The sequence below is a fragment of the Lotus japonicus genome, chromosome 2 (assembly GCF_012489685.1).
Source record: "Lotus japonicus ecotype B-129 chromosome 2, LjGifu_v1.2".
NCBI classification, from domain to species: Eukaryota; Viridiplantae; Streptophyta; class Magnoliopsida; order Fabales; family Fabaceae; genus Lotus; species Lotus japonicus.
The window spans coordinates 67,067,789-67,139,877 of record NC_080042.1 but is presented as its reverse complement, the minus strand read 5'-3'; the positions used below and the strand labels follow the sequence as shown (position 1 = coordinate 67,139,877).

The 72,089-nt window shown below is 37.5% G+C and overlaps 3 protein-coding genes and 1 long non-coding RNA gene across 4 annotated transcripts in view; 1 reads left to right on the top strand and 3 right to left on the bottom strand.

Moving 5' to 3' along the window:
* The window catches only part of LOC130738964 (probable polyol transporter 6), a 2,892-nt gene extending 892 nt beyond the window's left edge, over window positions 1–2,000 (top strand). The window contains exons 2-3 of the mRNA XM_057591148.1: window positions 135–766; window positions 1,113–2,000. Coding sequence (XP_057447131.1) covers window positions 135–766; window positions 1,113–1,847 — 1,367 coding nt within the window. The 3' untranslated portion in view covers window positions 1,848–2,000. The remainder of the gene's footprint in view (window positions 1–134; window positions 767–1,112) is intronic.
* A 25,318-nt stretch (window positions 2,001–27,318) lies between these two features.
* Window positions 27,319–27,729, bottom strand: LOC130736896 (uncharacterized mitochondrial protein AtMg00810-like). Its single transcript, XM_057588669.1, has one exon. It carries the CDS (start codon window positions 27,727–27,729, stop codon window positions 27,319–27,321), a length of 411 nt encoding a protein of 136 aa, XP_057444652.1.
* Window positions 27,730–41,363: 13,634 nt separating this feature from the next.
* LOC130735575 (uncharacterized) lies at window positions 41,364–54,665 on the bottom strand. The gene is made up of 7 exons (XM_057587514.1): window positions 54,546–54,665; window positions 54,375–54,461; window positions 53,988–54,197; window positions 53,507–53,668; window positions 53,275–53,328; window positions 51,832–51,981; window positions 41,364–41,747 (listed from the first exon to the last, which is right to left on the bottom strand). Exons 1-7 carry the CDS (start codon window positions 54,663–54,665, stop codon window positions 41,364–41,366), a joined length of 1,167 nt encoding a protein of 388 aa, XP_057443497.1.
* Window positions 49,489–51,258, bottom strand: LOC130735576 (uncharacterized). The gene is made up of 3 exons (XR_009018507.1): window positions 51,097–51,258; window positions 49,898–50,122; window positions 49,489–49,780 (listed from the first exon to the last, which is right to left on the bottom strand). It is a non-coding gene; the product is annotated as an uncharacterized LOC130735576 (long non-coding RNA).
* Window positions 54,666–72,089: the final 17,424 nt, after the last annotated feature.

The window sequence follows — 72,089 nt, the reverse complement described above, 5'->3', positions numbered from 1 at the left end:
AAAATTGAATGCCTGAAAAATTTGCATCTATCAATCTATCATCACTAGGACCTGGTCAAATCACAAACCAAATTGAAATTGAATTGTGGATGACTTGATGTAAAATTGTTTTTGTGTATGTGTGTGTGGTGCAGATATTGGGGTGATGAGTGGTGCTGTGATATTCATAAAGAAAGATCTCAACATCACATCGGTCCAAGTAGAAATCTTAGTTGGGTGCCTAAATGTGTGCTCCTTATTTGGATCGCTTGCCTCGGGCAAAACCTCTGATTGGATTGGAAGAAGGTACACAATCATGGTTGCTGCAGCAACATTCCTAATAGGTGCTATTCTCATGGGGTTAGCACCTTCATTCCCATTCCTCATGGCGGGACGTGTGGTTGCCGGAATCGGTGTTGGTTACTCCCTCATGATTTCCCCGGTATATGTTGCAGAGCTTTCCCCTGCTCTCACCAGAGGATTCCTCACTTCTCTCCCTGAAGTCTTCATCAGTGTTGGCATTCTCATTGGTTACATATCCAATTATGCTCTCTCAGGCCTTCCAAGTGACACAAGCTGGAGGCTCATGCTTGGTCTAGCAGCATTTCCAGCAATTGTAGTTGCATTGGGTGTGCTTGCAATGCCAGAGTCACCGCGCTGGCTTGTCATGAAGGGAAAAATTGAGGAAGCGAAGAAGGTTCTGATCAGAACATCAGAGGACAAAGGAGAAGCTGAATTGAGGCTTGCAGAGATAATAGAAGCTGCTTCTGTCCAGGGAATGACCCAGGTAGAGATAAAATGGGGCGGTCACTGTAACATCCGGGTGTCACTAACCTATGAGCTATGTGCATGTAGGACATTTCCTCGCTTCCTCCAGCGACTTGAGGGCTAAGTACCTTCGGACACACAAGTCTAAAACCAGTTCAGCCACTATTAGCTGGAGGGGGCGAGGAAATGTCCTCCCAATACAAATTTCTTCTTAATAGAATAGTATTTAAGTATTGTTTTTGCTTCCCTAAAATTTTTAAACGGTCACTTTCAACTAATGACTGTTAATTTTGATTAACATGTTTAAACTTTGCTCCCTTACTAATTTTTTTCTGGTTTCATTGCATGTTTATATCACAAACCAGGACAAAGATAAAGCTTCATCTTCTGGTTCTGATTCTTCTGTATGGAATGGACAAGGGGTATGGAGGGAGTTACTTATTTCACCCACTCGCCCTGTGTTCAGGATTCTAGTGGCAGCAATTGGTCTTAACTTCTTCATGCAGGCTTCTGGGAATGATGCTGTGATATATTACAGCCCAGAAGTGTTCAGAGAAGCTGGGATCCAGAGTGACCAGCAGCTTTTTGGTGTTACAATCATCATGGGGATAGCCAAGACTTGCTTTGTTTTCATGTCTGCATTGGTCTTGGACAGGTTTGGGAGGAGGCCCATGTTGTTGTTAGGCTCATTTGGCATGGCATTGTCATTGTTTTTCTTGGGCTTTGGCTGCACTTTTCTTCAGTACTCAAGTGACAAGCCTGGGTGGGCTATTGCTCTATGTGTGGTTGCTGTGTGTGCTGCAGTTTCCTTCTTCTCTATTGGTCTTGGGCCTACAACATGGGTTTACTCATCAGAGATTTTCCCTATGAGATTAAGGGCCCAAGGCTCCAGCTTGGCCATTTCTGTGAACCGTTTGGTGAGTGGGGTGGTGTCCATGTCATTTTTGAGCATCTCAGAGGCAATTACATTTGGGGGCATGTTCTTTGTGCTGGGTGGGGTCATGGTGGTTGCTACACTTTTCTTTTACTACTTTTTACCAGAGACCAAAGGCAAGAGCTTAGAGGAGATTGAAGCTTTGTTTGAAGACGAGGCACATTGAATTGATTACAAATCCAGCTCCTTGTTCTAAAACAGTTGTTGGGGTGAATCAGTGATGTGCTGATTGCAAACAATGGTCACAATCGGTTTTGTTGTTGTTGTTGTCAAAGAGATTAGCACATAAATGCAATTTTTTTGTTTGTTCTATGTTTAATTTGATTGATTTGTTTTGCCTGATAAGACACGCAATTGGATTTGGATGAATGTTAGAAAAAAGGCTAGAGTGGTTGATACATTATACTGCATTGTCAAGTAGGTGTGATTCAAAGGCAGAAATAGAATTGCTTACAATTCAGAGCTTCCCTGATGAAGGTAGTGTTTACTTTAGTCACTTCACGGTATGGGATACTCTCCATGGATTTTTTGCACTATTTTTCTATTATTTTGGGTATCTACGCTTATCCCCTCGAAATTTATTACAAATATACTTAATATCATTTTTATTTAAAATATACACTTCATCCTACTTATCTAACATTTACTCACCTTTAAATTGAGACTAGCCTTTTCAAATTTTTTTTTTGAGACTAGCCGTACTTAACTTTAAAATTAAAATAAAAAACACACCACATGTTATCCTATGTATGTATGAGAGTTGTAATTTTATATAAGAATAAATTATGATTGTTATATTTAATCATGAATTATCAAGGTTAAAATAATTCATGACCACTTAAAGATGTCATATGACTTTTTTAAATGTCACGTTCATAATTAGATCTATTTGGCTTAACAAAAAAAACGTTCATAATTAGATCTAACCAGGGGTGGATCCAGACATTATATATTGGTGTGGCTAAATATAAAAGAAATTTTAGGCTAAAATACAAAGTAGAAATTATATTAGGTAGCAAGCAAGAAGTAGCTATAATCTCACACGAAAAACACAAAAGTTTATTCAACCATGAAAAGTTAAGACTAATTTGTGCAGTAAAAATGACAAATTTTGCTTTTTTGGGAGAGAACATTACAATGCTGCTGATTTAACATTCCAAAATTTGCGGGCACGAATCAACAATCAAAACAGGAAAACTCATCAGCAAAAACAAACGGAGGTAGCTCCAAACCCAACATGGTTCCATCAAGAACTCAGATCTGCTGAGTTCACAAGCAAAAATTCTCACCGAAAAAGTAGATCCAACTCAACGCGTGCAACAAGTTCATAAACCAAAAAAATTCTTTGAAAATTGAAAATTAAAAAAAATAGAAATGGGAAAAGATCATCCAACATGAATTTTGTGTAGCGTAGTAAGGTGAATTACGAAGTTTATTTACCTGAGAGACAATGAATCAATTGAATTTCCTCTTGAATTGTAGTTGATTGGTGCGGTGATTAGGGTTATCTATGCGATTAGAAATTTAGGAAGGTGAAGATTGGTGGGTTTTCAATTTTTGGGGAAAAAGGTTTTAAAAGTTGATGAATGCCGAAAGCAGCAATGGAAGAAAGAAAGAAAGAAAAACCGCGTTATAATTTAATGTTAAGCGTGAATTTTGGTTTCTTACTGATTAAGCTATGGCGGCGCTTCGACCGTTGCCATACATTAACACAAAGCTTTTAACAGCGGATGCCAAACCGCCGCTAAATACGATATTTAAAAAAAAAACTCAAAATCTGGTGTGGCTAAAGCCACACATAGCCTACACATGGGTCCACCCATGGATCTAACGATCATAATTTATTCATATGTTCTCATATATAAACAACATTTTAATAATATACATTCCATATATATTAATTGAGGCGGAGCCAAGAATTTATAGTTATCGAGACCAAGATTAAATAGCAGCGTTATTAAAATAGGATTGATGATCTACTCGATCGGGGATACCGAGTCTACAAAATATGGGTCGAAAAAAAAATTAATGGTTGAACTGATTAAACCGGTGAATTACATATGTTAAAATAAAATTAAATAAAAGAGAAATCAATCAATATCAATATATATTAGAAAAGAAGAACTTCCATAGTGACGTGTCAGCACCAGATTAATTCTTAGTGACGTGTCAGCACCAGATTAATTCTCATAAAAATTATTCCACGTGTCAATTTGTTAGAGGATATAATTTTCAATTGATATATGTTTTAATTTTATATATTCTAACCTAATTAATTGATATTATTTTAGAAGATATAATTTTCAATTGATATATGTTTTAATTTTATATATTCTAAAATAATTGATTGATATTATTTTAAAAGATAAGATTTGGTCTTTTAATTTATTTTAAATTTATTTTTAGAATATATTGATTAATTTTTATTGAATTTTCGAATTTTTATTAATTCGGGATTTTATGAGTTTTTATTTTGATTTGCTAGATTTTGTTAGTTTTTATCTATCTTTATTTAATACCATTTTTAATATTAGATTTGATTGGGATTCAGGTTGTTTATTTCTTGATTTTATTTTAATTTATCTTATTATTTATTTTATTTTATTTTAAATCCAGGAAATACTTTATTTTATTTTAGATTTACTTTTAGAGTATATTAATTAATTTTTCTTAAATTTTCAGTTTTTTAATTAATTCAGGATTTTATGAGTTTTTATTGTGATTTGCTAGACTTGGTAGTTTTTATCTATCTTTATTTAGTACCTTTTTAAATTTTAGATTTGATTAGGATTTATGTTGTTTATTTCTTAATTTTATCTTATTATTTATTTAATTTTACTTCCTGGAAATATTTTATTTTATTTTACATTTATTTATAGAGTATAATAATTAATTTTTATTGAATTTTCGGATTTTTAATTAATGTAGGATTTTATGAGTTTTTATTGTGATTTGCTAGATTTTGATAGTTTTTATCTATCCTTATTTATTATTTATTTAATTTTAATTTAATGAAATATTTTATTTTAGAGTAAAGTACACTCACCCCCCTCAAGTTTTGTTAGAATAACACTCCACCCCATTCTTATCTAAAATCTACACCCCACCCCATTTTATATAGAGGCAAATTTAGTGACGAAAAATATTCTTCATTAATAATTAGTTATTATTTAAATTGTTAATCAATAATTTCAAAAAATATTTTCAATATAATCCAATAAATATAAAAATGAAAACATCACAGTCCTCCTCATTCTCTCAATCGCGTTCTTCCTCCGTAAATTCACAATGCAAATTCTGCAATAGCACACATGACCGGTTGACAAACCAAATCTCGAACATAGTGAAACATGCTTGTGTTTTCATATTTGGTAATAATTCAATTTTAATCAAAATAATCTATTTATACCTCCAATTTTTAAAATTGGATTGTATCCGGATAACGCTTGCATCCTCTATCTTACTGCGGCTCCTGGCACAGAGTTAGTCGATGCTTATTCCCCGGATACCGTCATTGCTTCTTCTCCTAGAAAAGAAGTTCACGACCCGTAGGCCCTCTACCTCCACGCGACATTGTTCCGTCAGGCTTTCGCCCATTGCGGAAAATTTTCCACTGCTGCCTCCCGTTCCAAAAAGCAACACAAATGGGTGGTGAAGAAAATAAAGAAACAAAATTAAGAAATATGAAGTGGAATTGAGGTTATTAGAACCCAACGATGCGGTGGAGCACCGTTTTTAACAAAATCCAACAACATCTTAAACCAACAAAGTGTTCGCTCACAACTTAAAGGGGTGAAGTTCACAACAAGTAGTTGAACAAGTGGCTTTGGGGATGTGCGATTCATGTTATGGGGTTCAGGTCGCAACAAAACTTTGAGGCATGGTGGTGCCATGGGGTTTCGCATTCTGGGATGGTTGTCGTCGTGTTAAAGGGAGCAAAGGTTTGGTGGTGACCGTTTGTGGTGAGAAATATGATTTGGAGATAGATGAGACGTGGACTTAACAGGCAGAGTGGATGGTTTTTTTAAATTTAATTCAGTAAAATTATTTTCATAAATTAATGTATGATAGTGTATATGCATTTAATTTATTTAAATTTTAACTAATTAGTAATTATTTTTTATTAGTGACAAATTTGTTTTCGTCACTAAATTTTGCCTTTATAAAAAATGGGGTGGAGTGTAGATTTTAGAAAACAATGGGGTGGAGTGTCATTCTTGCAAACCTTAAGAGGGGTGAGTGTATTTTACTCTTTATTTTATTTTTGAGTTACTTTTAAAGGGAGTTGATTTGGTGCTGAGGGTCCACATAAAAAAGCTACCATGGACACGCAGAGATTTGAAAACTTCTATTTCTACCTCTGCCACATGTCGCGATCAGGACAGAGGTATGCCGTAAGATGATGTTACGTGAAGAAGAGTTTATCATGTTGTGATTGATGGTTTGTGCCATTTCAGTTTATCCTTTGTTCGTAATTCAATCCTGAATTCTTAAATTTCACATATTTTGTGTGTTTTGATCCAAAAGTTTACAAATTTTTGCATAGACCCTTTAACGAATCATTGATGAAGACGTAATATTTTAATTCTGATGTAATGTTTTTTCTATTGTTCTTCTTCCGCTTTTGTATTTTTTTAAACCAGATTTTAGTATAGTTTGTAGAAATCCATGTGTGTGAAGCCATTCTAAACCAGATTTTGGTATAATTTATAGAAATTTACGAAACATAGGATAGCCTGAATTTATATTCATTTCTCAAATTTTGCACGTTTTTATTCATCATGTTTGAGCTATGTGTATAAGCATACTATTTGCACTGTATGTGAATGATGCACAACTTACTAATTTTTTTTTTAATGATGCACATGTCAGTCAAATTGATGAATGCATATGAAGAGCTCACATTTAATCTTCATGAGTATGTTTAGCCCATTCTTAAGGTTGGTTCATGTTTTCCTCAAACTCATTAGTTTTGCATATACTCATGTTTTAGTATGCCAATTGGGTGACTTATCTTACTTTGCTCTATATATTTCCTTAAGTTCAATTTAAATTGATTGTTGGTATAAGTTTATTGGTGAAGTAACCACAGTTATTTTGGGTGGGAGAATTATTTTGTTTTTTCCTCACATATATAGATAATTTGTTGGGGTGCGCACATATGGGGCAATACACAATTTTTTGTTTCTCTTGACTGAAATGTGCCTTTGATTTTTTGTTTCACAAGGGTTCCACCCCAAGATCACAAATACACTAAATACAATTCTTTCACCACAGTCCTTTCAAATTGGTGAAGGAGGGTATTTTGTTCTTCAAGACTTCATTTAGGTTTCTGTTTCAATCTTCTTCATGAATTGATTTTGTTCTTCAACTAATTGTAATATGTCATATGCTTCAAGGATTCCTGCTTTTCTCTTCTTAATCAAAAGCAAAAGGATTGAGGAAAAGAAAATCTTTTAGGGTGCAGAATATTCACTAATTGGAAAAAAAAATAACACGTGTCATTCTCAGATTAATTCTCAAAAAAAAAAAATACATTTTAAAATTTTAGATTTGATTAGGATTTATGTTTTTTATTTCTTGATTTTATCTTAATTTATTTTTGATTTATTTTTAGAGTAAAAAAATATACATTTTTAAATTTTAGATTTGATTAGGATTTAGGTGGTTTATTTCTTGATTTTATCTTAATTTATTTATTATTTATTTTTAGAGTATTAATTAATATATCCCAAACTTTTTTTTAAAAAGAGTGAGTTTGAAAGCTATAGCTTAAGTTAATTTGTTAATATATTCCCAAATAATAATAATAATAATACTAATAATAACATATGTGTGCGGATATGAGCCGGTTGGGTACTATAGTCCCCATACCCGCACCCATACCCACTATTTTTAATTTGCGGATAATTATCTATACTCAACCTCATACCCATTTAGCGGTTTTTTACCCTACCCATAGTGGGTATTTTTTGCGGGTACCCTATGATTTTGAGACCCATTGTCATCCATAGATTTAAATTTTGGCAAAGATGGATAGCTTCCTGTAATGACATTGAATTGTTTAAAGGTGGAGAGCTTTGAGTTGCTACCCATGTGAGTATGGAGACGGGTACATGTAATTTTTAAAAACGCGGGTATGGAGATGGTACTATAGTACCTACCCATTGTCATCCCTACTTAGTTGGAATAAACACAATAAACACAATAATGTTATACTTTATGATATATCTTACACAATCCTGATTTGTGCTACTATCACATTAATTTTTTTAAGATTAATATGTTGATAATTCCTTATATCTATGATTTGTGTTATCGTCTTCATATTTATGAAGAATGTGAAACAAGTTCGTCTTGGTCTCAATCGGGCTTAGAAGAGAAGTCTTTATGTCCACTTTACTCATCAATTCTGACTTTTCTATTTCATTCGTTGTTTAATATATTTTTAATAATCAAAGTATTAATTAATGTATCAAATACAATAGACATATTTCCCGTGCAACGCGCGGGTAAAAAACACTAGTGTAATATAAAATAAAATCTGAATTACACAAATAAAGTATACTAGACTAGTTAATTTTTTTATGATAAGTATTATTAGAGCCTTGGATAATGTAATATTGTATGTAATTCACCAATTTCTAAATGCACGTTATCGATCATTGCATTGTTTTAAGGTCAAGTAAGAAATTGAGATTTATTTATAAACTAGAAAAGAAAGAAAACATTGAAATTTTAGTATGCTAGGCAACAGTTTTCATTAAGCCCATTTTCAAAAAAAAAAATACTCATTAAAATCAATAGTTCTACTTTTGGGCCCTGTATAGGAAAGCCCAAATCACTCAAATCCTAATATTTACAACATTTCACTTCGTTGACCAAATAAAAAAAACATTTCACTTTTAAAATACCAAGATGACAGTCGCACTACTGAATCAAGTGGAATCTACGACCATCACCGTGAACTGTTCCGATCTTCTTTTTATTGTCTCACTTTATTTCCTTATTGTTCGGGGTGAACCGACCAAAACTACCCGAGAAGGGGTAGGTGCTGAGGAGAACGACGAGAACAGAGGTGAGCAGAACTGACAAGGGTAGATCACCTTAGTTAGCCCGAGAGGGGGAGCCTGGAAGGTCTCCGATGCCAAAGTCAGTTCAGAGCACTTACCAAAATAACTTTAGTCTCTTGGATTATGAAAACGTACCTACCCTCTATGAGAGAGAGCCTTTTTATACCTGTCTTGGAATTGAGGGTAGCCTCTAGGGAGGCTACGTTCACTAGGAAGTTTCCCACCGCTGGATCTCTCTTGGGCTTCTCTTGTGTCCAACGATCCAAAGGCTGAGGGTTTCTAGTAACTGATGATAAGGCCTGGGCCTATCCTCGTAGCTCTAGGTGGCAGAGGTTTAGGGTCAGCGAGGTGATGGGGAAATGATAGATGATCCTCCCATGGTCAGCGAGTTTGGTGTCCGTAGTAGTTGGCCGAGTCACGGTCGGTAGCAGGGTGATCAGAATCGGCTGCCTGACCGTCTGTTATTGGTTCTGTCGTCTGACCTTTCTGTGATCGTCCCTAATCCTTAGTCGTACGTAATTACTCACAGAACAGTAGTCTCACAGTTTTGGTCTACAAGGGTTGTAGAGCTTGAACTGAATTAATCGCTCCGGCTGTCGAATGTCTTATAGAAGCTCGTCCGCGCGGCTTCCCAGAACAGTAGTCCTCCAGTTCTGGTCTACAAGGATTGTAGGGCTTGAACTCGATTGGCCGGTCCCCTGCCGAACGCCTTATAGGAGCTCGTCCGCGCGACTTCCTTGAACAGTACTTATGTTCTTTTTTCTGAACAACTCTGATAACATAATGGTATTCTGAGAAGAAAAAAACCTTGGGGCTGTCGAGGCCATGGCCACTATGGCTATGAGTGGAACCCAGTAGTAGCTGACACAGTGAATACTCATAGTGAAAAACACGTACGATTGAGGAGACATGAGAGTGATTCGTTTCTTGACTTTCTTCACTAATTCAATGTAGATTTATTATGAGATAAACGTGATTTATATAATGCAACGCATAAAACCCATTTGTGCATAATTGCTCTATTGCTCTATCAAAATATGTTATATGACTTTTTGTTTTAGTTTTTAGTTTTCATATTACACCTTTTTTTAATGTTAGAGAACATATAATTTAAATAGTTAGGTATTCGTTTACTTCATTTCTCATGAGAGAAACCCCTGTTTCACCGTCTGCTAGGGTTCCACGAAATCCTCTTGTAGCGCCGTCTTCGAGCAAACCTGGTGCGAAGAGTGGCCGTCTCGCAAGGCAAAGGGAGACTGTGACTGGTGAAGACGAAGCAGAAGGGGAGGATGAGGCAGTGCCACGCCGGGGAGGGTCTCTTGGTCTGGAGAGACCTACCCTGTTCGTCGACGAGATTACAGATATGGTGGATTATTCCCAAATCAGAGACCTATTCGTTCAAATTGGATGTGTAGGAAAGGTTTTTGTGCAGCGGTTCCGGAAGGTGGGGAGGAAATTCAAGTTCGGGTTTGTCCATTTTCTGTATAGGCCTCATGCCGAGGCGGCGATTGCTCTTATCAACGGGACCAGGGTCGGTGGAGCCGTTTTATCGGTGAAGGAGGCGCAATACCCTCTGAGGAGTGGGTCACCTTCCCATTCCGTGCCTTCTCTTCAGGGCGGGTTGGGTTCTGTTTCGCAGAAAAGGGTTGAAAAGGGAGTGGGTTCTTTGCTACCCTCTATCTCGTGGCGTGATGTTGCTGTGGGTAAGCTTCAAGCCCGGCGTGACCGTCCTCTGTTTCAGGCTGGAGAATCCATGATTTCAAGGCTTTGGAGATGCTTCGAGGATGCTCGGACACTTTCGGATGGTGATTTGTTCCCTGAACTCGCGACGGCGGACGTGCGCCTCAACGCGGGGTGTGCTGATGTGGAGGTAATTCGACTGTCGTTTGATGCTTTGTTTCCTGAGAGCGTGCTTGGGGAGACTAGGTTGGAGGTCTTGGGGCCATCGGTTGGTGATGACTTGGTTGTAGGTGGAGCGGGTCGCCTTGGTTCTTCCTTGGTTCAGGTGGCTCCTACTTCTTTGGGACCTCTTGGCCTTCCTCTTCCCTCTTTGCAGTGGCTGGTTCAGGCGAGTCCTAGTGATTTGGGCAGCAACGTATTGCAAGGTTTTTTGCCCATCCTTTTGGTGGAGCTGAGACTTGGGTGATCTCGTTTCTTTGGGACAGAGTTCAGGAGCTAAAATTACAAAATTTACATTCTACCATTGTGAGTAGATTACAAAATTACCCTTTGCTTAAGTATAATTTAGATCCTAATCAATAATTAAGAAGCTAAGTAATAATATGAGTAAAATGAAAAAGGAAAATCAGAATCTGAATTCCTGAAACCTTCATCCCCAAATTAAACTATGTTCATCTCCTTCATCTCATCCCAAAGTTTTCATTTTTCCAGAAATTCATCTTAATCTCTCAACGCCTCTTCACCATCACTGATCTCTTCTCCTCTCCTGCGCTCATCCTCTCTCGTGGCGCCGCTTCTTCTATACTGCATTGTCAAGTAGGTGTGATTCAAAGGCAGAAATAGAATTGCTTGCAATTCATAGCTTCCCTGTTTCAATGCATATACATTTTGTGACTTTGAAGTCTGAAGGTAGTGTTCATTGTTCAGTCATTCCACGTACGGTATGACATACTCTTCATGGATTTTCTGCGCTACCGGAAAGGGATGAAATAGACTAAAGTAAAACTGAATGAAATAAAATTGTATGTTTCACTATTTGCATTGATTTTTTCTTTTGGCAAAATACACTTATCCGGTAAACCCCTCGAGATTTAACAGTTAGTACAAAAACACTACGTCTACGCACTCCACCACACTCTTTCTAAATAATGATAATTTTGAAGAGCCAAAACTTCATTGATAAGTTTATAGTTTTTTTTGAGATGATCAAGTTTATGTAGTTGATTTGATAATTATTTAAACTAAATAAGAACATTTTAGTAAAATTGTACTATATTAATAATTATCATGGTACATTTTGAGCTACAATCTGAACAAATAATTTTTGTTGTTGCTAATTTTCGAGGCAAAAGCCCAAAGAAACTACAGAATTATAGGATGTGAGCAGGCACGGATGCAGTAAGAAGGCTATGCAGTCAAGTGCCCCCACGAAAATTTGAAGTTAATGAAAATTATATGTATAAAATGTGCTAATCTCACACCAGTGTTTTATATAACTAAGCATTATATATATAAAATGTAGTCACCACTAAATTTTTAACATTACATGATTTTGTATAAATGTGTGTATATATTGCTCCTACAACTCTAATTGTTGATCTGTCACTAAATGTAAGGGTAGTGTCATTTTCCAAATGGAAAAAATTTATTCATAAAAGAAGAGATAATTGATGAAACAATCTTCCCAAATAATGCATGCATACCAACAAATCACAGCCAAAAACCACATAATTTAACTTTTAAGATCAAAATTCTATCCCAATGCTACCCAATAAAATGAGCCCGAAAACTTCCATCTCTCTCCCATGCTTAATTCATTAATATATGATCTCAAAACCCACAAGCCTATCGTATGATGTTTTCCAATATATATATATATATATATATATATATATATATATATATATATATATATATATATATATATATATATCACAAGCCTATCGTATGATGTTTTCCAATATATATATATATATAATCGAAGTCTTGGAGTGTCAAGGCAAAGAAGCTCCAATGTATGCCTGGTATGAAGTAGGGGGAACTCACAATCTGAGGTGGAAAAAAGAATGAAACCTCTATAACATTCTTGTGAGAAAAGAAATATTTTTGATAAAAATTAGTACAAAAGATATTAAAACCAACAATTTTTTTATATTATTATATATTTGTGAAACAAAAAATAATTAAGCATATACAAAAAAATGATATTACATATAAAAAAATCAATCTTTATTTTAATTAATAAGTTGAATTTTTATAATTATTTACTTGCATAATTTAAAATAAAACTTATTAAAAACATTTATTTTTTTGACTCAACTCAACTTAGCTTCATTTATATGTGTTAGGTAAAAAAGTATTTTTTTTGAATAAGCTAAAATAATTTAATTTTTATCTTTATTTGAATGAATTAAAATTGAAATTTTATTATGTGAACAAGTTAAGAAAAAACATGTTCAATATATATATATATATATATATATATATATATATATATATATAATGAGAAAGTTTAATGTAGAACTTTTCAGTACATTATTTAAAATGTAAAGAATTAAATTGCAAGTTATAAAAATTGTAGTATGAAAGAAAATATAAAATGTGTATGAAACCCCACAACTTTTAAATATGTAATTGAGAAATTATCTATATATACATATGAAATGGTGAGAATAAGTTGTAAACGTAAAAATCTATTAACGATATATGTTTTTTTAACGTGTTCTAATTTTTTGTGTGTTTATAAGTATCTTGTACTAGGTGTTTTTTTCATTCACGAGATTTGGATCCGAAACTTTACTCTAACGAAATTAAGCATGCAACACTTGAATCAACACCCCTTGATATTTTAATCATTGTCTGGATCCTTGTGCATGTATTATCCAAATTTGATTATGTTGGTTCTTTTTGGTTTTGTTGCACGCCGTGTGTTTTTGTTGCAGATTCTGTGTTGTGCTTATGTCTAAGTGAAGGATTTGTTTCAATATCTATGGGCACTAGTTTGGTTCATGATCAGAATTCATTGCTGGCGAGTAGGAGTTTACTTGTCGGTCTGATACACATAGTCTACATACTGGAAGTCTTGGCAAGTGTTTTTGAGGTTGGGGTTTTTTTTTTTAGTTTTCTTGTAAACTTCCTTGAGAATTCCCCTTGACTTTATATATGTGGTACTCTTTTTCCTTCTAGGTTTTCCTAAGGGGGTTTTATCCTAGTAAGGTTTTAATGAGGTCATCTCTATAAAGTCTTTTTTCAAGGAGGTAGGGGGTGGGTAGATATGTCTTTGGTATAGGATTTATGTTTCTTGTATTTGTTCTAGTCTCTCCTCTTTTCCTCTCTTCTTTGTATTGGGTTGAAGTACTCCTTATACTTCTATTCAATATAATTCATTGCCTATAAAAAAAAATTGTTTCTTTTAAAAAATGTGTCATTTATTTTAACCAACCACCATCTCTATTCTTTTATATTGTACATGCTGTTTCATTTTTTCTGTTGCATGCCTAATAATTAATAGCTTCCATAAGATCAATCCAACGGTGACATGTTCTACTGCAGAGGCGCTGGAGAGAGGGAGATGGTCCGAATCCCAAGTGTTTATAATAGCGTGAGGTTTTTCGCTGCTCCCATTCAGGTAAATTTTCAAATTAAACTCTTTGTTGTTGATCAGACTTGAGGATATCAAAGTTGCCTTTGTTGTGTGGTTGGACATGGGTTGCTTAGTGATTTGTGAATTGAGACTGGTTTTGGATTACTATCTTACTTGTAATATTATCTATGTGGTGGGCATTTTTGTTGTTTATAATCTGTTTTCTTTTGTGTATTTAGATAAACAACTTAATCAGACACTTATGTACGTTAATAAGCACTTATCACTTAAGTTGTTTATTTTGGATGCCAAGATCTAAAAACCACCAACTTCAATTGGAGATCTATCCAAACCTTGATAGTAAATATTATCAAAATTTTCAATATCGAACTCTGTAGGAAGACCACCATCGCAGGTACGAAAAACTATCTCTATGATAACCAGCTCTTACGATCCAGCTCTTCTTGATCTCGGCCTATTTACTGTGGTTTGCTAGTTCTAAATTGCTTCCTCATCTTAACCCCCAAAAAACATGCCAAGCGATTTTCCCAGTGTCCACACGCCCTTGAAGCCCTTGTGTAGATGTTCTCCGGTGCCACTCCAATATTCCTGATTACCTTGTTTCTTGGCCGAAATTAACACATCCTCTTCTGGAAAATCTTCTTCGTTAGACTTATGGTGCATTATATTGACCGTAACTATTTTCACTTTCTGTTTTTTTCGAATTTGTTTCCTTTTCCCAGTTTCATATCTATTTGGAAAACAAATTCTTTAGAGCTAAAAGAGAGTTTTTTGGGTTCAGATCAGCTGCACCTTCTTTTTCTTTTTTTTCCAATAATCCAGCTTGAAATGATATGCCATCATCGTTTTACAAGTATTTACTATCCTGGAAGAATCCAAATAAAATAGGTTAGCTTTAGCAGCAACATTAGCCAGAAAGAATGAATCATTGATTTTATAGGATATAACTTATAACATGCATGCATGCACTAGAAATCGAATTGACCATAATGACCCTATTACCCTAGCTAACTATTCCCCTTTCTTTGTAATCATGTGCTTTGTTTTGTTTCTTGGACGTGTGTGAGTGAGTGAGAGAGAGAGAGCGTGTGAGTTGTGTGAGACTGTGAGTGAGTGTAATTTCTCAATAAAGAAAAGTGATCCCAAACGTAATGCATTATATTTAATACGTTTGAAAGAAACAAACAATAAGTTCCCTAGCTATATAAATAGGTTTGTGAAGATAGACGTGTTTATGAACTGAGTTACTTCTACATCGCTGAGAACGAAGGAGAGGAAGAAGGTTAATTGTTTAACCAGCTTATTTACTTTAAGAACTTTAATTTGTTTACCATTTTTCCTAGTGCTACTTTCCCTTTTGGCAAGTATTGCTTGAGCTAGATACAATGTTTTGTTTAGATCTGTTGCAATTTCACAGTTTTGATTGCCATTGATGTTGAATTGGGAATAGAGTTTGCATATATATAAATGTGTTATCTGAACGCACTAGCTCTCTCTCAATTTAGTTTGGATGGGCAACAGCCAACAGTGCTCTTAACTTTCCCGGCTGGCCTGGCCCTCCCTGCTCCGGCCTGCGTGTTTTTGAAGTTGGTGGCTACCCCCTTTCATGTGCTTTCTACGCTGTGATCAAGTTTGGGATCTGCATCTTCTAGATTAGTTTTCCCCGTCTGTATTGTTCTGTTTTTCTAGTCTTTCCTTATCTGTAGCTTGTTGCTTTTCTTTGCTTAGCTTTTGTTTGTTGTTATTTTCTGTTTTGTTTCAGAGGTTTCAACACTGCTCTGTATCTTGTATTAGCTTTCTACTTCATATTTTTTTTTAAAAAAAAGCTTTCTACTTCATATATATTATCTTTTATTTCTCAAAAAAAAAAGGGTTTGATATAAATAAGACAAGTCTGATAATTTCAATTGGGTTCCCTTTTTTTTTTTCCAGGCAACAGGTTTGATCATGAAGATGGCAATGTCGTCGGCCAAAAAGGTGAGTATCCCGCGAGCCTCCTTCCTGCATGATTGTAATGATAATTCTCACTAAGTGAAAAATTCAACTTCCAACCGTTACTTAAGTGAAAAATTGCTTAACCACTATGTTGCTGGTTATCACAAAAATTATTTAAAGATTAAAATTTAATTTATAATTTGTATAACTATAATAAGAACTTATAAATACATGACACATGGAAAAGTATTTTTTAAATGTAAATTTTTAAGAAAAATGAAAAAGTATTTTATGAAATATATACAAAATTTCATTTTAATTTTCTGAATTTTCAAATTATTTTCTATCTTTTCGTGTGCAATAAGAAACCGAATCTATCAAGATTGCGTTTTGAATTGCTGTTGCTGAAATCTGTTTCTTCAGCCCATGCTAACCCTAGAGCCCATGCTACCGCTGCTGAAGTCTATAAAAGGATGAAGACCTAAAACATGAAGGGTACCGAAGCTGATAGAGAGAGATCGAGTGTTTTAGGATTTGTTATTGTGCTTCGTCCTTTGTTAATTGTGAATCTTCTTTGCTCACTGATTCTATAAAGCAAAGAAGGGTTTTGTGTTGTTTGATTGCGTTCAAACTTTACTTGTTCATTGTATTCACCCATCACTGTGGCAGTGATTGAGAGGAAGTGAGAGGGGCTCTCATACTTAGGTTGAGATTCTAAGTAGAAATACACTGGGTAGATTAGGAAGTGAACTATGAACTGAGTTGTTCATGAGTGTCTGTAATTCCTGAATCTTGAGATAGTGGATTTCCTTTCTTTGGGTGCAAACCCTCCAGACGTAGGTGAAAGTTTTTCACTGAACTGGGTTAACAACTTATGTGTGTTATTGTTTTGTTGTTAAGTTCTGTTTTACTGTTAAGCGGTTGTCGAACCTCTTGTCCCAGCATCGTGCAGGACAATCGTATCAGAGGGAACCTGAATTACAATTGGCATCAGAGCAGGCACCCTGTTCTGGTTGGGTGAGCTCCAGGGAGTTTTATTCAAGTTCTCATGGATAACAAGGAGGGAGGATCAGTCAATAGGCCACCCATTCTGGATGGTACTAACTATGACTACTGGAAGGTTCGCATGACAGACTTTCTCAAATCGATTGACAACAAGACCTGGAAAGCCATTGTCAAGGGTTGGAAGCACCCCACTAAGGCTGAGGTTGAAGGCACCTCTACTATTGTTGTGGAAAAACCTGAAGAAGAATGGACCAGTGATGAAGATGAAGCTGCACTTGGAAATTCAAAGGCTCTAAATGCTGTTTTTAATGGAGTTGACAAGAATATGTTTAGGCTGATCAATACATGTACTGTGGCAAAGGATGCTTGGGAAATTCTGAAAACTGCACATGAAGGAACTACTCGAGTAAGGATGTCAAGGCTTCAGATGCTTACTACTCAATTTGAAAATTTGATGATGACTAAAGAAGAGACTATTTCAGAATTCCACATGCGTGTCCGTGACTTGTCTAATGCTTCATTTGCTTTGGGAGAACCTATGTCAGATGAGAAGCTTGTAAGGAAGATCCTGAGATCTCTTCCTCAGAAGTTTGCTATGAAAGTCACTGCAATTGAGGAGGCTCAAGACATTGAGAACATGAAGGTTGATGAACTTATTGGCTCTTTGCAGACATTTGAGTTGAAACTGAGTGGAAAATCTAAGAAGAAGAATAAGAGTATTGCTTTTGTGTCTAACACTGATGAAGGTGATGATGAAGACTGTGAGGGTGAAAACTTTTATGAGGCTCTGGCTATGCTAGCAAAAAAATTCAACAGGGCTTTGAGGAAGATTGACAAAAGAACCAGACCTAATGCCCAGGACATGAAGTTCGATAACAAACCCAAGTTTTCAAATTCTCAGAGGAAGACCAAGGAAGAAGAAAGACCTGTTCAGAACAAAGGAGTTCAATGTCATGAATGTGAAGGATATGGTCACATCAGGTCTGAATGTGCCACTTATCTAAAGAAGCAAAAGAAAGGTATGATGGTAACTTGGTCAGATGAAGACACTGAAGATGAGGAGGAGATATCTGCAAACAAAGTCAATGCTTTATCTAGAACTATCTGTGAGTCTGAGACAAGTGATGAAGACATCTCTGATGAGGAATTGGCTGAAACTTACAAGCTGCTACACAACAAGTGGGAAGAAGCATGCAAACTTGTAAGAGAAAAGCAAAGTGAGATAGACCAACTTGTTTCTCAGAATGAACGGTTGAAAGAGCTCAGCACTAAGCTGAAGGAAGATCTGGAGGAATGGCAAAGTAAGTTTAATAATGCTGATGTTATGGAAAAGGCTAACCTAATGTTGATTAATGCAGGACTTCAAGAGGACGTGACAACTCTGACAAGAAAACTTGAAGCCACTCATAAATCTGTTAGAATGTTGAACAGTGGTTCTGATATGCTTGATGAAATTCTGAAAGAAACTAGCAAGCAAGGAGGGAGTTTGAAGGGAATTGGTTTTAACTATAGAACAGCAAACAAAGAAAATCAGAAAGGTTCAAAGAAATTTGTGTCTGCTGCAAAACAAACTGAATTCAAGAAGCCCAGAGATTATCAGTTGCCAGATTCAGTGCCTCGACATGTACCTTTGCATGTGAAACCTCAGCTTAAGCTTGACAAAACTGTACCTTGGAAGTGTCACTACTGTGGTAAGAATGGTCATATAAAACCCTACTGTTACAGGTTATATGGTTATCCTCAGATGCACGATAAAAAGCCTGTTCAAATGAGGAAGTAATGGAAGCCCAAGGGTGAAGTCAGATGTCAGGTAGCCTACACGTCTTTCAGAGCATCATCAAAGGAAGATTGATATTTTGATAGTGGCTGCTCAAAGCACATGACAGGAAACAAGAGCTTCTTGCAAGACATCAGAAGTCACTCCACCAACTATGTTACTTTTGGATATGGAGCTAAAGGAAAGATCAAGGGAGTAGGAAAGCTTGTTAGCACAGAATCTCCTAACTTGAACAATGTGTTACTTGTAAATGGCTTAACTGCCAACCTAATCAGCATAAGTCAACTGTGCGATCAAGGGTATGATGTTAAGTTCAATAAGATAGAATGTGTTGTGACAACTGATGATGAGAGAGTTCTGATGAGAGGAGTCAGATCAAAAGACAACTGTTACATGTGGACATCAGAAGAAAAAGCTCATGTTTCCAGATGTTTGTTAACTAAAGAAGATGAGGTGAATGTATGGCATCAAAGACTAGGACATCTCAACTACAGGAGCATGCAAAAGATTATTGCTGATGAAACAATAAGGGGATTGCCCAATTTGAGCTTGGGAGAAGGAAAGCTATGTGGAGAATGTCAGATTGGTAAGCAAACCAAGATGCCACACAAGATGCTCCAGCATCAGACCACGACGAAGGTTCTGGAATTGCTTCACATGGATCTCATGGGTCCCATGCAGGTTGAAAGCTTGGGAGGAAAAAGGTATGTGTTTGTATGTGTAGATGATTTTTCAAGGTATACATGGGTTGAATTTATGAGAGAAAAATCAGAGACTTTTGAAATATTCAAGAATCTATGTTTGAGACTTCAGAATGAGAAGGACTGTGTGATTGTAAGAATCAGAAGTGATCATGGAAGGGAGTTTGAGAATTCAAAATTCTTGGAGTTCTGTGGAATAGAAGGTATTAGCCATGAATTTTCTGCCCCCATCACTCCACAGCAGAATGGAATTGTTGAAAGGAAAAATAGAACTCTCCAAGAATCAGCTAGAGTAATGTTATATGCTAAGAAGATTCCACACCAGTTCTGGGCTGAAGCTATGAGTACTGCCTGTTACATACATAATAGAGTCACCATCAGGGCAGGGACATCCTCTACACAGTATGAGCTATGGAAAGGTAGAAAGCTGTCTGTAAAATACTTTCACATATTTGGAAGTAAATGATATATTCTTGCAGATCGTGATCCTAAGAGGAAGCTTGATCCTAGAAGTGATGAAGGAATTTTCATGGGGTATTCTATGAACAGCAAAGCTTATAGAGTTTTTAACTCTCGCACAAGGACCATGATGGAATCTGTGAATGTGACTGTGGATGATGAACCAAGCAACAAGGAATAAAGCAAGGCTTGTTGCTCAAGGATATACTCAGATAGAAGGAGTTGATTTTGACGAGACCTTTGCTCCAGTAGCTAGACTGGAATGTATAAGACTCTTGTTAGGTGTTGCTTGTCTCTTGAAGTTCAGACTTTATCAGATGGATGTGAAGAGTGCTTTTCTGAATGGCTATTTGAATGAAGAAGTTTATGTTGAACAACCTAAAGGATTTACAGATCCACATCATCCAGATCATGTGTACGAGTTGAGGAAGGCCTTGTATGGTTTGAAGCAAGCAACTAGGGCTTGGTATGAAAGATTAACTGAATTCCTTGTAAGCAATGGTTATAGTAAGGGTGGAATTGATAAAACTCTGTTTGTGAAGAATGACAAAGGTAAGCTCATGATAGCTCAGATTTATGTGGATGACATTGTCTTTGGAGGCATGTCGAACTCAGTGGTGGAGCATTTCGTCCGACAAATGAAATCTGAATTTGAGATGAGCCTAGTTGGCGAATTGAATTATTTTCTAGGACTACAAGTCAAACAAATGGAGGATTCTATGTTCATATCACAGAGTAAGTATGCTAAAGGATTAGTCAAGAAGTTTGGCCTTGAAAAGGCTGGTCACAAGAGAACTCCTACTGCTACACACATCAAACTTTCCAAGGATGAGCAGGGGGAAGATGTTGATCAAAGTCTCTATAGAAGTATGATTGGAAGCTTGTTGTATCTCACTGTTAGCAGACCAGATATCACCTTTGCAGTTGGAGTATGTGCAAGATATCAAGCAGCTCCTAAAGCAAGTCATCTGCTACAAGTCAAGAGAATTATCAAGTACATCAATGGCACAAGTGACTATGGTATTCTCTATACTCATGATATAAATTCTTCTTTAGTTGGATTCTGTGATGCAGATTGGGCAGGTAGTGCAGATGATCGAAAGAGCACATCTGGTGGATGTTTCTTCTTAGGGAATAATTTGATTTCATGGTTTAGCAAGAAGCAGAATTGTGTCTCATTGTCTACAGCTGAAGCAGAATATATTGCAGCAGGAAGTAGTTGTACACAACTCATGTGGATGGAGCAAATGCTGAAGGAGTATGATGTTGAACAGGATGTCATGACATTGTACTGCGACAATCTCAGTGCAATTAATACTTCTAAGAATCCCGTACAGCATAGCAGGACCAAGCATATTGACATTAGACATCATTTTATTAGAGACTTGGTGGAGGATAAAATTGTTAATTTGGATCATTTTACAACTGACAAGCAATTGGCTGATATTTTCACAAAACCCCTTGATGCAATCACTTTTGAAAAATTAAGAGGGAGTCTAGGATTTGTCTTTCTGATGCATAGCAATTAGCGTGCCCCAGTGTGTTAACGACTAGTTTATTCTTGGTCATCATTAACTGCCGTTGTGACATCAGTAGAGAGAAAGTTACTTCCTGGTTCACTTATTCTATAACTACCTCCAACAGGGCAAATTGTGTTTTCTCAACCACTTGTGCATCTATCTTCTTCAAGACTTATCATCTCTCATTTGCAATTATGTTTCATTGTTTTGTACTCTGTTTGTATTTGCTCTCGATTCATCGTGTTTCAAAGGTCAGGAAAGAAGGAATCTGTCAAGGCCAAGATTGAAAGAACTGCTAAAGGAGTCAAGTGTATGGGTTTGAAGAGTGATTCTTCTCAACCATCTTCTGTGTCCAAGAAAGCCTCCAAGAAGATGAGATCAAGAAACCCAACGTGTAAGGTCTACAAATCGCAGGTCAAGAACAGCAAAGCCCCAAATGTTCCTATCCTTGAGGATGTTCCTGACGAAGAGGAACTCAATGATGAAGAGTCTCCTGTGCCTGATGTTGTGCCTGATGTTGAGACATCTGCTATGGAAAGTTCTGCTCAAGAAAAACCTGGAAAGGATTCCACTTCTCATGAAGCTTCAGGTGATGCTACCCAGCCTGATATCTCTGTTTCATCCTCTTCAAAGGATACTTATCCAAAGAATGGTAACTCTGAGGGTATCAATTCTGAAGAACCAATCTAGGCTCCAGCCTCTGTTCAGGACATCTCTGATGATGCTTCTGATGATGTTCCTCTAACTGAGTCCTTTGCTGATAGTGTTGCTGCGAGGATGAAGAAGAAAAGAAGGGTTTCTTCTCCTGAAGTCACTCCTACTCCATCAAAGAAATCCAAGTCTTCACCTATAACCTACAAGTCTCGACAGGCCAGTGTGAAGAGTAAGGGAAAGCAAAAGGAAGACAAGACTCCCACTGAGAAGAAGAAGAGGAAGATTCTAGTTGAAGTTGAAGACTCTGAGTCAGATGTTGAAGTCGGTGTCCAGGACATTCGATCTTCTGAGAAAAAGAAGTTTTCTGGTAAGCGTATTCCTCAGAATGTTCCTGCTATTCCTATTGATAGAGTGTCTTTCGACTTAGAAGAGAATGTTCAGAAGTGGAAGTTTGTTTGCAAGAGGAGAATGGCCAAGGAAAGGGAAGTTGGCTCTGATGTTCTTGAGTGCAGAGATGTTATTGCACTTATTGAGAAAGCAGGTCTGATGAAGACTATTCAGAATGTTGGAAGGTGTTATGAGAAGCTTGTGAGAGAGTTCTTGGTGAATTTCTCTGTTGATGTGGGACTTCCTGATAGTGCAGAATTCAGGAATGTCTATGTGCGGGATGAATGTGTGAGGTTCCCACCTGCTGTGGTCAATCAAGCACTTGGAAGAAGTGCTATTGAATTTGTTGATGAAGAAGTGTCCATGGATGATGTTGCCAAGGAGCTTACTGAAGGTCATGTGAAGAAGTGGCCCAGCAAGAAGTTGTTGTCTACTGGAAATCTGAGTGTGAAGTATGCTATCCTTAACAGGATTGGTGCTGTGAATTGGGTTCCTACTCAGCATACCTCTGGTGTTTCTGCAACGCTTGCCAAGTTGATCTATAGGATTGGCAAGTCTATTGCTTTTGATTTTGGAACTTTTGTGTTTGAGCAGACATTGAAGCATGCTGATACTTGTGATGTGAAGCTGCCTGTTTCATTTCCTTCACTTCTTACTGAGATTATTCTGAAGCAACATCCTCAGATTCTCAGGGCTGATGATGTGGCTATGTCTCGTGGAGTTCCAATCACTTTGGATCAACGTTTGTTTATGGAGCCACACGTTCTAGACATTGCCTTACCAACCAGCAGAACATCTGCTCCTCCTGTGACTGAATCTGACACTACGGCTATAATTGCTGAATTACTAGAAGTCTCCAAGGTCTTGCAGGAGACAATCAGGGTGAGCACTGCCAGGAAGCTCAAAGTTGATGTTTTGCTACTCAAGCTACAAGAAGAAGAACGACAAGATGGTGAGCAAAGTGCTGCTGCTACAGCTGCTCCGAATGAGAGTAATGACAAGGAGGAAGGGTCTGAAGAGGGTGCAGAGGAAAGTTCAGAAGGGTCTGAGGAGGAGTCCAGTTCTGAAGACTAGTTTGCTCTGTTCTTTTGCTATTTTCTTTTGTTTTTGGATGTTTCGTGCACCCTTTGCAAATTTGTGCTAAAAAGGGGGAGTAGTTTGAGGTTTGAGGTTGAAGATTGTATATGCTATGTTAGTCTGTAATATTTTGTGGTACTGTGCTGTGAAGACCTATGTTACTACTGTGTAGTTGCTTCTGTGCAGCCCTATGTGTGTTTTGAGAGTGTTAGCATTGATCTGTTTAATTTGAAGACAAGTTCAAGACAATGGCTATGTTTGTTTCAAGAGGCATGTTCTGATAGCAGTATTTTTTTCTGATGGCAGTATTTCTGAAACGTTACTTCTGAAACGTTACTTCTGATAGTAGTACTTCTGATCATGTGCTGTTAGCATCTGATAGTAGTACTTCTGATCATGTGCTGCCAGCTTCTGATGGTAGTATTTCTGATACGATGATGTTCAAGCTGATCTATTTTGGTGTCATCATGTGCTAAGGCTGATTGTACCTCTGGTTGTGTGTTTGTGCTGCTAAGTGGTTTGTTCCGACTATGCTTTCTGAAGTATGGTAGTTGATTGTGTAGATGCATCAGCTGAGAGGGAGCTCTGACTAAGGGGGATAATTGTTTCTCTAGTTTTTTATCATCTCTGATTGTGAGTTGTTTTAGACAAAATTTGACAAAGGGGGAGATTGTTGGAACATGTTGCCATGCATTTTGTCAAAACAACCGATTGTCGAAGCAGATATCGTGGCATCTGACCTCGTGAAGCTAGGGCATCAGTCCTCAACTTGTGTTTCTGTTGTGGGCCCTCTGAAGATTTACTGAAGATATGTTTTTGAGTTACTTAAGGAGCAAGTAGCTATTCCAGAAGAGTTTTAGTTGTTAGGTTGTTATTTGTTGAAACAATCTTTGTTAAAAGATTGATTTCTATCTTTTCGTGTGCAATAAGAAACCGAATCTATCAAGATTGCATTTTGAATTGCTGTTGCTGAAATCTGTTTCTTCAGCCCATGCTAACCCTAGAGCCCATGCTACTGCTGCTGAAGTCTATAAAAGGATGAAGACCTAAAACATGAAGGGTACCGAAGCTGATAGAGAGAGATCGAGTGTTTTAGGATTTGTTATTGTGCTTCGTCCTTTGTTAATTGTGAATCTTCTTTGCTCACTGATTCTATAAAGCAAAGAAGGGTTCTGTGTTGTTTGATTGCGTTTAAACTTTACTTGTTCATTGTATTCACCAATCACTGTGGCAGTGATTGAGAGGAAGTGAGAGGGGCTCTCATACTTAGGTTGAGATTCTAAGTAGAAATACACTGGGTAGATTAGGAAGTGAACTATGAACTGAGTTGTTCATGAGTGTCTGTAATTCCTGAATCTTGAGATAGTGGATTTCCTTTCTTTGGGTGAAAACCCTCCAGACGTAGGTGAAAGTTTTTCACTGAACTGGGTTAACAACTTCTGTGTGTTATTGTTTTGTTGTTAAGTTTTATTTTACTGTTAAGTGGTTGTCGAACCTCTTGTCCCAGCATCGTGCAGGACAATCGTATCAGAGGGAACCTGAATTACACAAGGGTCGCTCATCCAGCCGTAATTCCCATTGGTGTTGTGAATATTTATTGTCGTTTATGTTTCATTATTCGACGTTAAAATTTGTTAAGACTCTAGGTTGACTAATTAGAGCCATGAACAAAGAGAATTGAGAACTAAATCGCTTGCAAGTAAAATGTGAATTAATATGGAACATAGGTCTAGTTAAGACTGTGGACCATGAGAACGATGGTGCCGTTAGAGACAAACAGTTACTTGCACGCGAGGGTGTTGGATTGACTTTATGTCGTCCTGAGAATTAAGGGTTGTACTATGTGTCCCCTTGGGATTGACTACGCGTCTCCCCGAGAACTGAGGGTTGTACTGAGTGTCCCCTCGAGAATTGTGCATCTGCGGATGCTCGAGATTGGCCAAGGTGTTTTCGGTGGTTGTGTGAATGGTGAGGATCGTTAGTCTAACCAAATACTTAGGTGGCTAACTGTTATACAAATCCTGTTAAAGTAAAGAGATATTATGTGAAGTAAATCGTTATATATTTATGTTTGGTTTGCAACCTGACCCTTGCATGTTTGTTTTGTGTTATTGGGGGGGAGGGAGGGGGTAGATGGTTCTGATGAAGACCACAACGTCGATCCACTCCTGGAAACTGACGTTATATGATGAGAAGAAATATTTGGCTTAGGCGACCGACACGTCCGGAGTCCGACGAGTCTATGTCGGCGATGCAAAGCTTACATGTTTGGATATGCATGGAGACTTCGTGGAGATGCAACGCATGACGGGAGGAGTCATCACGATGCCTTATCCACCTCCACGTTTCTTTTACCCGAAGGACGAAGGCTCTCAAGTGGCATAAGTGGAGAGTGATCCTTCTGAAGAAGCAGCGGTCGAGTCCCAGCGACCGGTAGAGAAGATTATAGTTCCAACACAGGCTCGAGCTGAGGAACCAAACTATGATGACAAGGCAGAGTTGATTGGGCGAGTACCTGTAGCACCGGCTTGGTGGGTTGACATGGAGGCTTGCTGTGTATTCGGTCAGTTTGAGGCTCCGCCACTTGAATCTCTACCACCAGTCGTGCCACTTTTCAAGAAGCGCTGCCAGGTCAGAGGTTGCTTCGAGAAGGAGATCATTGAGGTTTCCAGTGAAGATGAGGGTAGGGATTGAGAGTTTTTCTATTTTGGGGACTTGAGAGTTATGCATCGAACTTAATTATTTACTTATTCTGTCAAACTATTTTATGGTTTTGTTATTTCATTTCAGTTGTAATGAGTTTACGGTTTTGTACTTGAACAACTTCACACGTGAGTGTGATTACTGTTTCTTTTATTTAATTGCAAACGTTATTTCAGTAATCCGACACTTTATATTTATACGTTCGAGTTCAACCATAAATGACTCGAGAATAATGTTTAAGAGTTTTTCGTAAAATGAATCTTTGTCATTAACTAAAGATTAATAATTGAGTCGACGAAAATTCCTTACGGAAATTGTGACGTTTGGATTACTGTGTGACACTCGAGAAATCGGGGTGTTACAAACCACACACCTATTGGAAAAGCCAGAAATCTGCCACTGACTGCTAGCAACTTGTGTTCACCGCCTTTAACAAGAAGAGCAGGACTTAGACAGCGAACCATCCAATTGCAGCACCCAAACGACGAGGACATTGTTGGAGACGAAGAACAACATCGTGAGAACGCATACGTGGGCAACGAACCAGAGAAAGCGGAGTAACAAGATTGTAACCTAGAGTTTGTTACAAAGAAGAAATCAAGAACTGAATCAAACTGAATGAAACTGAATGATCCAATTGATTGACTGAGTGAATTGTACAATGGCTTCAGTTTATATACCCTGAAGATAAGAAGGGTGAAGCTTAAGAGCTTAACCACTAAACTAACTAACTAACAAACCACTGAGTAACTAATTAACAAACTCAGTTAACTATGTAAAACTAACTAGGGTAACTAGTAAACTAACTATGGTAACTAGTAACTATGGTTATTTACAAGCAGTAATACACCAAGATATTTACAGTGGTAATAGTCCCCCTCAAACTGGAGAATGTATATCATACAATCCCAGTTTGGAGAAGAGACGGCGAAATGGTGCAATTGTTAATGGTTTGGTAAAAATGTCAGCTAGCTGTAGTGAAGATGAGATAGGAAGAAGATGCAATAGACCCTGCTGAAGCTTCTCTCGAACAATATGACAATCTAGCTCAATATGCTTAGTTCATTCATGATAGTTGGGATTGTGAGCTATATGAATAGCTAGCTGATTGTCACAAAACATAGAAACAAGGGATGTTTGCTCAACTTGGAGATCATGTAACAAATATGTGAGCCATTGTACTTCACAGACAGTGGCAGCCATCACTCTGTATTCTGCCTCACACGAAGAGCGTGAAGTTTTTGTTTGCTTCTTTGAATGCCAAGATATTAAGGATGATCCCAGAAACAAGCAATATCCAGTGATAGATTTTCTCGAATCCACACAGCCTGCCCAATCAGAGTCGCTGAAAGCAGTGAGAGTTGTAGAGGATGATGCACGATAATAGAGACCACATCGAGGATTACCCTTGATATAACGAAGAACTTTGAGAGCAGCTGCTTCATGAAGATGTAGCGCCTGGTACTCGAACATTGGCTCGGGGCATTTTTTCTAACCCTTCTTACCCTGAAAAAACAGGGGCACCTTGCGTCCTTGAACTGATAACCATCTTTCGGCTAACCTAGCCTCTTATCGGCCTGCAAACTGGAGACGGACGACCACGGTCCCGACCTTATCAGCACCAGAGGTGTACTGATCAATGAACCCACCCCCGAAACCTACTTTCTTTTCTGGCTCAATTGATTCACCACATAAGCTATGTCGGGCCTGGTGGTAGTAATGTAGAGAAGATAACCAATGAGCCTGCGATATGAGCTGATATCACTCAATGGAGTGCCAAGAGTAGCATTGAGTTTCTGAGATGCATCCATGAGCGTGGAAGCAGGTTTACACCTGAGCAATCCTGAGTCAGAGAGCAAGTCAAGAGTACTTGTGTTAGTTTAGCATGATCCCTTCTTTGGATCTGGCAATCTCAAGACCCAAAAAGAATTTAGCTTCACCCATGTCTTTGATGCGGAATTGAGCATGAAGAGATTCCTTAACATGATTAATTTCAGACATGTCATTGCCAGTCAATAGAACATCATCAACATATAAAAAAGGGTTGTGAATGAGCCTGTAAAAGTCTTCTTGATGTACAGATTGTGATCAGCTGAGCTCTTAGAAAAGCCAAGGGCCTGAAGAGCATGACATAGAGTAGTATATCACTGCCTACTTGCTTGTTTAAGTCCATAGAGGGACTTCTGAAGCAAGCATACTTGATTGGACTTGGTTGATGAAAGACCTTGAGGCAAGTCCATGTATATTTCCTCATCCAACTTGGCATGAAGAAACACATTATCAACATCTAGCTGATGAAGGAACCAGCTCTGGGAAGATGCTTAGGCTAGGAGAACTCTCAGGGTTGTCATCTTAGCCACTGGTGAAAATTATCAAGAAAATCAATGCCTTCTACTTGTGTATAACCCTTCACAACAAGGAGGGCTTTGTATCTTTCTATGGTCCCATCCTGCTTGTGCTTAACTCGATAAACCCACTAGCATCCAATTGGAGTTTTGTCAGCAGGTCTATCCACTAGAATCCATGTGTTATTTCTGTCAAGAGCCTTTAATTCCTGGTTCATTGCCTGTCTCCAGCACTCATGTTTGACAGCTTCAGAGTACATAGTAGCTTCTGATGTGCCAAACTGCAAGTGTACAGTTTCGCCCGGGGTTTTAATTATCGAACACAAGGATTGTGTGTGTTTACTTCTAAATTTACCAATTTAGTTGTAAGGACGAAAAACAAAGATAAAAGTAGAGGATTGATTGATTGTGATTATTGCGAAAAGAAATCAAGAAAAACAAATAAACGGTTGTTGATTTGTAAACTTAGGGAGAAAAGCTGCACTAGGGAATTGAATCTGTTACCCTCGTTATGCATGTACCCGCTCCAGTTACATATGAATTCGACTAAACCCGTTCAAGGTGTTATGTCTATGTGATTACTTACTAATTCCTTAGTCAAGTTCTCCTTCTAGTTAATTAGTGATAGCTAATTCCTTAGTACCTAATCCTAATTAACTAGAGATTCAATTCAATATCAGACAATCACAGATTAATTGCTACCCTTATCCCTAAGGCGTAGAGACCAAAATCGAATTCCTCTCTAGATCCCTAGTTCCTATCAATTTCCCAGTTGTGTAGAAACAAGTAAAACAATCTATGCACGGTAGATAACAATCAAAGCAAGAAAGAAATTCAAGAACGGAATATAGTCATTCATATAAAAACCGAAACGAATCCAAACATAATCAAAGATGTAACTTCATCTATTCCTAATGCAAAAGAGGATTCGTTCCTCATAGTCATATGAAACAATTCAAGAAAAAGGTAGCAAAACATCAAAATTACAATAGAAACCTGTAAGGGATCCTAAAGAACTCAGAGGTCTGCCTCCAAAGGTCTCTCCAAATGTTTCAACGTGAAAAGCTCCCTAAACTAGGTTAAAAACGCAATTAAATAGAGTCTGGCTGATATTTTGCGCAAATGCGCGAACTTTGTGAAGGAACTCGCACAAAACTTTCCAGCAGCTACTTCCTTGGCGCGTCTGCGCGAAATGCAAGAGGAAATTGGTGCAGAACTGGCGCAAATAAATCCAGATTGTTCCAGGTTTCGAAATTCATATCTTTCTCCCTTGATTTGCTCCTTGTTTCCACATCTTCTCCTAAAATAACAATAACAATAAGGGAAAATAAGTAAAACCTAATAGAAAAGATTAACTAGAAGATAAAATAAGATCACCAACCCAAATAACTTAAGTAAATCCTAATAAAATATAAATAAAAATCATAAAAATTATAGAAAATACTAAAAACACATAAAAATAATACAATGCATGGAATGATCCTAAAGTGACTTAAAATGACTAAAATATCCTAAATAATATATTAAAATGCATGAAAATTATATAGAAAAATAGCATTTAATCCAGGGTCATCAGGTTCCATCACAGTGGTGATGTTCATGACAAAACTTTGATATGTGGGATGTAAGTGATGATAAGAAATGACTTTATCAAGGGGATAAAAAGTACCTTTACTTAAAGATTGGACTGGCACAATAGGAGAGGAAGCAAGAGAACAATGATAGTCTGGCAATTATGTAGGTTGCTTCTTGGTTCTTTGAGAGACCCGCGGGTTAAAAGGTTGTACTGGGGCTGAGGCAACAAGTTGAGGAGGCAAATGTACAACAAGTTCAGTGACTGAGGAAAACTTACTAGGTAATTGGCTAGGCTGAGGGAAAGAGGGAAAGTCATGACTATTTTCTGAATTTGGAGGAGAGGGATAAGGGAAAATATTCTCATGGAAAACAAATTTTTATGAAACACACATATATCTGGACTAAAGATCATAGACTAGGTAACCCTTAGTTCTAGGTTTGTAACCATGAAAAATACACCTTTTTGCTCTAGGTTCAAACTTGGTATGATGACTAGATAGTGTGGATACAAAATAAAGAGATCCAAACACCTTTAAATCAGACAAGTCAGGCAACACTTTGTACAGAAGTTGAAAAGGATACTTGTTATTTAATACTGGGGTAGGCAATTTATTGATAAGAAAAACAGAATGTGCAATGACATGAGCCCAAAATATTTTGGGGAGATGAGCTTGAAATAGTAATGCTCTAGCTACATTGAGGATGTGTTGATGCTTCCTCTCAACTATGGAGTTTTGTTGAGGGGTTTCAACACAACTTATTTGATGTAAGATACTTTTTGCAGCATAAAATTGACTCATATCAAACTCTTTCCCATTATCACTACGAATGGTCTTTACAGTAGTAGTGTTAAACTGATTATCTACCAAAGCACATAATTGATGAATAAGAGGGCGAACCTCTGCCTTAGACTTAAGCAAGTATGCCCAAGTATGTCTAGAATAGTCATCAACTATGGTTAAAAAATAGGAAAAACCATGCAAAGAAACAACAGATTCAGATTCTGGACCCCAGATATCTACATGAATCAACTGAAAAATGTCATTAGAATGAGAGTTGCTAAGAGGAAATCTTAGCTTCTTTTGTTTTGCAACGGGGCATACATCCCAAACATGAGCTTTATTACATTGAATATAGGGAAACAACTCCTTTATTAAGTGACCCTTAACAAGAGAAGGGTGTCCTAGTCTATAGTGCGAGAGATTATGTACATTTGATTGAAAGCTATAAGCTAAAGGTGAACATTGAAATGAAGAGCTAGTAACTGAAACAGAATTACAAGAACTAGTAGCTAAAACAGAATTACACTTGGCCTGAGATGAAAGTACAGACTTTTCAAGTATGTAAAGTCCTCTCACTGCTCTAGCTATGCCAATCATCTTGCAAGCATTGGAACCTTGAATTAAACACAGATCATCAAGAAAAGTGAGTTTAAAACGTAGGCATTTAACCAGTTTATGCAGTGAGATCAAATTAAACTCGAAATTAGGCAAAAACATGACATTTGTTAGGACAAAATCAGGAGAAAGTGTAATAGAGCCTTTGATGGCTCAATGATCCCATTTGGAAGAGAGACTTTGATGGATGGCACATGCTTATAGAAACTAAAATAAGCAAGATTATTACAGATATGATCAGTAGCACTAGAATCTACAACCCAAGTGGTTTCAAGAGGATTACCATTCTTGGTTGGGAGAACCTGAGTGCAAGAGTTTACACTAGCAATTTGTTGCGTGCTGGAATTCTTCTCCTCTGCTGAAGGAAGAAAAGTTAGCAGATGATGATATTGATTAGATGTGAGCCCAAACCGAGTAGAATCCTTTCCTGAAGTGGTTTCTTGAGCCTCACTTTCTTGCTCCTCATCAGCAGTTTGAACCATGTTAGCAGAACGATTAGCGTACTTCAGATTCTTGAATTTGAACCCATGTGGGAATCCATGCTTTTTGTAACAATCATCAACAGTGTGCCCCATCTTTCCACAGTAGGAACACTTCTTGGAAGAATACTGATGACCCTTGTTTAGTGGTGTTTTTAGGGTCATTTCTTTGTTTGTTTTAAGTCTTTTTGTTGAGTCTCATGTAGTGTTTCATGCATTCTCATGCATTTTTATCTTTCTTTGAGTCTTTACTTCGTTTTGGTAATTTTGTAGTTTTACAGGGAGTTTTCTTGCATTTTAAGTAAGTTTAGGACTTGCATGGTTTTATTGTGTTAATTGAAGGATCTCTTGTGCTAATAAGCTCTTTGAGCTTCTGGAATTTTCCTTGGCTTGTTGGTTAAGTTTGCAGATCAGAAACTGAAGGTGAAAGAAGGCCAAGAAGCATGGAATTGAAGGAGGACTTAAAGAGGCTTGAAAAGTCTGTTCCAGCGAAGCTTGAGCGCCTAGGCGCTGGGAATTGGCGCCTAGGCGCCAGACACCTCCAGAGAGCATGTTTCTGGGCTGGAATTGGCGCTCAGGCGCTCTGAATTGGCGCCTGAGCGCTCAGACTCGACTTTTTTGCCTATAAATTGGTTTTTAGACATTTCTCTAGAGCGCCTGAGCGCTCAAACTCGACTTTTTTGCCTATAAATTGGTTTTTAGACATTTCTCTTGGAACCTTTTGTCATTTTATCATATTTCATAAGTTAGAAGAGAGGGTTTGAGTTCTGAAGCTTGAGGAGCTTTCTCTAAGCCCTATGTTTCAGGTTTCATCTTTATCTTCTTGTATGGTTTCTATAGCCATGCTTGGCTAAAACCCTTTTGCTTTGGGTTCTTTGTAAGACTTATGATGTTTTAATCTTAATTCAAATTTTTATTCATGAATCTTCTGAGTAAACCCTTGAATCCCATTTCCATGCTTTATGTTTCAAGTTAGAACATGTGCTAGCTTTATACTTTTCTATAATAGAACGGAAGTTTGTTATAGATCAGAGACTTGTTGTGGGATTACCTCTTCTATACTTGCTACTAGGAATAGAGGAAGGGTTGGGGTTTGTTGGCCTGAATTGCATGCTTAATGCCTTTAGCAAATGTTTAGGTTATCAAGGAATTGTGCCTATCTTTTGGCTTGAGAGGATTGTCTATGCGAGGCATCGATAGATGATTGATTAGGCTAGAACATCAAGGAGAGACTCAGAGTTTTGTGGATAGAATAGGTTGATTAGAACTGAATTAGTCAAGCAAGAACCCAAGGCATGCTCACCATTGTTCTCACACACTTATATTTCAATTGCTTGTTAATCAGTCACCTAAACAATCAACCTTAAAACTGAATTTTACTCGCTTTCTTACCGTGAACTCGAGGCTTAAACTGAATTCACATTCCAATTCCCTGTGGTTCGATAAATTAAAACCGGGTAGATTCAATACACTTGCAGAATGACCAACAAATACTTGGTGCTGGCAGAACGGGAAGCTCTGTAATCAACTTGATTCCCTCTGCTTTCATTCCCAGTATCCCTAGAAACCACCATTACTTTGGATCCAGAGATATTTTAAGAGGAAAATTGCCTCTCTTGCTGAGCTATGAGGGTAAAAACACGATTCACATTTGGCAATGAATCTAACAACATCAATTGGGATCGAACACCTGAGAATTGATCATTCAAACCCCGTAAAAACCTAACTACTTGATTCTTATTCCTTTCTTCCTCAATCTTTGCGATAGCTCCACAAGAACAACGAGGATCACAGGTTCATAAAGGGAAAGGGTTCAGAATATCCAATTCATCCCATAAAGTTTTCATACTAGTATAAAATTTCGAAACAAAATTATCACCTTGCTTCAAGCTGAAAATTTCTTCCTGCAATTCTGAAATCCGGAACAGATCGGCTTGTGAGAAATGCTCACGAAGCTCCTTCCAGACATCGGTAGCCTTGTCGCGCCAGAGAATCGATTGAGCGATCTCAACGCTCATGGATTTGATCAACCATCTCAACACCATCATGTTGCAGCGTTGTCAGTAAGGAAGCACCGGGTGATCTTGCGGCGGCTCACGAATTGTTCCATCAACGAAACCCACTAATAAAACTTTATGGGGGCTTATTCCTTATGCTCTAAGCCAGTCTATCTGGATAGAAAGAAACAATGTGGTGTTTCAAAATAAAGAGTTTAGTGTTGAATCAGTGTGGGATCTTCACATGGCAAGGATGGCATGCTGGATTAAGGCGCGCGAGCCTTTTTGTCCCTATAGTATTGATCAGTTTGTGATGGCTTTTGAGCATGTTCGCTTGCCTTCGAAGGTTAAGGTTAGGAAATCTATGGAGTGGGAGTCACCGGAGGAGGGAAAGGTTAAGTTCAACGTGGATGGTTCGTCTTTGGGTTGCCCGGGTGTTAGTGGTATCAGGGGCATTTTGCGGAATAACAGAAGACATGTATTGGGCTGTTTTCCGAAAGAAATTGGTGATCTGTGGGCATAGGAGGCGGAGGTCCAGGCCATTTATCAAGCACTTTTGTTCTATCAAGAGTTCAAGGTCAATTCTGTTTTAATTTAGAGCGATTCGTCATTGGCTGTGGATCGGATACTAGCTTGAATCGAGTAATTGGAAGTGTGATGTTGCTGTAACGTCTTGCCATTTGCTGGTGTATAGTGCTTGGTTGGTGCTCTGGTTAAGGAATTTAGTTTGTCGCCGGTTGTATTGATACATTTTGATGGGCTTTATTGTATTAGAGGCAGCATAGTGTGAGTACTTTTTTTTTGAAATGCATAGTGTGCGTACACTCTTTCCTTACAAGTTTTTTTCCAATGAGTTTTCCTAGTAAGGTTTTAATGAGGCTCACTTCTCTTTGTTGTCCTAAGGGGGGAGAGGTTTTATGTGTCATTCTCCTAGCTCATGAGAGGCTTGTTCTCATGCTTTAACTCTTTCATCAGTAAGATCTTTTTTTCTTTCAAAAAAAAATATTGATATCTTTATTATCTTTATTTATTTGTTTTCATTATCGTGATGATAATGTGTGATACTTTGAGTATTTTGACTGTAATAGTGCTATATTATTAATACATAATTTTTCTAGAGAAAAGATTCTCGTACGTACTTGTGACATGGCAAGATACTATTGACGTGACAAGATTTTACGGACCACACGTTGTGAGTTGTAGGGGGCGTGCATCATAGAATATTCCTTAGGGAATGATGCTCTTGGAGAGGAATAACAAAGGTTGATGATGATTAAGGGCCAAGAGGTTTCAAAATCAAGAATTGAAGTGAAATAGAGCTGTTAAGGGTCATGAAGTACATTAAAGTGGGCATTGTGAGTTGAAGAATGAAAAAAAATGTTGCCAGCGAGGTTGGTACGGATGTGTGTGCACATATGGCACGCACATGCGTGCCAGGTCAGTGGCTTAACATTTATGCACGCATGTGCGTGCAAAAGTGGTAGGCACATGCGTGCCCCCCTCAGCTTATTTTCCTATAAATTGAAGTTTTGCAATTTAGTTTAGGGCCTGTTTGTTTGCAGTTTTCAAAATTGTTTTCAGTTTTTAAAAACTGAAAACCTGTTTGATACGACATTTTTTCAAAATCTGTTTTTGAAAAAAGTTCTCATTTTCAGTTTTTAAAACTTAAAAATTGAAATAGCTAAAATATGTTTTTAGTTTTCAGATATCAGCTTTCTAAATGTTGGAAAACATGTCATTCAAACTGTTTTCTTCTTCTGAAAACTGTTTTTACAAGTTGTTTCTGAAAACTGTTTTAAAAACTAAAAACTAAAATTGCAATCGAATAAACCCTTAGTATCTTAGTTTTTCTGAACAAAGGCTTGTGTAAGGTGTCTCGGAGCTTTCTTAAGGCTTCTTTTCAGGTTAGATTATATCTTCCTTAGTCCTGTCGGATTACGTTTCTTTTAGCACTTGGGAATGTGAATTATTGACATTGTTATGTTTTCGTTTCTAAGTTTATATGGAATAAAGTTTTCCTCTATGAATCTACATCCTTTTTTAATATTACCTTGATTGCATGCAAGTTACTTAGCTTATCCCTTCCCCATATTTTCGAAAATATCTTCTTAAAAACCTTGAAAAACCAAAACTTTCTCTTTCATAAGATCAAAAACTCCTTTCTAAAATCTTTTGTTTGAAGATCATAAGAACACTATATGAACATCATGAATTTCTTTAAGAAAAACCCCCACTTTCACAAACATCTCTAAGCAACTTGATTAAAATCACTCTCTTCTGGATTTGGCAGATCAGCAGAAGCTGCAACCACATAGCATATTGAGAATGACCTTGCTTGGTGAGTTGGTGTGAAGAAATGAGAGGGGGAGAGGGTCTATTTATACTAGTGAGGAGGGGACAAGGCATTCAAGAGAAGAATGAATGAAAATTTCCCTCCAAAAGTCCTTTGAATTTTCGGCCAAAGCTTGGTCAACAAGGGTTAGTTTTGCAATTTATTTTCTAGTCCAAAACTCTCTTTAAAACCATACTTTAATCCTCAATTTAATTGGAATTAAAATCACAAATTTTAAGTATTCAAAGACAAGTCCTTGCTGACTTTAAATGAATGAATCTTTAATTCCAAAATGGTCCTTTTAAAATCAAGACATTCAAAGACAAATCCCTCCATGAAAGCCTCCATTCCTTGATTTGCTTCTTCTCCTTTAACACCATACATCACCTTAAAACCATGAAAATATATCACTTCATTCCCACACTCTTCTTGGCCGCCCATTCCCTTCTTCTCTTCAGATTTTCTCTCAAAAATCTCATTTAACACAAGACCAAGTCAAGGACATGTGATCAAGTGCATTAACCACCATGTTTTTTCTCTTAATGAACCATAAAACCTCTTCATCTTTTACATCTCAAAAAATTCGACCAAGCCTTCATTAAGGCGCCAAAAATATTTTCAAAATTATTTATTTAATAAACCATAGGTTTTAAAATGATTAAATACATTTGATTTAAATAAAACCCTCAAAAATAGAAGAAAGAAATATTTCCTCATGGAATAATTTTAGAATCATGCCCAGCACCTCACCATAAGGTTTGACCCACGAAATTGTCAATGCCGACTCGTTTCACCCACTTATCGCCGTTGTCGGGCCGATTTTGACCAAAAAGTCGCAGTCGCAGAACCCTAGCTATATTACAATCAAAACACTTGTAATGCCACGTACATCGATGTCTAGACATTACTAAGACATATTATTGCCTCTAATAATAAATCACCATTAAAAAAGGCATTATATCACATATAGCACAAGTAATTCACAGAATACTATTAAATAATATTATTTAAATAATGAGCCATAAACCGGGTCTTACATTGGTAGACTTCTAGATCAGATGTGGGATGTCTTAAGGCTTGTTTCTTGTAGAGTTGTACTTAGCAAGTTATTGTAATTCTGTAGGCCTAGTTTTTTAATGTGCATTCTATACAAAAATAAATATTATTACTTTTCTTACCAATTTCCATTTGATCCCATAGATGCATTTAAAGGCTAGATGTCTTATGTTGATTTTGTGTTAGATGAGACTTACTTGAAGGAAGAGTATTTTGAGACATTATACTTGTTTTTTGTTCATTATGAACTTTGATTGAGTTTACTTTCTGTTGGATGATACTTTAGCTGATGGTATTGCAAATAGTGTATTGAACATAGTTATTTGAAATTCGGATGAATTGTTAAACTTGCACATTAGCAAGCTATTTGAAATCTATTTTTGTTCCTTTACTTTCAAATTTTTCAAGTTACTTAAATGAGTTTAATTTTCATTTCAAATAAATACAGAAAAATAAATTATTGTAAGTTTGTGATGGAAAGTCATCGTAACAAAAATAATGACGGATCAGAGCGTCATTGTTTATTCATGAAATTTGTCTGTTACTAGTTTGTTACAGATAGTTCTAACCACATCTCTAGCCTTCTAGTAACGAAAATTTATTATTAGTTATGGATAAATTTCGTCACTAATTTGTTACGAACCATAAATTTCGTAACAAATGATTAGCAACGATACTTTTTGTTGTGGTTGATATTCTGTCATAAATTATGTCACTAACATGCTTTGTGGCGGAATTTTCAACACTCTGTGACAGAATTTGTCCGCCACTGATTCCGTTTTTTAGTAGTGAGGGTTGGGCATGCTTGGTTGATTAATGTTGATTTGCTTATGTTGATACTGATGGTTTGATTCTAAGGCGTATTTTCATGATTTGCAAACTCTGGTGCTGCATTTCACGGACGTTGGTTTGGCATGTGGAATTATTTGTGTTTGTGGACTCTAAACATGTTGCTGAAAATGGAATTAGGCATGTATTGGTTTACATATGATTACTAGGTGATTTTAATTATGATGGGGGTGCGTTTTTTAAATTGATTTAGTTGAACCAATTATTTAGGGTCAAAGTTGTCATTTGGTACGCGTCATGGGGTTATTCATTTGGTGATGTAATGGGGTGTCAAAATTGTATCTGGTATGCCATGGCCTTGAGGATTTTTATTTGGGAAGTGGGTTACTTAGCAGCTTTAGGGCAAGACTACTTATGTGTTTCGAGGCTTTTGAATGTCTATGCTTACAGGGAGGACCATCTAGCTGTAGAAGTTTGGAGGAAAGTGTGTGATGAATATTACATTTTGTCAGAGCTTAGGTTCTGGTACTGTTACAAGCTTCTGGTGGTTGTTTTGTTCTCCTTGAAGATTTGTTGGATATTATCTTTTGTTACAAGCTTGTGGTACTATTACAAGTTTGTGGGTTGTTTCAAAGGCACTTAGAGATTGTTGTACTCTTTTTTTCCTTCACTAGATTTTTATCTCATTGGATTTTTCCTAGTAAGTCTTTAATGAGGCACATTCTCTATGTTTAGCCTGTATAGAGGAATGTAAAATGTTGGGATGGATATGTATGGCTTTGCCCTATTTCATGAGGGGTTGTCCTCATGTGCTTTTCCCTTTCAATAGTATTCATTTGTTTTTGAAAAAAAAACTTATATATTTGATGATATTAACAACTAATTACTTGATTTAAACGATTTCTAATTTGTATATCGTAAATTTGAGTAATATTAACTAATTACACAAAGAGAACTCTAATACTATTTATTGAAATGTGTCAACACAATTATTTTGTTCCATGCTAGAACATAGAGAGGGAAGGTAGTACCCAAAGTTGTGATGCGAATGCTTAGAGAGAGAAGCTCTAACCGCTTAGAGAGATAAAGTATAACTGAATTTCAATGCTATTATTACTCAAATGAGCTACGAGTCCCTTACAATTGGTATTCCCCTCCTATTTATAGAGGTAGAGTTGGGCTTTGGCGCCTTTATCCTATCCAAATGGGTCAGTTGGGCCTCGGGAAGGGCGGCCCAAAGTCACAGCGCGTTCCCCGCCTAAGGTCAGGTTCCCTGGGCGAGGGACCCTGGGGTCTCGCCCAGTCCATATTTATAATTTTATTATATGTTAGAATTAAAAATAATTTTCATATTTATTTAAACTATAATATATTTATACAATATTAAAGTGAAATGAAAATGAAAATATTATATGAAAATGTACTCTATGATTTTTTTAACATTAATATATACTTCGTCCAAACTTTTAATTCAATTAAACTTGTATTTTGTTTTTATCTTTATTTTCACAATACGATAGTACTGATATAATGAGGAACCTTGCAACATCAATATGAGATCCAACTTGAAGCCTCCAAGATCTGCATCTTGGTCTCCTCCTTCCACAGGTCTGCTGAAGGATAATGTTGATAGAGCTTCAAAAGGGAATCCAGACCCAAGTTGGGTGGGGGCGTGGTACGCAATGCAAGTAGAAAAATTATGGGTTTTTTCTCCTTGAATTTAGGTCATGGTTGGTGTTGTTCCTTTGTTATGATTGTCTTCATTTTAGCTAATGTATGTTTAAAGCCAACATGTCGGACCCGATGTCATAACATCTTGTCTATGACATCTGTCCCTGCGAGATCAGCATTGAGTTGGCTAGGATTACTGTGAAGCTGTGTTTTGGTTACTTTGTAATCAAGCTAGGGTTGATTGGAAGCTTCTGTGCGCCGTCAAGGGTAATACTGAATGTGATCAAATCCGGTTTAATGATTTGATCTGAGAAATTGTGGGAGGCTTATTTCTGGAAAAGGAAACTTTTTAATTGAAGACTTTTGTTACAGATTTGTTTTCTGGTAACTCCCTGGCTGTGTATGGACTCTTTGCTCGCCCAAGCCCATTGAAGACAAGGTTTGGATGACTGCTATATATGAAGACCTAGACCTAGTTGTTTAGCAGAGCTTCTGTTGAGTAAATTTGGGTTTACTCTTGTGTGAGTTCATACTTGTTGTTCTCTCAGCATATTCATGTGTTGTTATTCTTGTCTGAGAGTTGAGTGTTCATTGTTTGATCATGAGATCTGCGTTTGTATTTGTTACAAGTTGTTGAATCACTGTGGCAGTGATTTAGAGAAAGTGAGAGGGGTTCTCATACTTAGGGGGAGGACTAAGTATTCTTACACGGGTAGAGTTAGGTAGAAAGGGTTTGAACTGTGGCAGTTCTGAGAGACCTTTTGTATACAATTTCTCTATAATAGTGGAAGAACTTTCTCTGGTGAAAACCCTCCAGACGTAGGTGATATTGCACCGAACTGGGTTAACAATCCCTTGTGTCCATCTTTATTGTTTTACTGATATATTTATTGTACTGTGTGTTCTGCATTCCATATGTTGTACTCGATGTCTTAGACATTTGGCACAACATTTGTCCAGTGTGTGAACCAGAATTTCAGTTGGGCATTCAAAGCGAAGGTAAAAGTCATCCACACTTCTCTCCCATCACCAATATCTCTTTAAAAATATCATCCTTTGAAGTGATTCATTGATATCGGTGGGAAGAGTTTCTTCAAAGGAAAATAGGTATTGGAAACTATTTAATGAGCTGAACTAAATTTATTTTCTAATGAGAGAAGTGAAATGTGTGGAGATTAGACACACTAATAAGGAAAGCAACATTGTTGCTGATTTTTCTAGCAAACAAAGGTGGTAATAGATTGGATCCTCTTTGGATGTGTCTTGAAGATAGGAATTCAAACTGTAACTATAACTCTTCATGAGAAGGATTTTCCCATGAGCTTGTTTTCTGGGCTTTATACTAATATTTTTATTTCTCAATAATAATCTTTATTTTCACAATATATTGAAGTTCAGGCATACTAAATTCCAAGAATCCATAGCATCAATGAACAACCTTTTATTAAATAAAGTTTTTAAGATAATCATATACCACATTTTCCACCCGGCCCACCAAAGAGAAAGGCTTGTCGATATAAAGATCCTTCATAACCACGGTACAACACGTCATAACAATTAGGTGTTGTATCACAATTTGACTTCATGTCCTTGGGTTTTACTTTGACTTCATTGTAATTTGAATCGACAATCTCAAGATTTGAAATGAAACAAGAGTTTTTGAATAACTCCTTAGGCAATCTACCACTACCCATTGGGGGACTAATCATATTGGGTGGAGCAAATGTTTCACCTCCATATTTAATTAAAGATGAACCTTGACGTAAGTGAGTAAATATTTCTTTAGGCCAATACCCCAGTGCCACAAGATCTTCCCCACCAATACACCACCAATTACCTGTGACTTTATCCTATAAATATTCAAGCAATTAAAAGATAATAAATAAGTGATCACATGATATAAAAATTCATATCTAATGAAGAAATAAAATATTATAAAGCATATATAAATCGATAATATAAATTACTAATACTTTATTCTTTTCATGACTGTTTGAAGATATTTTATATGTTACTTTCTTAATTATTTAAAAAATATTTAAATTTATAATAGACATGTTAGAATAATTATTTTTTATATCAATTATGTAAAATATTTTTTAATTATAAATTGTTTAAAGTTAGAAATGGTATTTCAAAAAATACATAAATATATTGTTAGAAGCTTTAATAGTTTCACTTATTCATGTCTAATTTATTCAATGAAACAATTAGGTTTGCAATTAAATTGTCCACCAATATTTGTTTTGTAGCCACATTGTTTATAGTTATGAAAATGAGTCTTTATAACATACATTATAGTTAAAAAAAAAGGTACAAGTTTTTTTTTGTGAAGACAGTTATATGTGTAAAATATTTTACTCAGAAATTGTAACTCATGTCACTTATTTCATAAATAATTCATACACAAATGATATTTTTTGTGTTTGACAAGATACATTAACAACCTCATTTTATGTGGGGGAAAAACACATCATTCCCCTGATATATAATTCTAAATAAAAAAAGAAGAAAGATCACTCAAGTTTTTTTAATGGATTTAGTAATAAATACAATTATCAAATTCACAGGAAAAGATAGTGTGTTTTATAAGGGGCATATGACTAGTTTCATTTACTAATTTCTAAATTTCAGATGATATGTTTTTTACATTAAAATTTAAAAGTATATTACACTATTAGTAAAGTTAAAAATGTGAAAATATGCATCAACTATAATAGTAAAATAAATAAAAAGTTAATTTCACACATCATTAGAAGTTTCATTACTTATTTCTATTATAAATTTAAGACTTGGTTAACGTTTTTTTATAAAAATATAATTTAACAATCTACGCTCTTGCACCAGGCTTGTGCTTCTTCTGGTTTCTAAAAAGGTTGTCTCTGGCTTCTTTGCTCGTTCTACAGTCTTGAGCACGGTTGTTGTGCTTGATCGCATATTTCAACCTTGTGTACCATGTTGTGTTTCTTTTTCTTTGGTGTACTGTCTTTATATTAGCTTTGTATTTCATTCTATTTTCGTTGTCTTTATTTGTATCCTGAACTTGCAGTAATGGTATTTGCCATTACTCCTTATTATATAATATTTTGGTTCTCAAAAAAAAAACACTTCCATATAAATTTTTACATTAAAATACTAATTTGAAATATTCAAATTTCTCATATCTGTGTTAATGTCCTTTCATGCATGCTTAATTTACTTCTTCAAGAGGACATACCTTGCGGGTTCCATGTAGGGCAAGGCCACATCATCAATCATCTCCAATTCGCAGACAACACCTTGATCTTCTGTGAAAACGAGGAGAATCAATGTGGCACAGGAAAGAATAATTATACATACACACCTCTTTTTGAGGTGTAAGAGGTGGAATGAGGAGAGAGATAAGAAGAAAGAAAAAAGTAAGAGAGAGAAAGTATGAGATGTGATAGATGATAAGAGGAGAGAGATAGAAACAAAAAGAGGTGGAAATGAAGTGTTTTAAAAATGAGGTGTGTATATATCATTACTCCACAGGAAAGGATAATTCAACTGGCAAGCAACCTTGATGTGGGCGTGGATAAACTCCCAATGGTGTAGCTTGGGGCTCCATTAGGGGAAAATCCACGGAGGAAACAATTCTGGAGGCCAGTGATAGAGAAAATGAGGGCAAGAATGGCGATGTGGAGCTCCAAATTTCTTTCCTTGAGTGGGAGGATGGTAATGCTCAAGGCTGTAATTTCGTCCATCCCGATTTTCTACATGTCAATCTTCAAAGCCCCGGTGGGAGTGATAGGAGAGTTTGAAAAACTGATGATGGCCTTTTTGTGGGAAAATCGAGCTGGTCACCGACGCATTTCATGGATAGCTTGGGAACAAATATGTAAAGGTAAGAAGCTTGGGGGACTTGGCCTCGGATTTCTGGGGTGGAGAAATAAGGCACTTTTATTGAAGTGGGCATGGCGGTTTGGGCACGAAAGCAACTCTCTTTGGAGAAAGACTCTTTGTAGAAAATATGAATGGGACGAACGGTTCTTATGCATGCATTTGTTGACGGTTAGACAAGAAGGATGCTCTATTGTAGTCCAAGACATTGTAAATTCTCTGATGGAAGATACCTTAATGGCCAAACTGTTTAGAGGCCAGCTAATGTGTAGAATTGGCACTGGATCAGCTGTGAGATTTTGGCTAGACCCATGGGTGGATACTGCCCCGATTCAAACGCTGTTTCCTCGCATGTATACCTTGGCTGCAAACAAAGAGGAGACTGTGAGTGACGCTGGTAGGTTTGTGGCCAGAAGATGGTCTTGGTCAGTGGAATTTAGACGCAGCTGACGCCTTGGATGGGAGCTAGATGAAGAAAGCCGATTCACCTCTTTGATCCACTCAATTCTTCCAGTTAAAGGGATGGACAAATTATTGTGGCTGGGAGATAGAACTGAAATCTTTTCAGTAAAGGAACTGTACCAGCAAGTAGAGATACAACTTATGACCCCGGAAGCTTGGATTATTCCAAAGAAAATGCAGCAAACTTCTGCAAACAAAATTGCAGTTAAACATAATCTAATGGCGCGAGGGGTAGTGATTGAGAATGAAGGTCTGGGCAGCAACTGCGGGCTTAAATTTGAGACAACGGGACACCTTATGTTGTCGTGTACACACTTTTGGAAAATGTGGTATGCTGTCATGTCAAGGGAAGGTGTGTTATGGTGCTGTCCAGAACAAGTTAAAGACCTCTTGCTGGAATGGTCTTCCTTGAGATCCAATTCTGATTCAACGCTCTGGGATTTAATTCCTTATTCGATGTGTTGGTCCCTGTGGATTGCACGGAATAATGTAATTTTCCATAATGCTCAATCATCAATGGAAGCCACATGGGATTGGCATATTTCGAGAATCATGGGTTGGGTTAAGGCATGGTGGAAAGAGTGTCCGTACTCAAGTGCTGATTTCTCTTGCAATTTCACTGACTTGAGGGTGAACAAATCCCTGATTAAAGTCAGGCCCAAAATCTGGTTCCCACCCCCCCGACGGGCTTGCTTAAGTTTAACGTTGACGGCTCTTCTCAAGGAAATCCGGGTAAAAGTGGTATAGGTGGGATTTTGAGAGACTCGAGTAGGAGACATAAAGGCTATTTTTCCTTGGCTGTAGGGGATTTATGGGCTTTTGAGGTGGAGGTTAAAGGAATTTTAGCAGCTCTAAAGTTCTGCAAAGAATTCCAAATCAAACATCTGATAATTGAAAGTGATTCTGCATTGGCAGTTGGTTGGATTTCTAATAAAGAACACCGTCCGTGGAAGTTATTAAATGACTTATTGCTGATTGATATGATGATGGAAGATGTGGACTGTGTGGGAGTGTTTCACATTTATAGGGAGTCTAATCATCTCGCGGACTACCTAGCAAAAACAGGATGCAACAGATCAGTGCCAATCTGGTCTCTAATTGAGTGATGCTGTGTCACATTGTTTTAGTAGCTGGTTTACTGATCTTATATTTATCTGTCTATTGCCTGTAGCCTTTGCAGATATGATTTATGCTGGCTGGGGTATGTTATGCAGTACGTGGACCGTATTTATGCTTGAGGAGGAAATTTCTCTTAAGGTTGGATGCTACTTTGGGGTGTTGTGGAGTGGAATCTTTGCTGGGTTCGTGCCTTGTCCTAGGGTGGGAATTGATTTCTAAATGCCTCTTGTTTATGTCTTTTTTTTTTGCCCATTCTGTGGGGTTGGACCCTTTGTTTATTCGTGAATTCTGTGGTGTCTGTGGGAAAATGTGGGTGTGGTGCCTACATGAGGCCTATCAAATAGGAAAGTGACATGTGGCCACTATTGTATCTAATTTTTAATTTTCATCTATTTTAGCATTTTTCCAATAATTCGAAAATATTTCTGATATTAATTTTGGAAAGGGTTTTTTAGCAATTGTTAGAAAGTTGCCTATGGTTAATATGGATTTCTACCATGAGTGAGATTTAGATTGAAGATTGAATCAGACATTGCTGGTTCATATTCTATTATTCTTGGTTCATCTTCAACACACCAGTAAACCCTAATTTCATACTTCTTCATCTGTCATTCTTCATCTTTCAGAGAAGAGAACCAAATATCACCATTTGCGTCTTCCATTTTCGTCCTCTTTCACTTATCAAGATCAAGGTGCGATGAAGCTGACTGAAACGACGTTTTGGGGATCGAATCCTATTTGGTGGTTCATCTTCCATGGTATTTGAAAATTATGGTTTGAAGGTTTAAGCTGTTGGACACGAGGTCGATCTCGCGGAGGTGGGAAGACAGAGGGGTTAATGGCTTCTGTTGTTCGTTTGGGTTTAGGATTTGGGTCGAGTAAGACCTTTGTTTGGACTGAGATGAGGCGATTGTCTCGGATGGGGTCGGCGGTTCACGGTGGGTGGAGGATGCGGCGACCGTTGGGCACCCCACTGTCACCCGACCATTACTCTATGAGGCTCTTCTCATATGGTTGATAATTTCCATTTTTTGTTTTTGGTTTGGATTCCAATTACCGTCCAATTTTGAAGAATCCTTGCTCAGGTTTTGCAGCTTTGGTCTTTTTATGCACTTCTCGAAGTAGGAGCAAAGAGAACCTAAAGGTTGCGTTACACATGCATTTTTCTTTGACAAGTTTGGCAGTCTCAAAACTCAGTCTTTTTCCTTTTTTATGGTTAGTGGGTTTCAGTTGAGTTATTGTTTTGTTGCTTGTGTTGAATGTGTGTGTTTGGTTTATGCTGTCTTTGGTTAATTGTATCAAATCTTGTTCATATACTTCTGCCATTTAAAGATTCTCCCAATAATATAAGCTAATTGAATATTAATCGCTGCTTGCATCATATGGCGGTATGGCCAAAAAAATTGAAATCTCCAGCAGAAATTGCATTTTGAACATATGTTCAAAGTGCAAACATGAGTCTTATGCTTGCTCCCCTGTTTTTGCTTTGTTTCTTTTGCTTTACTTATCTGGTCTCATGCTCTTTTTGAGCTGTACTTGTACAATTTTTAGCACCTCTGGTGCTCTTATTTATACTATTAATTGGCTTAACAAAAAAAAAAGTGCAAACATGAGTTCCATCTCCATCCATTAACTATATCTGCAAGTTTAACCTTCATCAATGAGAATATAAAATTACACAATAGCCTTCATCAATGAAATATTATTCTTAATAGTTAATAGTACTTGTTTATTGACATCCTAGTGATCGGAGGATTTTTCTCCAATACATCTTAAGAACTTGCATAGATAGTCATAGTGTACAATGTACATTGCACTGATCTTTTAATTGAATTTGTACAACTTCTATCGTACTGATACTCTTGGATTTTGGCCTTCATTTCATTTTTTGTTTTTTGGTATCTTGCTTGAACTGAACCTCAGATATCTTTAGCTTTCCTCATCTATAAGAAATTTTGTTGCAGATGCTCTTTAGTTGTATTGTATGTTGGTAGCGGTTTATAACCCTCGCCTTCATTCACTACAATGCTCACTGATTGCGAATGAGATTCAACAGCAACTTGTGGAGGTCATTGACCGCCACTAAACTACTTCCTGATAGAAAAATTAATTTTCACTTCTAAATTCAACAAGCATACTTCCGAGGGTTTTTAGATCCACCTCACAAACTTCCACCTCCAACAATCACATATAAATCATGGTTACAAAGTTACAAAAAGATGAAACTATTGAAGACAAAAAAAACTTTAAAGCAGTCAAGTTTTAGCTTAGTGTATTTCCTTTATTTTACAAAATAAAATTATATTCCAAAAATAATAATTAAAATACTATCTTATATTTATCTTATTTAATTTTTTATCTTTATTTGTTTAATACTTCTTTTGTTCCTTAATAACTTTTACTTTAAGGAATATCATTTAATATTCTTATTTTATTAAAATTACCATCTAACTTCCTATTATATTCTTTATCGCTCTTATTAATTTTAACCTTTCAATATTCCTACCACCATTAAATAAAGGTCGAATTCGTAAAACATGATTAATGCTCTTTTAAAATTGTAAAAGTGACAATTAAATAGGAACAAGAAAAAAGATAAAAATAGTGACACTTATATAAAAACGAAATAATTATGAGGCCCAATAAGGTATTTCTTCGAATTTCTCACCATCGGGACTCATGTTGGGCCACCACTCTTCCTTATGAGGCCCAATGAGATATTTCTTCGACTTTCCCTGCACCGTGACTCATGTTGGGTCACTCTTTCTTATGAGGCCCAATATGGTCTTCTTCGACTTTCCCATCATCGGGACTCATGTTGGGCCACTCTTCCTGATGAGGCCTAATATGGTCTTTTTCCGACTTCCCCATCACCGGGACTCATGTTGGGCCACTCTTCCTGATGAGGCCTAATATGGTCTTTCTTCGACTTCCCCATCACCGGGACTCATGTTGGGCCACCACTCTTCCTTATGAGGCCCAATATGGTCTTCCTTTGACTTTCCCATCATCGGGACACATGTTGGACCATCACTATTCCTCATGAGGCCCAGTATGGTCTTCCTTTGACTTCCCCATCACCGAGACTCATGTTGGGCCACTACTCTTCCTCATGAGGCCCAATATGATCTTCCTTCGACTTTCCCATCACCGGGACTCATGTTGGGCAACTCTTCCTTATGAAGCCTAATATGGTCTTTTTTCGACTTCCCCATCACCAGGACTCATGTTGGGCCACCACTCTTCCTTATGAGGCCCAATATGGTCTTCCTTCGACTTTCCCATCATCAGGACTCATGTTGGGCCACCACTCTTCCTTATGAGGCCCAATATGGTCTTCCTTCGACTTTCCCATCATCGGGACTCATGTTGGGACACCACTCATCCTTATGAGGCCCAATAAGGTCAAATAATGTCTTTCTTCGACTTTCCCATCACGGGGGCTCATGTTGGACCATTCTTTCTTATGAGGCCCAATATGATCTTTCTTCGACTTCTCCATCACCACTACTATCTTTTACCTTTACCGGACATGATAAGGAAGCAATGGCCCAAGAAGAGCCTTAGACATGACAAGGACTGACATTTACCCTTATCGGACCTGACAATGAAGGATGGTCCAATACAAGTCTTTGACCTAAGGAATATATAAATGAACTATTTTTACCATTTTTAAATTATTTATAGCCTCGACATTGTTTTATAATAATGATTGTAAATTATTATTTTTTGTCATTCACAGGTTAAAGGATACAGTGACGGTCTCTCTCGACAAATGATTTTCACAGAGTTCGATCTTATAATCTCACAATTACAAGAATCTAGCTTGCTTACTACTAGATTAACACCATATTTAGTAGTTGCAAAATATTTGGCTTACTCATGTTTCAACTTAAATTATTTCATCATAAAATCTAAATAAAAATTAAACATCATCGTTTTTAATACCAAAATGTATAAATATTTTATTATATATGTAATATGTTACTAATGCGTGTAGTATAATATACATAAACCAAATTAATAAAATTATTTATTTGTCGTCTATGTAGGAAAAGTTTTTATTTGAAATTATATTGGCAAAAATATGATTTCGCTGGCGGTTTGTGTTAAGTTTCTAACAGCCTGTAACCGCCACTATTTACGCAAAAATAGTCTTCAATTCTGAGCCACACAACTAATCGCCACAATTGTTCAGTCAGTGCAAAAGCAACAAAACTATTTCCACCCACTCCTTTCTTCAAAGCACATGAATGAATTTTTCCTCCCACCTGAATTTGTCTACCATCATTAAACTCTTCCCACACATATGAAAACATCCCAAAAGCTCCAAAGCAATTCCCAGAGTCCCACAAGTCCACCCATCACGGTCATCCAGGAAACCACATCTCTCTAAGGAATATCATCAAACAACTTGTGTGCATCAAGCATGAGACCATATCTGACATGTATAAGCAAAATCATGTTCCTCATACACAGACTTGTTTCAAAGTTTGTTACTAAACATGACAATTTTATTGAAACTAAATGTGTATCAAGAAAAATCAGAATTACGAACCATGGGTTCACTGAAAACATAGCACATGCTCTTCAAATTTAGTCCATCCATATGGTGTGCATGCAAATTTAATCCAAGTGATGCCATTTGAAACAAAACGAAGTCTCTTGCAACATACGGTGACAGCAAAAACTTGTGCAAGTCCAGGCTTCATTTTCACCCAAAGCAGCCAAAAGAAGATAGAAGAACCAAGACTTTGACAAAACTTAACTAGAAAAGGTTCATCTGCAGAGAAGATAAAAACCAACATTATAAATTAAACCACTAACACAACCTGGCCCCAAAGAGGATTCAGAGAGCAAAATAAACTATTTAGTTCAAAACAGTCTACAAGTCAAGCTAAACATAGGCACTGAATTAAACTAAGAACTATCTCTAGGCACAACACTTGCCAATTATGAGAAAAATCCACAAAGCTTAATTTTATTCTATATTTAGGGTACATCCAATGGAGTTATTCAAACAAGTTATGCACAGATTAAATAGAGCAATTAGTGATGGGTTACTCCCACATACAGGATACTTCACAGAAATTGAGCTAAATTATCAACTATGATTTTTGTACCAACATATGCTTCCTATCCAAAGCATAAGAACAAGATTTGAACATCTCGTGTGACTACCCAAAAGAGATGAAATAAGCCCATATTACTAACACCAATACCAGAATACCCGTCTGCTACTAATACATTGACTATCCATCAGATTGAAAGCTTTGCAATACAGAAGGTGAAAAGCTTATTCATTTTCTGCCAGAGAAACATGAATAAATCACTTGAATCAGCGAGCTAAGATAAAATGAAAACTGCAACTTGCAAGTAAATTCTACAAAATAAATGGAAATCAATGAATAACATTTCACTCCCCATACCAAAATGCATTCAAGTTTAAATCACTCTGTGGTTCTTAGAAGAAGGTTAGAGGAGATCCATAAATCACACAACACAGGACATGAAGATTAACGAAAATATATCAAAAACGCGTTCAAAAATCAAAACTTTATGAACATAAACCCAGTCATTTCTGAACATGGTTCCGAAAATTCATTCAAAAATCAAAACTTTATGAAGGTCATGGAGCAATAACGAAAGGCGACGAAAAAAGACAAGAGATCAATCGATGTTTGCGAAGAAACTCAAACAATCAAACCCAAAAACGATGAATAACGAATCTTAGCAAGGAAAACATGAGGAACAGACCTTGACCGGTGAGAGGGAAGGCAAATCGCTAACGCACGCTCGTCTTCTCCTGTCTATCGTCTCTGCTACTTCGTCTTCTCTTTCCCTATCTCGTCTGGAACGTTCTTCTCTACAACTTGGTCTCTCCTTCCCATGAGAAGAACAATAGTCATATCACTTGGATAGGAGGAGGTTAAGAAGTTAAATTTACCATGGTAACTGCTTTAGTTAGGGACCAGTTAGCAAATATATAAACTTTTTTTTCCTTAAAGAATATTATTTAAAAATCAGTTCAGGATAAATGGAAAAAACACCTCATTTAATACATGTTTTATTGCTACTGGTCCAACTAAAAAGAGGCAACATACCTGCATCTGGAGGAGGCGCCACAGCAGGCACCTTGTTTATTATGTTACTTTATGTTCTTTCTTTCTTTTTTGAGCTAGTAGCTGCCATGTAGGCTGTAGCCTTTGTCTCTCTTCGGCTTTTGTTTTCCTACTTGGGAGGGTTGTTCCCAAGACCTTTTCTATCAATAAATTTTGCTGTCAAAAAAATAAATAAATTCATCATTCAATATATTTTAAGTCAAACTTTATTTTATGATTTTAAGTTACTAAGAAATTCTTTTGGCTAAGTTAGTGTCCAACAACAATAAACTAATTTTTTGTGTGTACAAATACGCTTAGAAGATTTTAACTTTCATAAAGGTGAAGATGTTACCAAATTGATAGTCTTATTTTTTTCAAATTTAGTTACCTGTTTGACTTTGACAATCCATGAAAATTTATGTAGCGTTCCAATCTCAGAACTATGCAAAAGGACTCCTTCAAAGCCAGCTCCTCGATGGACTTGCACAAAACCTGGGCATTGGTAATTATAACATCCTGTTTTGTGATAGCCATCTGCCTACATGAAATTATTTAAATAAGCATAATAAAATTAAGTAATTAAGAAAAGAAAACAGTGTGTTAACTTTGTAAGATCAAGTTTTGATCTAGTAGTACAACTCTATGTTTTGATGATTACAAGTTAACCTTTTGATATGAACAATTGTGGTACTCTAACGTGTTTTTCTGAGTGTGCTATTTACAGACTCTGACCTCAACTCAATCTCACACAAATCAGAAGCACTGTGTATAAAGAGCGACCCAAGCAACGCTTTCGCATGCACCATGTTCAGTATGAACAGTGGAAAAGCTTCAGAAGTTCTGAAGTTATACAAACTCTGATGTGGACTCAGTCACTAGAAGTTCTGAAGATCCAGAAAGTCTGATAACCAAGAAACACTGAAGGCTCAGATATTCTGATGGTGTAGAAGACTCTGAAGATCCAGAAGCTGATTAGTGAAATTCTGTTGTCCAGAAGCAAGATACTCTGAAGACCATGTTCTTCCCTCTGAGTTCAGAATCAGAAGAAACAATGGTCAGAGGATCTGGGCTTTCCCTCTGACTCTGATCAACCGGCTTCACAAGTTCCAATATGAAGCATTCCCCTGATCAGAAGTCTCCTAGGTTTAAAGGTCAAGTCGCTATCCAAGTACAAAAGCAACTGTACCTTCCTGACGACCTACCTAACAGTCTTAGACATAGTAGAAGCTGGATTTTCCAGAACTGCCCTCCAACGGTAGCATTTTCCATGCAACGCTCAACCCTAATCCTTGGAGCATATAAAGAGGCTGAAGACTGAAAGAAGCGGCTAGAAGCATTCACATACGCGCAAGACATAATCAAATTCTTCTAAGCTTTCTTTCATCTGAAATTCATTGAGTTTACTATTAGCTTTTTAGAAGCAAATCTCTTGTAAACAATTCTTTGATAAACAGTTTGTTTAGTTCCTTTAGGAGATCAAGGTTGATCGGATCCTAGAGAAGACTAAGAGAGTGAATCTTAGTGTGAGCTAAGTCAGTGTAATTGTTAGTCACTTGTAGGTTTCAAGTGCAGTTGTAACTCTTACCTGATTAGTGGATTGCCTTCAATCTAAGAAGGAAGAAATCACCTTAACGGGTGGACTGGAGTAGCTTGAGTGATTTATCAAGTGAACCAGGATAAAATCCTTGTGTGCTTTTCTATCTCTTATCTTTAGCACTTAAAGTTCTCGAAAGATTTGTCAAAATCTTTAAGGTGGAAGCTTTATACTGAAAACGTTATTCAAACCCCCCCTTTCTACCGTTTTTCATACCTTCAAACTTAGGAGTCTTACTGTCCAATATGCAGTTACACGTATTTGATGGTCTCCATATAAGCTTGGATGAACCTTGCATAATAAGAATATTTTATTTAAAAATAGCGTATATAGAATAAATATAATAAAGGAAACATTAATACAATGGGTTAAATTGGGTCATTTGAAAAATAAAATTGTACTCCATTTTTAAATTGTCATGAAACAAAACAAAAAAATATTTGCATACACAAGATAAAAATTTACTTACACCAGTTCCGACTTGTATACTATTGAGTTCTGTTGGTGGACCACTTTGAATCCAAATTCCAGGTATGTTGTATTGGTTTTCTTGAAGCGATAAATTATACGTGCCGATTCTTGCACTTCCTCCACGAAACATCATATCTTGGGTTGTTTCAAGGGTAGCAAACTTGAGGATTATAGGATATGAAAGTAATGAGATAAACATGTTTTAAATAGATTATAATGTGATTAGTAAATAAATAATTAAATATGAAGTTATCATAATTAAAAATTGTTCTATATCTGACCAATTTTTTATCTTTTTCTAAATAAAAAATGTTTTCAATTAAAAATAAAATTTAAGCAAGATAAAAATTCAAATTTACAAGAAATAGTAATATTTTTATATATATTTTTTGAATCAAAGTAATGTAACCATATAAATATTATGATAACAATTCATCAAATGAAAAGTTTGAAGACCAACTTTTGATAAACCAACTTACATGATGCCCAGGGTTACTTTCAGAGTATTCATTAAAACCATCAAGTTGCGATTTTGAAGATGACTTGGTAACCATCTTTTGCCTTGTTGTGGTCTTTAAAATAGGCACTTTTCGTGGAGGACATTCTCTGATGAAATTCTGATATTTAACAGCTTTACTAAAGGAACTGGATCTATTTTGCATGGTGGTTCTCAGAAAAGTTGGGAAGAGCTTTGTTACAATGAGAAGAAGATGTTAGATACAAAATTTAAAGTCTAAATATTAAAATAAATTAATAAGATTAATATAATTATAATATTCACAAGTATACTTAAATGATGCTTACATTTCTATAAGCAAGTATAAAAAAATCTTTAAAATGACTCAAGAATCAACAACAAAAGTTACCTGGATTTTGTGATTTTTGAGTACAGGGTGCTGAAAAGCGGGTTGGTTGTACATATCAACACAATCAAAAGAATCATCTATTGAAGGCTGCATTTTTTAACCGCGTGCCATTTAAATAAATGATGGTAGAAAATTAATTAGGTGACAATCAGAGACTTGAGAGTATAATACCTGAAAGTTTTGGTAGTCATGTAACTGAAGTTGTTGTTTACTTTGGTGGTGTATTCTTCCTCCATTAACTTCATAGCACTGGATACACAAACTAACAAGTAAAAAGAGAAATATTGCCATAATTTTATTGATGCAAACGAACTTATTGGAATTATTAGGTAAGTGTGAGCTTATATCTATATATAATTATATATATACCCATATAAGTAATAGTCACTGGAGGAATTGTAAAAGAAAGTCACTTGAGAAAATATTAAATGCTATCTTTAATATATTTTGATATATAAATATTGTAAAGAAAGAAAATAAAATATATAAAAGTAATATTTCTTTTTTTTGCTTCATCAGAAAGTTAAAAATAATATTTCTATATGTTAGTAAAATTTACTTGAGTTTGACATTTATAAATCATTAATGAGTCATTGAAGACACCATATATTGCATTAATTATATTTATTAGCTATTAAAGGTAAAACTTTAAATGTGTATATCAATCCTAGTTGACTATATTTAATGACACTTTATACTATTAAATATATTAACTTTTTATTGTAAATATTTAATGAGTATAAATAATATACACCCTCTGGTCACATATATAAGTAAAAAATACATTTTAGGTTCATTCATTAAATGAATGAACCTAAAATGTCTTTTTTACTTATATATGTGACCGGAGGGTGTATACTAACAAACTATATTGAATGATAATTCGTACTATTAATTACTCTCTCTATTTTTATGTATAAGTCAAAAATAACTAATTCTCTTAGATTAAGAAAAGTAGTTATTAGTAATAAATTTGTAGAGAAAATGAGTAACTTTCATAGATTATCCTTATTTACTTTCCTATGATTTTCTCTCTCCAAGTTAATATTTCTAAAGTTCATCATCTCTTTCATATTAAATATGAGGGTGAACTTGGAAAAATCTATTCAATGCTTTCTAGATTTTAGAAAGTGACTTATATTTTGAAACATTTTTTTTTTTCAAAAAGAGTGACTTATAATAGGGAATGGAGGGAGTATTAGTTGTAAAATTTATAATATTATAAAATCATTAATACGTTATTGAAGACACTTTATATCGTACTTCCTCCATCTGTTTTATTATTTAATTAGTCTTAATTCCTTTTTAATTCTTAACTTATTTATACAATTAATATAGAACAAGACATTATTGTTTTTTTTTATCAATTTTTATTGTATTCAATTCATTTCCTTATTTATAGAAAAATTAATGACGACATTGGTTAGTAATTCAAATTTTAAATTTTTTATTTCGCCAAAAGGCAAAAAGTGGGATTCGAACCCGGAACATAAAAATATCATAAACGGTTACTAACCACTAGACCAGCTAAAGTCATAATATTATCTTGAATATTAATTATTATAACTAAATTGTTTTTTTGGGGAAAGTTTAATGTGAATTTTTTTTGAGGCCCCTTATTTTTTTGAGGCCCTGGCTGTGGGTCTGCTTGCACAGGCTCAGGGCCGGCCCGTTCTTATACATTGAAAGAAATAATGGTCTGCATAATTATCATCAATTGAGTAAAATTTACTTGATTTGTTGATCATTATTTCTTGGAGAATCTTCTAGCTCTCTTACGAATACTGTAAAATTGCTGAGCATGTGATTTTGTTCTTCTTCACCTGAATTATCTTTTGTTCGTCCCCCCATATCAGCAAGCTTATCTGCTGAACTGGCTCACACTGATAATTATTTCTCTGAAAAAAGATAGGGACAAACAAATAATGGAAAGGAAAAATTATATATATTTCCATCTACCCTTTAATAATGGATCAATAAGCCACTTTGCATAATAAGGAAGTATTTTTTTTACAAACCAAACTTGTCACATAGTTAGTGACAAGTAATGAAGGATTATACAAGTAATGAAGGATTTTATCTTTTTTAATTCTTGAGTTTCTCCTTTCATTGCACTCTGCTTTCACGCTTCAAAGTTTAAAACCGGTGGTGATTTTGAACTAGGAAATCTACTCTACTTTTTAACTTTTCTTCAGGTTGGTTTTGGATGAAGGTGATAGAATAGATTTGAATATTCTCTGCTTTCATTAAATTTTTTTCTCTATCAAACTGATTTTGTTCTTCTTCCCCTGTATTTATATCAAAGAATGATGGAATAGTTTTAATTTTTTCACAGCGGAAAAGATTCATTCTACTTCCAGACGTCGTCTTGTTCTTGACTTTACATATATTCAGGTATTCGGGGCAGCTTATCCTCTTTACTGGGTAAGGAACAAAAAAACTTCCCTTCACCCATAGGTGATGACAGATGATTGGAATATCCGGAAACACAACAACCCCATTTCTTTCTCTCTCTACCCCTCAATCGCCAGTCGCCACTATCTCTTCAGATTATTGTCATTTGCTTTCTTCTTCGAGCTCCAAAAATGGTAACTCGCTCTTTCTCGATCATTCTTCGATCTCAAAAGATGATTCTTTTTACGATTCTTTTATTTTATGCCCCAACTCAGTATTTTTGTGTGGTTCTAGCAGTGAATCATTTTTTAATGATTAAATCATTCTTCCTATTGTAATTTGACCCCTCTTCTAATACACGCACACACATGCACTCAGCACGCACGCATACACGATGCACGCGCGTGCGTACGTGCACACAAAATTTATGTATAATTGATAAATTAAATATTTTATTAAATCTATATTTTTTTAGTTTTATCCTGTACGTTCAAAAAAAAAATATAAAGTTAATTTCTTTTTATACTTTTGAATATTTGATAAAATAAATTTACGTTAAATATAAGTTTATTTTTTTGAACTATTTATAAAAAAAATTGGTTACAGGAGGAAAATTAGACTGTTTATAAATTTTTAATATGATTTAATTGAAAAATTAATTTAATTATTAATACTATGTCATATATCTCTATCATTTTATTAATGAAATCAAGATCATTATCTATATTTTAGAATAATCATAAAATTAGTAATATAATGTATGTCATATATCTCTTTTATTTTATAATTTCGAGTTAAATATAATTAAAATAAAAAAAAATCTACAATATCTTATGGAGAAATTTAATTCAAATTAAAAAATACTAATCATTACGGTCACAATTATATAAATATGTTATACTAATAGTTAAATTATATTTACTACCATCTGAAATTTGAAAATAACTTATTTATATACATTCACTAATTTAAATCAATCATAATTTATTAGATTGTGTGGTAAAATAACTTGATTATGTTCATACATATCGTAATTTATTCTCCACAAAAAATAAATTTTATAATTTTAATTGAATTAAATTAAATATTTTAGCGTAATTACATACAATTTTTTTTTTTGAAAACGAAATGAATATTATTAATATGAATAGTCTGAGCCAAAAATAGCTACAAACAAGAACCGAGTACAATACGAGTTGAAATTGAGACAAGGCAAAAAACTACACCTTAATCTGAGAAAAAAAGACCCTCCACCACCCCACATAATGACTAGAACAAATTCCCAAGAAAGAGCCTCATTAAAACATTGCTAGGCAAAACCCAGTGGAAAAAAGCCAAGCAAGGAAAAAGAGTACCACTGACTTGGAAAGCCATTCTGCAACTTAATACAAAATCAAAACTTGGAGCCAGACTTACCCACAAATGACCAACAACAAATACAGCAAACAACTACAAGAATAATAACCTCCTCCAAAGATCACACCAACCACTTATAGTTGAAAGTTGCACCAACACCCTATTAATTTGCAACAAGTAGCGCCAACACCCCCTGTAAAAGATCAGCAGCCTTTAAAATAATCTTAGCAAGGCATCCAAACATAAGCACAACAACATCCTCATAAAAACACAACAACACCCGTCCTTTTCCAATTACAGTAGCAGCAACAACCCAAATTTTGTAGCAGCAACAACACTCTAGTCCTTCATAAATCAACCCCAACAACATAATATTCATAACAGCAACAGCACCAGCTCCAAATACCAGCAACAAGAATTTTTGACTAACCACAGGCCAGCAACACCAGTAGCATAACAACAACTCAAGACAAATAGGAGCATATGAATAATCCACACCACCCCAAACGAAGAGCCCAGCGGCAGCAGCAAATGGGGCACTAATAACATTAAGAAACACCACATATTAAGAGCCCCAACACTGGCAGTATACAGTTGCATATATAGAGCCACAAAAGATAGGAAAAACTTTCAGCTACAGCTCTCTAATGTTCGTCTCAGCAATAAACATCAACATATAATGACAGCAACCGCCAGAATACCACAACAGCAGCACAGGGACAATCCATATCGAGAACAAATAGATAGCAGTGCAGAAATTTCAGAAGTCAACTAACAACTCCAAGCCAAACAACAGTAGTCAATTATGACAATCCCAGCTTGTATCAGAATTACAAACAAATGCCGCACCCAAGGTCAATATAGTATGCACATATCCTATAGCAAGTATATCAAACAGCTACTTGAATAATAGCCTCCTCCAAATTTCACACCAGCACCTTGTCTTTATAATTGTGCAGCAACACCATGAATAATAGCCTTCTCCAAATTACACACCAGCACCTTGTCTTTGAAATTGTGCAGCAACACCATCTTAAATTATATGAACCAGCACATAAAACAGCTACATGAAACAGCTACATGAATAAAAGTCTCCTCCAAATTTCATACCAGCGACTTGTCTTTGAAATTTTGCAGCAGCACCAACTTCATTTATATGAACCAGAAGCACATAGGTTCAGCAGCATGAAAAATCACCTCAATAAGACAGCAAGCTTAACCGCAACAGCAACCTCGTAGAAGCACACACCAGCAACAACACTATGCGTATTTCAGCAACATCAGGAGCCAAAAACACCCACGCACCAGCTTGTTCTCTAGCAACAGCAGCAGCAAAAATGATTCTAAGAAATACTCAGCATCATTGCAGCAAAATTCCACATTCCCTTGACCAATTGACCCACAGTCATGGGGTAGCTTCGGCTGCAAACAAAAGAAAAATAAGACCAGACAAAACAAACACCCCCTCCCATGCGTCTAAACCCCCATGAACAACCAAACCGGCGCCACCCAAAAGCATCCTTACATAACCAACTCCTCCACCTCCGCATTCCCGAACTCAAAAGCACCTCATCAGACACCATCCAGCGATGAGCCAAGACCCCGACATGTCAATTAGGATGAGGGTGGTTCTCGCGGATTTGAGCTTCCAAACCTCTCAGCATCAAAGCTTCAGAACCGCGTGGTTTAAGGCCTAACTGCTTACCAATCAACCAAACTCTTTGCGCACGTGTCGACACACCGTCCTCTCCCATCACGGGCTCCAAATAATCCGCAGGCAAGGCTTTGGGTTTGTTTTTGCTCCCTTTTCGACGCCCCCGCTGCGAGCTCTTTTTGGAGGAGGTTGTATTTGGGGACTCATGAATCGCGGGAAGCGTCGGAGTACTAGGATCAACACGCACAGTAGGATTTTGAGGCGTCTGAGAAGCCTGAAGATCACGCTCCAGGGGAAGGATGGAAGCACAAGTATCGGTTTGCCTTATGATTTGATGAGGGGAAGTGCGAATGAAGACTTCACGCTGTACGTGCTTTGTTTCCTGTAAGACTGAAGTTGTCAGAGTTGCAGAAGTTGTTGCAAACCTCAATAAGTCGTTTTGGTTGTGAAAGCAGAGAGGCAAACATGGCCTTTGCTCTTGTTGCTGAATTAAGATCAGTGGGTCCCAATAAGTGGAATAAAGAGGCCATGAACAATTATGCACCAAATCATGTGAATTAAAAGAATAACCTGTAATAGAAAATTTCTTATCAATATTAGTAACAGGATTTTGAATATCATTAAAACAGATTTGATTTCCCTTTGCCAAGATTCCTTCTGAACTTATATTTTTCCACCACCCCTTTATCTCCTCATGCGTGTAACCTGACTCCTTTAGAGTCTGTAACTGCTCATTCAACTCCTCTCATGAATTGATGGCTGCCTTAATGACGTTCGATTTTGAATTTTTGAAAACCGCTCCTAACTGCCCCAAATCCGCTGAGAACGCCTGAGCCGCCGCTGCCTCCGGTTTGCTGGCCTGACCGCCGCTCACAACAGGGAAATTTACTCCCTCATCCGCCATAGTAAAGTGCGCATCATCCAAAACTTGTAACCCTTCCAGTTTATCATTCCTATAGGCTTCATCCTCTTCCTCCGAAACGACCTCCTCAGCGGATTCATACTCCTTATCAAAAGAAGCTTCTTGGAACATAGCTTCATCAACATTAATGTCTTCCTCATTCTCAAAATCGTCCTCTGATTGAATATCATCCTCCGAGTTATAAATCTTCACCGGCGTAGATGGCATGTCTTCCATCTTACCATAGTCATAAGCAGAATCTTCTTTCTCTAACAAAATAATACAAGATATTCCATTCACATCAACTTCCATAGTAAAACTCTGAAAAAGCGGATGATGCATACGAATAAGGATGCATGCAAAGTCTGCCCGGTGACACAACTTGGTTGTTGAATCCAAACTCACAAAACTCCCCAATCTATTACCAACGGCAGTAAAGAACGATTCCGTCCAAACTCCCATCGGGACTTGCCACAGACGGATCCATACCAGTTGAGCTACGCCATAGGTAAGCATGGTACATGGTCTAACTTCGGACATTTTCAACTCTAGAAAACACTTACGCTCCAAGAGAGTATCCTCCATCTTTTCCTTATTCTCAAACTCTATAACCACCTCATCTGCTCCGAGCGATATGAAATGAAAATTATACAATCCAATTTGGGCGAACTCGTCTTGTAGAACGTGGACAGGCTTCGGTTCAAGCATGCGAGCTCTTGCACAACGTTGATACCACACATCATCCAAATCAAAGTCAGAAAGGCATAACTGACATGCTTCTGTACCTTTTGCAGACTCCTGAGGCTGAGCTGTTTCGTTATTTTGCATCTCATGCTCTTTGGCAGAAGATTGTTGTTGTTGCTGAGCCTTTGGTCGCCAAATTTTGCCAGTAGCTCGCACTTGTTGTTGTTCAGATGATTTTGCTGTATTCACACCAAAAGCTTTCTGAGGTTTTGCTCTTTTCACGACCAGAAAGTTGCCGTCTAAACGCATCCCATTGAACAAACGAATTGCCCTCCGTGCCTCGGCATCGTTATGAAAACTGACAAATCCATAACGAAAACATCACAGACCCGTCCTGCTTTCCCAAAGATAGCTTTTAATTTCATTTAGGTGATCCGATCGCCCAAGCCATCGACGTACACCGAGAAACACTTCCCCTCAGCCTTAGAGGTTTGTTGATGCCGATCACGAAACCTTTGCTGGCGTTGTTGTTGTGCAGAGCCATGGTTGCGTGGACTATAATAGTACAGCTGCTGCCGCTGGCGAGGAAAGCCTCCCCCTGGCCGCGAATAGAAGGGTGTGCGCCGCTCCTCAGATCCCATTTGCTGCCACTGAAACCCATCGCCACCATAGCGCGGCGCGACTGAAGGCTGAGACCGCCATGATTGAGCCTCCCTACCTGGCCATGAATTCCGCTGCCATTGCTTGTCATCGCGTTCATACATGGAACTCGTGGCCTCCCATCGTCGGTGCCGGAACCACTGTGGCTGGGGTTGCCAACGGGCTCTCTCTCTACCCTCTCTCATCCCCGTGTATTAAGTATTAATGCTAGAATACCTTATTTTCTAAGTGTAAACAAAGAAAGTCATAATACTAAAAAAAATTATTACATACAATATTAAACTAAAATTTTGGTTTCTAAACAATTAGTACAAATTTAAATTCGTTTATTATTTTTTTTTTGAAAATGAAAGCAATATTATTGATAATAAAGGATCAATCACGAGCAAAAAGTTCTCATGACAAAACATAGTACAAAAGATCACCCCTCCAATGAAAACATAGTACAAAATATAATACTAATCCCCCCTGAGATGACTTCCCCATGAAACGGCTTAAAGCAAATCTTAAGGATGAGTCTCATAAAACCTTGCTAAGAAAACCCCAGTGGGAAAAATCTAGCAAGGAAAAAGAGTACCACAACCTTAAAATAGCCAATTTCGATACGCTTAAATAGAAGAACAATCATAAACCCTTTTACAACTTAAAATCAGCTCTCCAAATTTTGTATTCCAAAACAGCACCTCCAGCAGCAAAAGCAACAACAGGATAATCTCCAGCAAACCCCTACGCCAACACGTTTATTAAACAGAAGCAACAGCAAAACTCACCCTTCAATTTTTGCAGAAACAGCTCACAACAACAACACTTTTAATTTAACAGCAACAACACTTTAATTAAACAGTAGCAGCAGAGCATTCTTTCAGCACTGTCTCTCTGGGCATTGAGTTTTAGACATGATTTCGCCCAACAAGTATTATTGTACATGCCTTTCCAAGCATAACGAGTATTCTTGTCCATGCTTCTCCAGGCATACTGAGTATTCTTGTACATGCCTCTCCAGGCATAACGAGTATTGTTTTACCACTGCCTCTTCAGGCATTGAGTATTCTTTTACCACTGCCTCTCCAAGCATTGAGTATTAGAAAGGACTCCTCCATTACAAGTATTGTACATGACTTCTCTCAAAACAATCTTTCTCAAGATTGCTTTCTTCTACTCTAAAATCTCTTTTTGAAAGAGGGATAGTAAATTAATTAAGTTCATGAATCATAAAGTATTAAGGTTTGACTCTTAAGTGAATACTTTATGTTCAGTTACATGATAGAGATAGAAAAGATTTGACTATGAAGAATATCTACTCTACATGTTGAAGCAGATGATGATAAATGATATGATCAATTGAGGTTCATCATCGATCTCTAATTTTTGAGCTCTGAGACTTATTTTCACACTTAAGTGATTTGAGCATAAAACTCAATCCATGAGAGTCTAAGCGCTACTACTTCAAGTCTTCACTTCTTGCCTTTATATTCTTGTATCTTATGTGACTGAAAGATAACCGTTGCGGCCTGTTGGAGCGTGTTGTTCACAATACTTCTAGCCGTTGGATCAAACCGTATAAAAGCTACTTTCGTCAAAATGTGGTACAGTTTGATTGAGACCTGATGCCGTAAAGATGTAATCTATCTTGTAGCAAGTAGCATAAGTCTGAGTTTCTATCCGTTGGTCTAGAGATATGGCAATATGATAGTGACAACACAAAAATTTTCTCTTTATCATAGAATGATGTAAGATATTTGATTTTCAACTTGAATCTTTTGCACAAAGCATTCTCGACTTTATCTTCAATGGGAAGTTTGCTAGATTTGACTTTGTAGCTTGCTTGAGTGAGACCTTGATTCTTCTTCAGATGATCTTCTGCTTTTGTCGTCTTCATCCTTCTTTAGTTCTTCAGACGTCGACCTTTCTTCACATGATCGATTCTCATTTAGATTGGACTGGGCGAGACCCCAAGGTCCCTCGCCCAGGAGCGCTGGCCTTGGGCGATGAGCGGACCAGGGACTTCATCCCGGAGGCCCAACTGGCTCATTAGGATAGTTCAGAGGCGCTAAGCCCAACCCCCCCAACTATAAATAGGGGAGGAATACCAATTGTAAAGGACTCTTAGCTCCTTTGTGAAATAACAAGATTGAAATTAAGTTATTCTCTCTACAAAGCGGTTACGCTCTCATTCTCCCTAGGAATCTCACATCACGTTCCTTACACCTTAGGTACTATACCTCATCTCAATGTTCATGATGGAACATTTGGTGCCGTCTGTGGGGAACGATAGAGAAGTTCGATTCTTTGTGTGAATTTTCTTCAGTTTTCAGTTTTTCGCTTGAAGTTCTTTGGTTCACTAACAAAGATCGATGGAGACACGTCGTCGAAGACGCGACGAAGATTAGGAACGGCGGCGCGGTTCGCCTCCACGTCGCGTGAGAGGAAGGCCGCGACGCGACCAAGTTCGCTGTAAAGAAACCGATCGGTTAACTCCTCCACCACCACCTCCACCTCCTCCTTCTCTGACGCCTCCATTACCTTCTCCGCCAACTTCACCAGAGCAGCAGAGACCACCAGCGCACTCACCTGGAGCTTCGGGAGAGGAGACTCCGGCACCTCAGGCACCGATCTCTGGCCAAGACTGGAGATGCTTGATCTGTAGTGTTGATGATATACGACAGCGAAATGATTACTTACAAGAACAGCTAGAGTATTATCTTTCCGAGCAGCAGGATGAAGGGGAGTGCGAAGCGGAAGCCGTGGCTGAATTCGAACCGTTCTCAGCGGCCGTAAGGGAGGTTGTTATACCAGATAACATGAAGAATATTGTCCTTGAGGCATACAGCGGGAAAGCTGATCCCAAAGAGCACCTGCTATATTTCAATACAAAAATGGTGATCAGTGTCGCTTCTGACGCTGTGAAGTGTGTAAGGCCCGAGTTTTTAAGTTTATGCTAAGTGAATAAACTTCTTATTCACGATTAGGGTTGATGTAATGTGAAGGGAAACCTGAACGAAAGTTTATTAAATGAAATATATTTATGAAGGAGAAAGTTCAGGAAAAGTTCAAGGATTGCATTATGATCGATAAAAGTTATAGCACGAACGTTTTACGCTTAAACCTAGGTCAGAAACCCTAGTATATAGCTAATTTTCACTTTTAGGCACGATGGCAGTTAATTCCAAAAATCTTCAGAGAAATGTTAGAACTTCTCTTTTTCCATATATCACAACCGTTTCGAGGCGAAACTCTAGGATCTACGAACGTCCGATTCCAATCATCGGAAGTTTGCCGAAACCGAATCCCTGGTATTTCAAAACCCTAGAATTTCTCGACAATGAAGACTTTATCTATTCAGAGCTTCAAATGAATATTCTACACGCGTACACCCATTTCTCTTGATGATTTCAATCTTTCTTCCGAAGGAAGTTTTCCATTCCGACATTCGATGCAAAAAGCAACTTATCGGGTAAAATAGTTTTACACCGACTATGCTTTAGTTGCCAAAAATATAAGGAGACCTCATTTTAGTTTTGGAATTCTTTCGCCAAAACCTATCTTAGAATTCACGGAGAATGACGCCGGAAAAATCAGATTCGCGAAACTTTCATTTTCCCGCGAATTTCCAACCTTTATATATAGGAAAGAAAGGAAGAAAAACTCAAATTTTCCTCCATTTTCTTCATCAAGGCCGCGAGTTCTACAAGGGAGGGAGAAGAGAAGATTTTCTTCATCGTTTGCTTGATCGTCGATCAATCAGTTGCTACTTCAAGGCTTCGAGGTATAGTCGCTAATCCTTACCTCTGATCGCTTTTTCCATAGCTTTTCTGTAGAGTTTTCTGAGCGGATAGTTTATGGGCTTTTGCAAAACTATCCTGAATCTTTCATTTCTGATTCTAAACCTCTTCCTTATGTGCCCAAGATCACTTCTGCCGGGTTAGATTTTCCGTTATGTCGCCGGAATTCCGCCGGAATCAATTTTAGCCTAAAATACCCATTTTTGGAGTTTTTGGAGTAAAGCTTCAACCTTTAGGCTGAAAACTATTGCCTTAGCTTAGTGCTAGTAGGATTGGTTGTCATAAACGCCGTTGGTGACGTCCCTGCAAAATTTGGTTTTTGGGATTTCAGTTTTGAAATTTCTAAGTTAAAAATCATGACCAAAATACCCCTGCGACAGTTTTTGATCCGATAATTTTTCCGAGTTCAGAATACCCTTAGTTACGGCTAATGATAGTATAGGAACCAAGTTTGATCGAAGAAAAATCGAGTCTCCTAATTACCTAAAGTGGCCGAACCTATTAAAGGGGGAGGAGGAAATTTCCTTTTCCGAAAACTTGTCTTTTCGCGCTAGATTATCGTACCTTAGAGTATAGATTACTTCGAGTAACCTTAGTAAGTATCGATAGCTTAGTTTTCGATAGATTCTGATAGTATTTCTGTGGTTTTGCTCTAAAGGTGATTTTGAGGATTTCCCAGAGGAGCAAGCCTTTGATTGTGAACAAGTGTTAGGAGATCGTCCTGGAGAATCTACAGGTGAGGGCTTCTCACTGAATCTCTAGTTAATGCTTAGGGTCGATGTTTCGACATTGTTTACTGTTTATGCACTGGAATTGTGTGTGATTGGAAAATGTTTTCTGAGGCTTCGGCTGACAATGTAGATGATTCATCTACTGAATGTTTTTGAGATTGTCTTACATGCTATGTGCTATGTGGGTAATCTAGGATGTGTGGTGCATGCCTTATATGCTAAGTGCTAAGTGTTTATGATGCGATTTATTGATATATGACATGTTGTTGATTGGGATGATTTAAATATGCTCTGTACTGGAATCTGAGATTCTGAATGGTGAGAATAGCGGGCAGGTCATGCCGATTTTATTTTGAGAGTTTTGAGAAAGTTTGATAGGACGAACGAGGTTCGGGCCTTAATTTTGTTTAGTGGATCGAGACATCCTCTGGAAGCGACTTGGGATTGGGAGATCCTGAAAATGTATAAGACTTGCGATAAGACAAAATGGAATATATATTTTATAAAGAAAATTCATAAGACTTTAAATAACCTCAAAATCTTTAAGTAATGATAACAACCTCGAAGGAAGGCATTGGAAGTCAAATCATAGTTTTGGAAAAACGAGGAGTGTCGTCGGATCCAAGTGTTGAGTTTGTTGTTGTGCTGTTGGAGCAGCGTTTATTGTTGTGCTGTTGGAGCAGCGTTTGTTATTGTGCTGTTGGAGCAGCGTTTGTTGTGGTGCTGTTGGAGCAGCTATGTGTCGTTATGAAGTGTGTCTTTTGGTCGCAGAATCGACTTTACCTTAGGGTAAGCTTTTAGAGACTTTAACTTCCCTAGAACACGTGGCGACGTGTCGAGTGAGGACGGAGACGTTGTTTGACTAATCATTTTGCATACATGCAACATTAATGAGGTATTAACACAGGACGTACTCTGGACCTCGTCGGTTTCCAAAATGGTCATAAGACCCGGAATGCCGTGAAAGAGCGTTTGTAGACGTCTCTTGTAGCAGACCGAAATGGCAGACCTACGGGTTTACTGCTGATCTGACTACCCCTGTTGGAGTAAGAGGCACGCGGGCCGAAATGGCTCCACCGTGGCTGGTGTTAGGGCTGATCCGTTTGATGTCCATCCCTTTCCGGAATGCATGTGGTTGACTGGGTTAACCTGCATACATATCATGCAACATGCATACTAATTTAGTTGTTGAGTGTGATTGGTAATTGTTAAACCTATTTGGAACATGCTATCTGCTATTATTGTGTTTATGTTATTATGGAACATGCAACCCTAGGAATGACATCTTTAGCTATAAGCCTAAGTGGCTATCTATTATTTGTACCTATTGGGTTTATTATCTACATAGTTCTTTAGAGTTGACCCTCGCGTCTTCTGTGTGTGCTTTGGCGGACAACGCCTTTTGTCAGATGAGTATTGCGGACTGGTTCACCATGGTCCACCCTTCGGGGGGGATTAGGTATGAGATGATCGATCAGGACGACCCCGGGTCGTGGGTGGTTGACCCCGCGAGCCAACGAGCGACGTATTCGGGGCGCATCATGGAGGACCACGTGGATAGTGGAGGACTCTTGAGGTCAGGAGTGTTGAGGCGATGCTCTATCAGCTTCAACTTGCCACCGGGCGTTCACTGCGGACCAGGATTCGGAGGAGCACCGTCGCCACCGTCATCTTCAGAGGAGGAGGATCCCTCAGAGGAGATTCCAGTGGGAGTGCCTTCGGCAGGGTCTAGTGCACCCTCTGTTGCGATCATTGATGATCAGGGTTCGGGCCCTGAGCCCGTGAGTCCAGCAACGGAGCGCACTGCGGTTGCGAGGGGAGGACGGATAGGGCTGGTAGACTTGGTCGTTCTGGATTCTGATTCAGACGACGATCATGCTAGCACATAGTTTTGAGTGTTGGTATGAGCTCCTCGAGTTAGGATTAGTGTAGGAGTAGAGTTTTAGCTCTGACAGTCTTGCTTCATTTGTTACTTAGGGGACAGGGTAGATCCGCCTATAGCTTTTTGTGTGGTTTCCTTACGGGAATCACAGAGAGTTGGTTGGACTTAGGAGGTCTTATTTTCAGGCCATTGGGTCAGCTGATTCTCAGTTTTGAGCGATGGTGTTGCGGGCACTTCACCCTTTTCATTTGGTTTGTATATATTGCCTACGGGCGCTACTCTTCTATTACCCGTCACTGGAGGTTCACTCGTGACGAGGTTGCTACTTACAGCGGGGGCTGTTTATATATTGTATATTAGTTCTATTGCTTTTCGCTTTTGGGTTTTATTTAATTCAGTCTTGTCTTAGTTATTATCGAAAAAAAAAATATTTCACGTTTTTCCGCATTAAGTTTACTTTTGGTTACTAAAGTGACGCCACCGAAATCGGGGTGTTACAAAGTGCAGGATGTTTCCAGCTACGTTCAAAGGCACAGCCATGGCGTGGTTTACCAAGCTACCCCGAGGATCCATCAATAATTTCCGTGACTTCTCATCAAAGTTCCTTGTCCAGTTTTCCGCCAGTAAAACCAAGTAGGTGACAATTGAGGACCTCTACAACGTCCGCCAATCCGAGGGCGAGACTCTGAAGCAGTATGTAAAACGATTCAGCTCGGCATCAGTCAAAATTGAGGAGTCAGAGCCGCACGCCTGTGTGCGTGCCATCAAGAACGGGTTGCAGCCGGGGAAGCTGAATAGCAAGTTGAGCCGCAAGCCGGCTCGGTCCATGGCGGAGATCCGGACGTGAGCAAACACCTACATTCTGGACGAGGAGGATGATGCTTTCAAGCTAATGCGCGCGAAAAAGGAGAAAGACGGCGAACAGGGGGACGCTTCACCAGAGGAGAAACGGAATAAGGAGAGGGGAGGGGGCAGCAAAAGGCGAGATAGGAAGGTGAGGACAGGAGAGAAGGCTGCGAAGGAGCCATTATACCACAAGAGAGAAAATTTTGAGCGCCGCAGACCGTGGCATCAAGCTGACCCTCGCCGGCGAGAGGAGTCAGGGAAGAGTCTAAATGCACATTTGACGGAGTTGCTTCGAGAGGTTAAGGCAACCCACGCGGTTGAAGAAGGCGAGAAAGAGGACGACCCGCCCCGAGCGGCGTTGGATAAAACGAAGTGGTGCGAGTATCAACGCTCGGCGGGCCACGACACGGGAGATTGCTTTACCCTGAAGAACGAGATTGAGAGGCTCATTCGAGTGGGACGATCGCAGATGAACGACCGTGGCGATTGGTGGAATGAAGAACAGCAGCAAGGGAACCTGTACAAAGGGGGTCGTCAGCAGGATGACCGCAGGCGAGACGACCGCCGACGTACGCCAACCGTTGACAAAAAGGAAACACTGACAACAAGGAAGAAGGGGGCGGAAGAAACCTTTAATAAAGATCTTGAGCCGCCAGTTGGGACAATAAACACAATCGCGGGTGGCTTTGGCGGGGGCGGAGACACAGCGTCGGCAAGGCGAAGGCACGTGAGAGCGGTGACATCAGTGCAACAGTATGAAACCCCATTTGGTTTCCAACATCCAGATATTATGATATCGTTGTAAGATCAAGTTTTGATCTAGTGGTACAACTCTATGTTTTGATGATTACATGTTAACTATTGTGTATGAACAATTATGGTACTCTAACGTTGTTTTATGAGTGTTTTAATGACAGGCTTTGACTCTGATCTAATTACACATAAATCAGAAGCACTATGCTCAAAGAGTAACCTACGCAACGCTTTCGCACTCACTATGTTCAATCTGAACAGTAGATTAAGCTTCAGAAGATCTGAAGATAGTAAAACTCTGATATGGATTCAGTTCACTTGAAGTTCTGAAGACCAGAAGCTCTGAAGGATCAGAAGCTCTGAAGGATCAGAAGCTCTGAAGGTCCAGAAGCTCTGAAGGTCCAGAAGTTGAGTAGTGAAGATTCTGAAGTCCAAGAGTAAGCTGGCTCTGAAGACCAAGTACTTCTCCTCTGTGTCCAGAAGCAGAAGGTACAAATGTCAGAGGATCCAAGTTTCCCTCTAACTCTGATCACCAAGCTTCACAAGTTCCAACATGACGCGTCGCTCTGATCAGAAGTCAACTAGGATAAAGGTCATGTAACTATCCAAAGTACAAAAGCAATTGTACTATTCCTGACGACCTTACCTAACTTATTTAGCCACAGCAGAACCTGGAAAACCCAGATCTACCCTCCAACGGTAGCATTCCATGCAAACTTCCAAACCGTAATCCTTGGAGTATATAAAGAGGCTGAAGATGAAAGATGCCGCCTAAGAAACTTTGTTCAAGTTCACGCGATATTCAAATATTATCTTAAGCAATCTTTCTTCATATTGTACTTATTGTGTTTACTATTAGCTTTCTGAGAAGCAATTCTTTGTAAACCCAAACTTTCAAACAGTTGTTTGTTTTTTTTCCTTAAAGAGACCAAGGTTGGTCGGATCCTTGAGAAGACTAAGAGAGTGAATCTTAGTGATAGCTAAGTAATTGTATTGTTAGTCACTTTGCAGGTTGCAAGTGCAATTGTAACAAACTTTGATTAGTGGATTGCCTTCATTCTAAGAAGGAAGAAATCACCTTAACGGATGGACTGGATTAGCTTGAGGGATTTATCAAGTGAACCAGGATAAAATCATTGTGTGCTTTCCTCAACTCTTATCTTAGCACTTTTATCTTCGGTGTTTGAAGAGATTTATTAAAATCTCAAGTGGGAAAAGTTTTAGATTGAAAACACTATTCAAACCCCCCCCCTTTTATCGTTTTTCATACCTTCAATTAGTATAAGAGCGCAAGTTCTGATTACCACACCTAACAGTGTTCAGTGATCCGGGCCGGTGTGAAAAACTGAGATGGCTACCACCATTGAAGCGCAAAAAGATGTCTACAGTGCAAAGCCTCCTATGTTCGATGGTCAAAGGTTTGAGTACTGGAAAGACAGGATCGAAAGCTTTTTCTGGGCTTTGATGCAGATCTCTGGGATATTATAGTGGATGGCTACGAGCGTTTAGTTGATGGTGATGGCAAGAAGATCTCCAGAACAGAGATGACTGCTGAGCAAAACAAGCTTTACTCACTGCATCACAAAGCTAGAACTATTCTTCTTAGTGCTATTTCTTATGAAGAATACCAAAAGATTACATATCGCGAGTATGCTAAGGGTATCTTTGATTCCTTGAAGATGACCCATGAAGGAAACAAGAAGGTGAAAGAGTCAAAGGCGTTGTCCTTGATCAGGAAGTATGAATCCTTCCAAATGGAACCCAGTGAGTCCATTGAGGATATGTTCTCCAAATTTCAGTTGCTCATTGCTGGAATAAAACCCTGCAACAAAAGTTACACCGCTGCTGATCATGTCATGAGGATTCTTAGAGGTCTTCCTGAAAGCTGGATGCCTTTGATAACTTCCTTGGAGCTCACAAAAGATTTTGAGAAGATGAGTTTGGAAGAACTCATAAGCATACTGAAGTGTCATGAACGGAAGCGTGCTGAACATCAGGATCAGAAGAAGAAGTCTATAGCCTTGAAATCCAAATCTGAAAAGGCTAAAGCTCTCCAAGCTGAAGAAAAAGAA

Coding starts and splice junctions, on each gene's coding strand:
- LOC130736896 (XM_057588669.1), bottom strand. CDS start 27,729: ATGTTCGAGTACCAGGCGCTACATCTTCATGAAGCAGCTGCTCTCAAA.
- LOC130735575 (XM_057587514.1), bottom strand. CDS start 54,665: ATGGCAATATTTCTCTTTTTACTTGTTAGTTTGTGTATCCAGTGCTAT. Junction 54,462..54,545: donor ATGACTACCAAAACTTTCAG/GTATTATACTCT, acceptor TAAAAAATGCAG/CCTTCAATAGATGATTCTTT. Junction 51,982..53,274: donor GTGTAACTGCATATTGGACA/GTAAGACTCCTA, acceptor AATTTCATGTAG/GCAGATGGCTATCACAAAAC.